Source organism: Sus scrofa, chromosome 10 (genome assembly GCF_054392235.1).
Source record: "Sus scrofa isolate SSC_HxYL_T2T_F1_AM1 chromosome 10, Sscrofa_HxYL_maternal_Yorkshire_Landrace_v2.0, whole genome shotgun sequence".
NCBI lineage: Eukaryota > Metazoa > Chordata > Mammalia > Artiodactyla > Suidae > Sus > Sus scrofa.
The window spans coordinates 38100608-38172696 of record NC_139392.1 but is presented as its reverse complement, the minus strand read 5'-3'; the positions used below and the strand labels follow the sequence as shown (position 1 = coordinate 38172696).

General features: G+C 34.6%; 2 pseudogenes; one reads left to right on the top strand and one right to left on the bottom strand.

The window, feature by feature from the left end:
* The first annotated feature begins 20857 nt into the window (after window positions 1-20857).
* LOC110258634 (olfactory receptor 4A47-like) lies at window positions 20858-47895 on the top strand (annotated as a pseudogene).
* Window positions 47896-70088: 22193 nt separating this feature from the next.
* LOC100514596 (dual specificity tyrosine-phosphorylation-regulated kinase 2-like) overlaps window positions 70089-72089 on the bottom strand; it is a 2780-nt pseudogene continuing 779 nt past the window's right edge.

Sequence of the window (72089 nt, the reverse complement as noted above, 5' to 3'; positions counted from 1 at the left end):
AAAAATCCTTCAGAAAGTGGGCAGAGTGGAAACCTACCTCAACATAATAAAGGTTATATGTGACAAACCCGCAAAAAACAACATTCTCTGTGGTGAAAAGCTGAAAGAATTCCCACTGAGATCAGGAATATGACCAGGTTGTCCGATTTCATCACTACATTTCAACATAATTTTGGAATACCTAGCCACAGCAATCAGAGAAGTAAAAGAAATAAAACGAATCCAAATTGGAAAGGAAAAGGTAAAACTATCATTATTTGCAGATGACATGATAATATACATAGAGAATCCTAAAGAAGCTACCAGAAAACTATTAGAGCTCATCCATGAATTTGTCAAAGTCGCAGGATATAAAATAATACACAGAAATTGATGGCATTTCTGTACACTAACAATGAATGAGCAGAAAGAGAAATTACAAAATCCATCCCCTTTACCATCACATCCAAAAATAAAATACTCAGGAGTAAACCTACTTAAGAGACAAAAGACCTGTACTCTGAAAACTATAAGACACTGATGAAACAAATCAAAGAGGAAAGAAATAGATCAAAAGACATACCACTCTCTTGGATTAAAGGAGTCAATATTATCAAAATGACTATACTACCTAAGGCAATCTGCAGAGTCAATGCCATCCCCATCAAATTACCAAGGACATTTTTCACAGAACTCGAACAAAACATTTTAAAGTTTGTTTGGAAGTGTAAGAGACCCAGAATAGCCAAAGACATCCTGAAAAAGAAAAATGGAGCTGGGAAAATCAGGTCCCCTGATTTCAGACTATACTACAAAGAAACAATCATCAAAACCGTATGCTACTGACACAAAGACAGAAATATAGATCAGTGCAACAAGATAGAAAGCCAAGAATTAATCCCACACACCTACTGCCAACTAATCTATGACGGAGGAGGCAAGGATATACAATGGAGAAAGGACAGCTTGTTCAATAAGTGGTGCTGGGAAAACTGAACAGCCACGTGGAAAAGAATGAAATTAGAACACTCCCAAACACCATACACAAAAATAAACTCCAAATAGATGAAAGACCTAGATATAAGAACGGACACTCTAAAACTCTTAGAGGAAAACATATGCCAAACATTCTCTGACATAAACAACAGCAACATCTTCTCAGATCCACCTCTTAGAGTATTGACAATAAAAACAAAAATAAACAAATGGGGCTTAATTAAATGTAAAAGTTTCTGCACAGCAAAGTAAACCCTAAACAAATCAAAAATACAGCCCACAGAATGGGAGAAAATCTTTGCAAGTAAGCCACTGACAAGAGATTCATCTCCAAAATTTATAATCACCTCCTGCAGCTCCATACCAAAAAAAAAAACAAAAAAACAAACAACCTCATCCAAAAATGGACAGAAGATCTAATCAGACAATTCTCCAAAGACATATGGATGGCCAAAAAACACATGGAAATATATTTAACATCACTCATTATTAGAGAAATGCAAATCAAACAACTATGAGGTACCACCTTACACGAGCCAAATTGCCATCATAAAAATGTCTACAAACAGTAAGTGCTGGAGAGGGTATGGAGAAAAAGGAACTCTATTACACTGTTGGTGGGATTGTGAATTGGTGCAGCCACTGTGGAAAACAGTATGGAGATTCCTTAGAACACTAAAAATAGAACTACCATTTGATCCAGCAATCCCACTCCTGGGCATCTATCCAGAGAAAACCACAACTCACAAAGACACATGTACTCCGATGTTCATTGCAGCACTCTTTGCAATAGCCAAGACATGGAAACAACCTAAATGTCCATTGACAGAGGAGTGGATCAAGAAGAAGTGGTACATATACACAATGGTATATTACTCAGCCATGAAAAGGAATGAAAACCAGCATTTATAGCAGCACAGATGGACCTAGAAATTATCATACTAAGTAAAGTCAGTTGTACAATTAGACACCAACAACAAATGCTTTCATTGACATGTGGAATCTGACAAAAGGACAGACTGAACTTCTTTGCAGAACAGATGCTGACTCACAGACATTGAAAAACTTATGGTCTCATGAGGAGACAGTTTGGGGGCTGGGGGGATGTGCTTGGTTTGTGGGATAGAAATCCTGTGAAATTGGATTTTGCTGAACATTATACAACTACAGATGTGATAAATTCATTGAATAAAAAAAAGAAATACTCAAATCATTAGGGAGATTACTTGAAATGGGTTCTAAACTAACATTTACACCTAGGTGACAATACCCGCATTCTCCACTAGTTGTTGACCTGAAACCAAGAGACTGACAGATATTTTTGCACAAATATAGGTTTAGTCTGGATTATCAAGAATTGCAATTTGAGGGCCCACAAGGCTGACAAAATATGGGCAATTGGGCAATTCCCCTTAAGGCAAGAAAAATAGAATGCTCTTATAGAGGATAAAGGAGAGTTTGGAGAGTTAAGTAAATGAATTAGGAGCCAATGTCTCTTAATTTTTGTAACAACTTACAAGGAAAGATGTCTTTCTTCTTCCTGTTGGAGTCTGCTATGTTGAGGGGCAGAAAAATTCTTCCTTCTGGTCTCCTAATTTCACTTAATTGTGTTTAAGTTTATTAATTTTTGTATGGTGAGAGAATATTGATTTAGCACTGTCATAGTGGAACAGTTCTGCATACCTAGTATACTATGTGTATTCTACAAAGTGCACGAATATCCATCTTTGGTTCCAGATGCTTGAATAAAATTATTATTGAGTAAAGGACAGAGTACAAATATTTGGAGTGAATCTAGTTTTCCAATATAGTAAGCAAAAAGAAGCTCCATATTCTTGTGCTACCAAAAAAATGTGGAAGAGGGAGATTCCCATAAAATTTACTTGTATGATTTAGGAAAAAAAGTGGAGAGACAAGCTGAATTCATGTGGATAATAGAAGTTTAAAATAATCCTGTATCATTTAACTTTATGTGATTTTTTATGTGAGAAAATGCTGGAAGATAGAGTCAAAGGATTTGTTTGATTATCATCTCCTAACACCTTAACTTCCTTAGGCAGATCCCACTTGGAAAATGATGAGGCTTATTAAGGTAATTACATAGATCAATTAGGCAAACAAAACAATGAGTTCTGTTTGAATTACTCTATAACAATTGAGAATGTCAGATATTCCTTAAAGGGAAAAGATAAAAGTGGTTGAGACATAGAAACCTGAATATGTATCTTTATTCTGCCAGCATCAGAATGTGTGGTTTTAGAAATATTCCTTTCCTTCCCTGGATCTAGTTTTTTTGATGCAAAATGAAGTGAATGAGTTAGATACTATCCTTAACACACTCAATTCTCAATGACTAAGATTTTATTATTATTTTTATTTATTTGTAGATCAAATGCTTGTCTCCATGTAGTTGAATTCTCAGAAAGCTAATTCATAATATAATATGAAATACAGGATATTTATTCTGCTTGTGGTGAAACATGGCCAATCATTTGCAGCAATTTCTGATTTTGGAGATTTCTTTATTTAGGAGGCTAACAGCTTGGAACTGAAGAGAAGAAACTATCTTTTAGTTCTAAAACTTACTGGTTATACCATTATGGACAAGTGAAATAAAGTATTCCAAGCCTCAGTTTTTCTCTGTATGCATCGGAAATAATTTATTCATGTCTTAAGTTTGAGATGAGATTAAATTTGAAAAGGGATTGCAAATAATAAATGTTCAGTGCATGATACTTCCTTTTAATAGCAAATTTAGGGCAGATTAGAAACAGACAGGATGAGTAATACTTTATTAACTGACCTAACAAAGAAAGTATCTATCTTATTCTAAATTCTCCTGAAAGAGGAGATGGGGAATTCTCAAAGGGTAAATGTTGACATCTTTCAAATTCCCAAGTGTTTTTTTAATCCATTTCTAGTGCCTTAGGATTGTTGCTGAAATTCAACCTCTATCCACAGTTATGGAATAGAAATGTGGAAACAGTGTTCTGGGTGAAGAATAAAAATATAGCTTTATTGTTTTGCCTGGCAAAGGGGCCAGAGCAGGGTAATGTCTTAAGGATTATGCCCCTTTTGGAAAGGTTTAGGGAGTGTTTTATACTTTGGGGTGTGGAAACCAGGGCCTCAGATAAGCATCAGTGTAGAGGCAAACTTGTATTGTCTTCAAAGCTGGTGTTTAGTGGTGCCCAGGATTGGTTATGGTTGTCCTCCTGCTTCCTGGAATGAAGAATACTTCATCAAGTAGTTCTTCCATTTGTTGGGGTTTTAGATCTGCAGAAAGACTCAAAGATTTTGTTATGTATATTCCTTAAGGTAAAAAAGGACCATGCACCAAGGCAACACTATTGTCTCTTTACTGCTTCTCCCTGGTTTCTGCATCCCCTCCCTTCCCTGATTAGCAACTTCCCTTTGGAAGTCAACTGAGAGTTACTCCCTAAAAATAAGAAATGAAGGACATGAAAGACTTGCATGACTTGGAGACCCATAGGGCACTAGATTGGTTAAAGGATGAGAACTAGTCTTCTGATAGACTTTGTTGATAAATGGATGTCAAAGAATCCTCTTGCTAACTCTTTGATAAGTTTTTAGTTTGAAAGTAATGTGGGACCATGATCAAGTTCAAGACTTGAAGTCAGAGAGTCTTGAATTATATCAAGTCCATTCCTCACTAAATATGTGTCCTGGGTTACAAGGCTTAACTTCTCATGTCTCAATTTTCCTAACATCCAATCACATATAAGTCTTTTTAAAAAATATTAAATGAGATAATTTATATAAAATTCTTTGTACAATTCCTAGCATATATAAATCAGTTCATTAGTTTTTGAGCCTCACTTATAGTAACTTGATCTTTGGAAAAACTTTACTAGTTACCAAATACCAGCATCTCTCAAGAGGAAAGTAGACTTACTTTCCTTAGTCCTTAACCATCTCATAATTTGTAATATTGCAGACTCCAAAAAAACATGGAAAGACAGATAAAAAATGCTATTGGAAAATTTGACTTTAAAGCAAATTTTAAAAGATTCTGCACAAATGCATTAAATAACAGCAAATCCCACTTCCCATGTAAGGCAAGCATGGAGAAAAACAGAATGAGCCAGGTGTTCAGGCAAATAGAACAAAATTTATTAGCGGGGAAAGGGAGAGGGTGATTGACTCTTGAGAAGAGCCAGACCCCACCCTTCTTGTTGGGCCTTCTTCTACCCTGTGGATGGGAACTTGGACTCCCTGAGGCATGGGGAGGTTGGTTTATCTTTCACCTGCAGCTGGACTCTGGTGGCCATATACAGTCATGAGAAAATCAGAGTGTCTCATGGTAGGGTGGTCTCATAATCTTGAGAAAGCTGGAGGTGTGTGGTGACCCACAGTGAGGGGGGAAGTGTTTCATAGTCTTGAGAAAGTAGGCACAAATGGCAAAAACAAGATGTTGCTTGAGCAAGGTGGTCAGTCTCATGGATCAGCATAAAAAGCCATTTTAACAATGATCCTCCATGTAGCCCCTAACATCCCAAATAAAATAGAAAACCCATGGTGCAATAACACACAGGGCAGGCATATTTAGATTTTTTTATGTGTTACAGCTTATCTCTAAATACCTTTATTCTAAAATCAAAAGAAAAGAACTTTTAAAAAGTGAAATCATGGCACTTGTAGAAAAGTCAAATGGACACATGGCAATGATTTTATTTAGCTCATTGATTAAGGAGGGAACTAGTAACATACTATAATCAGACTAAAGAAGAATCCATTATACTACCCTTATATTATTCACCCAGGGATGTGTAATGATCTTAAAAATAAATGTGACATTGTCTTTTTCTGTAATTATCAGGGATACCATCAAACTTTTACCAGACAATTTTGCATTTCTATGGACAAAAGCTATTTGAATTTTTATCACTTTTCTACAACTTAAAGATTTATAAAATATCTAAAAGGCAGAAAAAGGCATATACTCCATGGAATCATATGTCAACAAAAATAAATCAGTCAATCTAAGAAAGAATTGGAAAATTTGAGGATTTGAGCCAAATTTGAGGATTATATCCTGAGAAGAGAATCTTAGAAAACTGAGAATGCTCCTGCCTGACAGAAATTAAGGCACAGTTATATAAGATCTTGAGACAGAATGTTGTACATCAAATGATGTATTAAGGAGAGTTTACATAATCCAGATCTAAGGGGTATCATAGTCAGTCATGTGAACCCTTACAATAACAATAAAGCAGGCAATCCTTTAAAGAGTTTTCTTATTGAATCTGGGAGAATGTAGCACTTTACTGTGGAACAGTTCTCCTGCCAATGGGGAGATTTGGTCCATGCATAATGCAAATACACAAGGCACCATGTGGGGAGAGAGGAGACCAAAGTACAGTGATTTTTAAATCCTTATGTTTTTCTTGAGTTGCCGTGAAATATGATTTTTTCAAACATATTACTTTAAAGTGAATGCTACTGATGATACACAGATTTCCACTGAATACACCCAGTAACCATTATATTACATTTCAGTATTTCATAATACATTTTACTGAAAAAAGTTGAATTTATTTAGCAGGTATACATCATGTACAGTTGCTTTATAAATAAAATAAATTTATAAAATGGAAAATTATTTTCTCATTGGTTTTATTTCATTAATTTTACAAATGATAAAATACAAAGTTCTGCATAAATTGGAAATCTGACAAGAAAGAGCACTTTGAAAATTAGAGATTAAAAAGATGTTCATATGTTTGCATATGGAGGTATGATGAAAGTGGAGGGAAACTATTAATGGCTAATACAGCACACCTGGGTAAGGGTAGGAAGCTGTTACCACGACAGGGTCTGGGAAGGAGGGAAGAGAGAAATTGAAGGAACTCAGAAGGCCCATCCAAGTAGCACAGCCTCAGTTAAATGCACCCAGTCATAGAAACACCACAAAAGGGAACTGGGTCAATAAACTCCAGGGCATTCCTCTTTTTTTTTCCTTTTCTCACTTTCCCTCTAATATTCAGCTAGCATATTTGGCCAGAAGCTGGTTGAGGCAGATCAGAAAAGACAGCTGCACAGTGTCTTCTGTGGAAAAAGTGAGATATCTTAGTGGGTGAAAGGGTATATCTAATTACCATTCCAACATTTTATTCAATTTTTTCATGTAAGTGAGATAGCAGAAAAAAAAGAAAAAAGGGGAAATGAGTTTTCCAACTGATTTATTCACTTAATTTCATGAACACCCATATATGACAGACCCTGAAATAAGAGCTGGCCATAAAGAAATGAAGAAGATATAGACAGGCCTAAGTCTCTTAGATGTACTGAAGAGATTTTTAGATGGAATAGAAGGATGAATTTTTTTGTGTATCAAGAGTTTGAATAAGCAGGGCCAATAGTTGTAAATTTTTTTTATAAATTTATGGAAGAGTTTTTAACATTTCTTATTAATTGAGAAGCAGTCAATTTTACTACATGTTGAGCCCCCATGCCTGATGTCCCCCACAAAGTCCCAGAGACCAACTGACAGAAGGTGGTGAAGAAGGATTCAATACAATTCAATTCAGATTTATTTAAAAACCCCAAATATATGTTTCAAATAAATATTTGCTATTGAAAATATTGTCTTTATAGTTTAATTCCCCACTTCTGAATTCATCTACAGCATTGAAGTGATAAAAGACATGATGAAAGTGACTGAATGCACTCTTTTGTTTTTGGCTTTTTGTATGATTTTTATTTTTTATTTTTATATGATTTTTATATTTTCATTATAGCAGGTTTACAATGTTCTGTCAATTTCCCACTGTAGAGCATAGTGACAGTTGCACATACAAATACATATTATTTTTTCTCACATTAGCATGCTCCATCATAAGTGACTAGTTATGGTTCCCAGTGATATACAGCAGGATCTCATTGCCTATTCATTCCAAAGTCAAAAGTCTACATCTATTAACCACAAGCTCCCAGTCCATCCCATTCCCTAGCACTCCCCCTTGACGACCACAGGTCTATTCTCCAAGTCCATTGTTTTATTTCCTGTGGAAAGATTCATTTGTGTCATAAATTAGATACCAGATATAAATCTTACCATATGCTATTTGTCTTTCTCTTTCTGATTTACTTCCCTCAGTGTGAGAGTCTCTACTTCCATCCAGGTTGCTGCAAATAAGCATTATTTTATTATTTTATATGGCTTAGTAGTATTCCAATGTGCATATATACCACAACTTAATTAAAATATTGTTGAGGGGCATTTGGGTTATTTCCATGACTTGGCTACAGTGAATATTGCTTCAATGAACATGTGTATGCATGTGTATTTGTCAAGGAGAGTATCGTCCAGATATATGCCCAAGAGTGGGATTGCGCTATCCTATGATAGTTTTATGTACAATTTTCTAAGGAATCTCCATACTATTTTCCATACTGGTTGTACCAGCTTACATTCCCACCAAAAGTGAAAGAGGGTTCCCTTTTCTACAAACCCCCTCCAGCATTTGTTTTTTGTGGACATATTAATGCGGCCATTCTGACTGGTGTGAGGGGGTATCTCAGTAGTTTTGATTTTCATTTCTCTAATAATCACAGATGTTGAACATTTTTTCATCTGTATATCTTCTTTGTAGAAAAGTCTCTTCAGGTCTTGTGATGATTTTTCAATTGAGTTGTTGCCTTTATTGCTTTTGAGTTGTATGGTTGTTTGTATTTTTTACAGATAAATCCCTTGTCAGTTGCATCATTTGACAAAATTTTCTCCCATTCTGTATGTTGTCTTTTGGTTTTCCTTTGGGTTTCCCTTACTGTGCAAAAGTTTGTGAGTTTGATTATGTCCCACTGGTTTATTTTTGCTATTATTTCTGTTACCTTGGGAGACAGACCTTATAAAACATCTGTAAGGTGATGTCAGAGGATGTTTTGCCTGTGTTCTCTTTTAGGAGTTTAATGGCATCTTGCCTTACATGTAAGTCTTCAAGCCATTTTGAATTTATTTTTGTGAATAGTGTCAGGGTGTGTTCCAATTTCATTGATTTACCTTCAGCTTCAGTTTTCCCAGTCCCATTTTCTTAAAAGAAATTTTTTTTCCCATTTTAAATTATTGTCTCCTTTGTTGAAGACTATTTGACCATAGGTGTCTGGGCTTATTTCTGAGTTCTCTATTATGTTCCATTGGTCTGTATGTCTGTTTTGGTACCAGTACCACACTGTCTTGATGACCTTTGTAATATTGCCTGAAGTCTGGGAGAGTTATGCCTCCTGCTTCGTTGTTATTCCTCAGGATTGCTTTGGCAATTCTGGGTCTTTTGTGGTTCCATATTGATTTTTGTATTGTTTCTTTTAGTTCTGTGAAAACTGTCATGGGTAATTTGAAAGGGATTGCATTGAAGCTGTAGATTGCTTTAGGTAGTATGGCCATTTTTACAATATTAATTTTTCTGACAAATGAGCATGGAATACCTATCAATTTTTTGTATCTTCCTTAATTTCCTTGACTAACATTTTATAGTTCTCAGCATATAAGTCTTTCACCTCCTTGGTCAGGTGTATTCCCAGGTATTTGATTTTTGGGGTGCAATTTTAAAGGGTATTGTATTTTTCTATTCCTTTTCTAATATTTCATTTTTGGTACACAAAAATTTTACTGATTTCTGAATGTTAATCTTATATCCTGCTATTTTGGTGAATTTGTTTATAAGTTCAAGCAGTTTTGGGGTTTAGTCCTTAGGATTTTCTATATTTAGTATCATGTCATCTGCATAAAGTGACAATTTTACCTCTTCCTATTTGGATGCATTTTATTTCTTTTGTTTGATTGCTGTGGCTAGGATTTTCTGTATTATGTAGAATAAGAGTGGTGAGAGTGGGCATTCTTGTCTTCTTCCAGATTTTAGTGGGGAGACTTTCAGCTTTGCTCCATTGAGTATTATATTTTCTGTGGGTTTGTCATGAATGGCTTTTATTATGCTAAGGTAAGTTCCCTCTGTACCAACTTAGGTAAGAGTTTTGAACATGAATGAATGTTAGACATTGTTAAATTATTTTTCTGCATGTATTGAGAAGATCATGTAGTTTTGACTATTCTTTTGTTAATGTGGAGCATGATATTGATTTATTTGGTTATGTTGAACCATCCTTGTGCACCTTGGAAGAATCCCACCTGGTCGTGATGTATGATCTTCCTTTACACGCTGTTGGATTCAGTTGGACAAAATTTTGTTAAGAATTTTTGCATCTATATTCATCAAACATATTGGCCTATAGTTTTCTTTTTTGGTTATATCTTTGGTTTTGGAATTAGGGTGATTTGGGCATTATAAAATGTCTTTGGGAGTGTTCCTCCTTCTTCAATCTTTTGGAAAAATTTAAGGAGGATGGGTATAAGTTCCTCTTTGTATGTTTGGTTCAATTTACCTGTGAAGCCATCTGGTATGGACATTTATTTGTAGGGCATATTTTTATGACATATTCCATTTCATTTTCAGTGATCAGTCTATTCTGTTGATCTATTTCTTCTTGATTCAGTTTTGGCAGGCTGTAAATCCCTAGAAAGTTGTCCATTTCTTCTAGGTTGTCAAATTTGTTGGCATACAATTGTTCATAGTATTCCCTCTTGGTTATTTTTATTTCTGTAGTATCTGTTGTGACTTCTTTTTCATTTCTTATTTTATTTGGGATTTTTCTCTTCTCTCCTTGGTGAGTCTAGCCAGTAGTTTATAAATTTTGTTTACCTTATCAAAGAACCAGCTCTTGGTTTTATGATTTTCTATTGTTATTTGAATCTCTATTTTATTGATTTCCTCTCTGATCATTATGATTTCCTTATTTCTTCTGAATTTAGTATTTTTCTGTTCTTCTTTTTTCTAATTCATTTAGGTGTTGGATTAAGCTGTCAATTGGAGATTTTTCTTCTTTTTTGAGGAAAGCCTGTATTGCTATGAAATTCCATCTGATTACTCTCTTTGCAACATCACATAGATTTTGAGTGGTTGTGTCTTCATTATCATTTGTCTAGATGAATTTTTTTTTTTTGTCTCTTTGTTGTTGTTGTTGTTGTTGTTGCTATTTCTTGGGCCGCTCCCGCGGCATATGGAGGTTCCCAGGCTAGGGGTTGAATCGGAGCTGTAGCCACCGGCCTACGCCAGAGCCACAGCAACGCGGGATCCGAGCCGCGTCTGCAACCTACACCACAGCTCACGGCAACGCCGGATCGTTAACCCACTGACCAAGGGCAGGGACCGAACCCGCAACCTCATGGTTCCTAGTCGGATTCGTTAACCACTGCGCCACGATGGGAACTCCTAGATGAATTTTTTATTTCCTTCCTGATTTCCTCACTAAAACATTGGTTTTTTAGAAGCATGTTATTTAGTCTTCATTTAGTAATTTTTTCTCATTTCTTTTCCCCTGTGGTTAATTTCTAGTTTCATGCCATTGTGGTCGAAGAAGATACTTGAAATATTTTCTACACTCCTAAATTTGGTAAGGTTAGCTTTGTGCCCCAATATGTGATTGCTTCTTGAGAATGTTCCATTTGCACTTGAGAAGAATATATATTCTAGTATTTTTGGATGTAATGTCATGAAAATATTAAGTCCAACTTTTCTATTTTGTCCTTTAGGATCTATGTTGCTTTATTGATTTTCTGTCTAGAGGCTCTGTCCATTCATGTGAGCGGGGTGTTAAAATCTACTATAATTGTGTTCCCCATCAATTTCTCCTTTTATGTCTGTTAGTATTTGTAGTAGGTATCTGGGTGTTAGGGGCATATATATTGACAATTATAATATCCTCTTCTTGTGTGGATACTTTATCCATTAAATAATGTCCTTATTTGTCTTTCTTTATGGCCTTTGATTTAAAGTCTATCTTGTCTGATATGAGTATTGGAACTCCTGCCTCCTGTCTGGACCATGGGCATGAAATATCTTTTCCCATCCACTCACTTTCATCCTCTGTGTGTCCGTTGCCCTAAGGTGAGTCTCGTGTAGACAGAAGATTGAAGGATTTTGCTTTTTTATCGAATCTGCATCTCTGTGTCTTTTGATTTGAGCTTTCAGTCCATTGACATTTAAGGGGATTATTGATAGATATGTATTAATTGCCATTTTAAACCTTGTTTTCCAGTTGAGTCTATGTTTCTCTTATGTCCATTCCTTTTTTTTTTGTTTTGTTTTGTTTTGATGTTTCATTTATTTTATGCATAAATACTTTTCTTTTCAATTTTTGTGAAGGAAATTTTTGGATTAGATTTGTAATTGCCCTGTTTTTTTAAGTATGCTAGCCCATTCTTTTATCTGCTTGCTTTAGCCTGATAGTCATAAAGGCTCAAACACATCATGTAAATTAAAAAAAAATCTACATTTTCTTTCTTTCCTTCCCCACATTGTGTGATTTCAATGTCTTTGATTTATTTATTTTTTAAAAACATCTTCATGTTTAGATCTGTTTGCCAGCTTACTTATGTGATTGATTTTCAGTTGTGTTTTTCTCCAATTTATTCTTATTATTGCTCCTTTTTTCTGAGAAGTCCTTTCAGTATTTTTTTATGTATGGGTTTAGTATAGCTGTACTCTTGTAGCTTAAGTTTGTGAATCTGCATTACTTTTTGTATCTTGTCTTATTTCCTTGATATTCAGCCTTAAGTCCTTCAGTATTTTCACTATCTCCCTTTTGAAGTCATAGTCTTGTCAGACTGCAGAAATCTGTTTCATTTTTGACTGTTTTGGGTGATTTCTCCTGTTCCTTACCTGGGAATGGTTTCTGAACTTCATCTCCCTTATGTTTTTCTTTTTCTGTGAGTTTGGGTAAGCCAAACTGTATTCTTGTAAGGCTATATCTATGCCAGAGCAATGCTTTGTATTTTTTTGAAGTGGTTAATGTTTATTTTTGGTTTTGGATTTTGAATATTAGCTGTCTCTTTCTTAAGTGTGAGCAGGCTCTTATCCCCAGGCTGCTCAGTGTGTTTTCAGGAAGAAGGAGACAATGGTTAGGGCCAGCAGACAGTGCCTGGTTGCTGGGCTCTCAACAGAAGAAAGCACCTGCAGGAAGGCGGTACAGGCTACTTCTAGTTGCAGGGCCCTGGGAAGTGGTAATTTGTTCTAGGCTGATCTACCAGGTGTCCAGAGAATTGCACAATAGCAGCAGCAGGGTGTGTGAGTTCCCAGTGGAATGAGAGCAAAAACTTCCAGTGTTCAATTGCAGTGCCCTCTCCTGAGGTGATTGGAACCACAGGTGGTGCTTGTTCAGGCACCCCAATTGGAACAGGCCCTGCCTCTCCCTGGAGTCAGTGATATCTGTTATCAGTTGTTCCCACCCCCTATAGAGCATGCATGAAGCAACCTGTCTCACTTAGCCTACATAGGAGGTGATGCACAGGCTGCTCCTAGTTGCAGGATTCTGGGAAGTGGCAGATATCAAGTGTGGGGGTACTGCGCAGAGTGCAGTGGCAGCAGCAGGGCCACTGTGTTCTGAGGGGTGCAAGAGAACCATCAGATGGTGTTCAGTCACAGTGCCCTTCTCTGTGGTGCCCTTGAGGTGATTGGGGCTGCAAGTGGTATCTGTTTATGGACCCCCTAATATTGACAATTTCTGGCTTCCATTCTCTCATCCCAATAACGTGAATCACTTTTCTTGTGACATTTTCACCCTGATACAACTTGCTTGCCCTGATACTTTCCTTGTTGGTCTGTTGGTTGCCTCAATGGTGGGGTGATGCTTGTGATAGATCAATAATGTTATTAGTATCCTATGTGATCATCCTGTGCAGGAAAAAGCCCTGCCTACCTACAGCTCGCTCATCACAATTTTGTCTTGTTCTTTGTTCCTGTATTTTATTATGAAATCAGTAGCTACTTTTTCCACAGATGAATCCATAACAGTATTCTCTACTATTGTTACTCCCATGTTAAACTCTGTTCCCTACACATTAAGGAAAACAGAGGTCACAAAATGTCAGTTAAAGGGTATTAAACAGAAATTAAATTTCAAATAATAATAATATAGTATGGAAATTTTATTTCTATCTTTATATTTACATTGTCATATTTATTATTATAAGCTTCTTTCCATACTTCTCACCTGACAATAATAACATCTCTCCAATGTAGTTTTTATTATGATTAGTCCCATTCTACATTTGAAGAACAGTGAAGTTCAAAAAAGTTAAATAACCCACCCAATATTACAGGCAGGGATAGTGTTCAGATCTGCATTCTTCTAAAAACAAATCTGATTCTCTTTCTGTCATGTCAGTTCTGTCAGAGAAATATCAGAATTTCATCAGAACCTCTACTGTTTGTAGTAATTGAAATTTTTCCTTTATAATTACATAGTTATATACTATACCTACATATAAAACCAGTGCATTCTTAGAAAGCTGTATGTCCTGCTGGTATCTAGGATGGTGTGGAATATGAAATAGAAAAAAAATCCTGTGAGTAGTCTCTTGGCATATAATTGATACAGCTATCCAATATTGGATTACTAATACTTTTGGGATAAGTTGTCAGTGATTATAAATATTAGCTTACTGTCTTTAACCTGATTTCAACATTTTGAAGTATTTCGTTTTTCATTTTTTTATTTTAATTTTTTTCTTTTATGGCCACACCCATGGCATATGGAAGTTCACAGGCTAGGGGTTGAATCAGAGCTGTAGCTGTTGGTCTACACCCCAGCCACAGCAATGCCAGATCTGATCTGCATCTGCAACCTACACCACAGCTCACAGCAGTGCTGGATCCTTAACCCCCTGAATGAGGCCAGGGATTGCACCTATAACCTCATGGATACTAGTCAAATTTTTTTCTGGTGAGCCAAGATGGAAACTCCTTGAAGTGTTCTCAAATGGTCAAATGACACTATAATATTCAAGTTTAGTATTCTAATTTTACAGAAAAAAATGGGGGATTAGAAAGTTTAAATTATTAGACCATAGGACCTGTAAGTCATCTTTGAAGCATAATACATTCCTTTACATTCTGTGATCTTTGCATTATGTAGAATGTTTTGGTATGGATTTTAATTATAATTTAGTAAATGAAAATATTTTGATTATATGCAAAGGAAAGTGATAATTTTATATGAGCAATTACTAGCAATTAAAGCTACATGCTCTTCAAAAACACACAGTAGACTATAGCTGTAAAATAATTACACTATTAGAAAGCTGGTTTTATACTTAGTTCCTTGAATTTGAAATTCTCTTTGACAACTTCATTAGAAGATTGTTATTATTATTTTGTCTTTTTGCCTTTTCTATGGCCACTCCTGTGGCATATGCAGCTTCCCAGGCTAGGGGTCTAATCAGAGTTGTAGCTGCCAGCCTATGCCAGAGCCACAGCAATGTGGGATCCCAGCTGCATCTGTGACCTACACCACAGTTCATGCAGTGCTGGATCCTCAACCCACTGAGCAAGGCCGGGGATCAAAACCACAACCTCATGGTTCCTAGTCAGATTTGTTAACAACTGAGCTACAGCAGGAATTCCAGATTATTAAATAAGGTTATTATATAATAATTCATAATAATCATATATATAATTCATTCCATAGCTGGTCAAAGAAAGAATTTATCTACCAAATACCTAAATTTGTTGTGAATTTATTTTGTTTCTTCTAAAAAATGAAGTCTGATATCTAAATACAAATGTGTGTGAATGTCATAGCTGTGTTTAGAGTTTCCTCTTTTGACAGAAAGATCCAGCTCCCTCTTCATGGCTACCATATATTCTACTGAATAAATCATCAGACTCAGTGATAACAATCATCAAGCATAATATGGTTACAAAATCATTTTGGAAATTAAGAACACTAACTTCAGGATCAGGAGATAGGAGTTTTCTTTCACATTACATCATCATCTCCTTTTTAAATGTTAAACAACTTACTCTATTTCTACAGGTGTTTTATTTAGTAACATTGGAAGATGTTTCCACCATTTGTAATTCTACCCAAGCCAATGTATTTAATCCCAATAATATTGGGGTTTTTTTGTCTTTTTTTTGTTATTTCTTGGGCCGCTCCAGTGGCATATGGAGGTTCCCAGGCTAGGGGTCCAATTGGAGCTGTAGCCACCAGCCTATGCCAGAGCCACAGCAACATGGGATCCGAGCCGCGTCTGCAACCTACACCACAGCTCACGGCAACACCAGATCGTTAACCCACTGAGCAAGGGCAGGGACTGAGCCCGCAACCTCATGCTTCCTAGTCAGAATTGTTAACCACTGTGCCACAATGGGAACTCCCCAAATAATATTGTTATATTTGCTTCTACTTCAATTTGAAGTAAAATTGCAAGACTCATGAGACTACACTCCACCTATTGTTCCTGATAAACAACTTAGGGGATGTCCTTTTTTGGTAAAATGCTTTGTTGATGGACTAAAACAATGTGAGCTCTGCTCTTGAGTGCTTTGTTATTTGGAGAACATGGTCCTACTATCTACTGAAATGCATGAAGCTGTCCATAAAGACAATTTGGCAGGTACTTGGTTTTTGTGAAATTAGTCCCTGAAAATATCAATGTTCAACCCACACCTCAATCAGCTTCTGACTAACAGTCATAAGATCCATGTAAAATTTTTCCTTTTTTCCTTCTTGTTACCCTTCATTTTGAGAATCTGTGTTACTATCTCTCCTTCAATTCCTCTTTGAAACATTATATTCACAGACATCATTTACAGATTTAGACCTATTCTAATCTCTTTCCTTTCTAGGCTCTTCTAGGGATTAGAGAGCTAAACTACTTAGATGTAAGGATTCTACCCTTGCTCTCTACCTAGCTCTATAGCTCCTAAATAGAAGGTGGTGACCACTTAATGAACCATTGTGAATGGATTCATATCCTTCATTAGGTTGGGATTGATGACTTTTTCATTACGTTATGATTCTCTGATTTGACTTTGTTTTTCATTTCAGAGTTTAAACAGAATTTAAAGACATTTTCAACTTGACTCTTCAGCTAAATTCATATTATAATTCTTTAGATATTTTCAACTCATCACTCAGCCTTTGTTTTGCAACTATACCTACAAATATTATTTCAGAAATATAATAGTGAGATGTCCATTCAAACTAAGTTTAGTCATGTGGTTTCAGCTTTCATCAAGTCTTCTCCTTAATGACACATGTTACTCATAAGTGACCATATTCTCTAGAGTCCATCCAGAATTATGAACAACTTATTTTTCTTATTAATGCAAACATATTTGAATATGTTTAGTGAGTTTCTCTACAGGAATATTTATGGGTTGAATTAAATTTATTTACAAAATAATTTCAAACACTGGTGTTTATTTCCTTTAATAGATAATCATAACTGGCTTTAAGAGTTGGTAGCAGCATATATGTGTCACATGATTTAGTTGTAAAACAATACTTTAAAATGAAAATCCTGGTCCAAATTTTAGTTGTAAGACAATGATTTAAAGATGAAAATCTTGACCTGGATATTTTTACCTTTGGAAAATTAAGTTCTAATTCCCTATCTATGTTAATTTGTTCTAAATTGTGAATACTAATTTTCTATTTTTCTCTTCCATTGGGATGTCTTACAATTATAATTAAATGATTGAAATATATGAATTTTACAATCTCTAAGAATAATTGAAGAATATAACTGTTTTCACCACCATCATATGAATTTAAGACCAGAATTGGCACAATACAAACTTTAAAGAAGTACTATAAAATTTACCTGATGTGAAATTCCAATATTTCAATAGGGTTTATAATTATCACTCAATTTATATTTGAAAAAATATTTTAAAATTATGATGCATCAATGGTAGATCAATTAAAAACAAATTATTATTATAACATTGAAAAATCAGATAGTTACCCTCCTAAATTATTAATTTGCACAACCCTTAATATTTAGACTCCATAATATGCTTGTATGTTATCAAATACCTAAAATCATAACTTGTCATATTTTGTTTCTTTTTTTTTCTTGTCATATTATTTTTGTGACAAGAATAACTTAAGGATGAATTCAAAATTAAATGCTCTAAAAGTTTTCTTCTTCTAATCACTTAAATGAAATAATTGGGTTGTTGGCAAGGTCTACTAATGGTGGTAAAATACCCATGAGGTCCATTTAGCCACAGCTAAGAAAATTCATAGAATTTGCCTGAAAACAGCACATGTAGTATCACTTTTAAGGCTTATCCAAATATATCATTTATAAATCAACAAAGAAATATTGAGGCTAAATTGTTGGCATTTGTAATCTTATAGACTCTTTCTTGGTGAAATAGCAGCTGCCTGGGGCCCTGGCCATGGAGTTATGTCAGACAAGTTTATAGGTGAGATTTTTTTCCACTAAATTGTATAATTATAAACTCTTAGGTTTAAATGGACCTTATATATAATGAAATCACATTTCATCCTCACCCCTTTTTCAGCACACACAAAAAAAATCACAAAATATAGACTCAAGTACAAGAATACCAACTTAGCAGTAAAAATATTTTGGGATATATTTTCTTATTGACATAAGTTCAAAATATAATAATAATAAAATAGTTATAATTAATTAGAATAATACTACAATTCATGATTTTCTCCATCTTCCCCATTTAAGAATACATCATAAAAATTTTGATATCGCAAAAATTTTAAAACAACTCTGTTAAAACCTATACATTAATCAAAGAGAAAAACTATGTTTTAATAATCCATTTCTCCAATGTTGAACAATAAACATTGTTTATAAATTTTCACCAGCTCTTAATAATTGTGTTGACGTATATGTAAATGATAATTTTCCTCCCTTAAAAATTTTCCTTTGGGGTTTATTCATAGATGGTATATTGCAAGAGCCAAAGAAAAATGAAAAAGTGATTTCTATTTCTTCAAGTTACTTTTAAAACACTTTTTCCATTCATGTCTTACACTTACATTACATATTCTCTACTCTTCTGATCTGTTAGGGGAGCCCTAAACAGAATAAGTGAATACAAAGGAGCTGCTGCACTTTGTTTCCACATATTTATAGAATTTTTTGTTTTGATAATTAAAAAAATAAAGCTCTTTACTCATATATCTTTGAAAGAAAATGCTTATTTTTGTCCAATGCATTTTATTGTATTTATACCTCCTTTTCCCTTGTCTTAGGAAATTAATGTCCCCAAATTTCTCATTTTATTAATAATGAAATAGCTTGTAACCTGGAATGATGGAGGAAGGAAGCTGTGGTAAGATGGGAGAAGATGGCATGAGAATGCATGCAGCAGAACTATAAAGGCATGGGAATGTCATTCATATCATGGATGGATGCCTTGATGATGTTTGATAATGAAATTTCAGGGATTCAGGGCATTTAACAGGAAGATTCTTTAGACTTTGCATGAACACATTAATATACATAATAAGTATCCAAAAAATATTTATCGAGTGAGTGAACTTCAGGATGTATTTAGAGTAGGTAATAGATTTTATGTGTTCTTGTGTTAGTTACTATATATAAAAATATATAGTACATTATCTCTCTATCTTACCTAGACTGTTTCTGTCTGTTTTTCACATTTATTTTTTATTTCTAAAACACTGAAAAGAAAATTTACTTTGCTTGATAGAAACTTTGGTAATAAATGCCTATACAAGAGTTTTTGAGGGTTTGTTTGTTTGTTTTAACTTGTATGGCTGTAATCACAGCCTAATGGGCCAAGGATTGAATCACAGCCACAGCTGGGATCTACATCAAATCTACACAAAAATTTGATGTTTTAACCTACAGTGTTGAGTTAGGAATTGAACATACAACTCCTGAGAAATCTGGGCTGCTATAGTCAGATCTTAACCTAGTTTGCCACAATGTGAAATTCAGCAAGAGGTTTTTATTTTTATTTATTTATTTTTTACCAAGTTACAGAAGATCTACATTTACTGAATATGACTATTTTAAATTGTATGTTGAATATAATTTTGAAGAATAAAAAATATCAATTAAAAACACTAATTATCTACAGTAAAATAAGACAGTACACAGTTTTTTCTATTGGTGATTATGTATATTTATGTCATAAACTGTGTCAGAAACTATTAAAGGGTGGACAGATTCCTTTCAGCATCCCTTTATGTTTCTCATAATATAGATAGAAATTATAAACAGAGCAGTATATATATAGGACATTTGAATTCCTGCCAGGTTTATGATCTGGGGAAGTAGTCTTATTTTACCCATGGAAAATGTCAATCCACTAAACATTTACTCATTGCTTTATAGGTTTTAGACACTGCAGACATCATGCCAGGAATTACAGTAAGTGAGGAAACATACATGAATAGATACGTGTTCTAGGGATTACCAGGGAGAGTGTGTCACCAATGGCTTAAATACATATCTCAAAACTCTGCTTGTGATAGATATTTATTGATGGTGTCTTTATTTCCACTGTTAGAGTTAAGGGTTCAAATGTCAATTCTCATGGAAGGGGGAATAATTCTTAAATCTGTGGGGCGACACTCAGTATATAAGATACATTTGAATATTACAAGGTATAAGCTCACAGACACAGAGAAAATCTCAGAAACTAGGACACTGAGAAGACTTGCAATGTTATTTGCACTTGAGGCAGGAGGAAAATCTGATTTCATGTATATAGCACAGTATTTACACATTGAATGTTGCCCTATCCATGTATCTCAGGTGACAGGTAGTAGGTTTTTGAAGAGATGTAAATGCAAATGATCATGGAGGAAGTAACAAATAATTTAAATAAGAACTGGGGACACGAGTGCCAAGGATATGCTAGACATTTACAGTGATTTCTGTTTCATTATTTTTTCTCAAAAATATGGGATACATTCTCTCTGTATTAAGAAGTATAGTTTTTTTAATTTGTTTTAGATAATTCAGGCTCCAGGAAGATATTTTTACCTAAATGATCTCCACATGCCTCCCAACAATGTGACTGTATTTGTTTTCTTGGGACTTACACAGAATCCACACTTGCAGAAAATACTCATCATGGTCATTTTGTTCATTTTCCTAGTTACTTTGTTGGCCAATCTGCTCATTGCTATTACCATCTCCCTCAGCCCCACACTTTCATCTCTCATGTACTTCTTTCTCACTCACTTGTCCTTCATAGATACTGCTTTCACCTCTGTTACTACCCCCAAAATTACCATTGACTTCCTGTTCCAGAGAAGAACCATCTCCTGGGGTTGCTGCCTGACTCAAATCTTTTTGGAACACTTCCTTGCAGGATCAGAGGTTATCATCCTCATTATCATGGCTTATGACTGCTTTGTGGCAATCTACAAGCCTCTGCACTACACAACCATCATGTGACATGGGCTCTGCCAGCTCCTTGTGGTGGTAGCTTGGATTGGGGGGGTACTACATGTGACTGTAGAGATTCTTTTCATGATTGACCTGACTTTCTGTGGTCCCAATGTCATTGACCACTTCATGTGTGATTTCTTTTTGCTGATGGAACCTGCCTGCAGTGACACCTACTGGCATGGAATGGTGGTATCAGCTAACACTAGAGGAATGTGCTTGCATATTTTTTTTGCTACTCATCTCCTACATAGTGTCATCCTAGACTCCCTGAAATTTCATGGCTCTGAAGGAAGACACAAAGCCCTCTCTACATGTGGATCACACTTTACAGTAGTGGTACTCATTTTTCCTTGTATTTTCAACTATATACGTCCTATAGCCACCTACCCTGTGGACAAATTTGTGAGTTTGTTTGAAAGAAAACTAAGAATTTTGGTAGAACATTGACAGAGTAAAATAAGACCAAAACTAATATTTGTTGATTGATTTTTAGTGGCTAGTTATGTATTAGCCATTTTGATGACTTTTAATGAATCTTGCCATTTCTTTGTTCACGTTGATAGTTTCTGAATAGACAATGTATAAACAATAAAACCCTAGTTTTCTCATTTGACAGCATGTTCTTCTACTACTTTACTAAATGCTTCTTTCGTGTTACTTGTGTGAAATTGGCTTTTTCATAGGACCTTGATCTCAGAACTTCTTCCATTTTTGCTTAATCTATGGTACAGCAAGTGAGGATTAAAATCCCTAGGTGATACATATGGAAAGGACAGTGTGTGAAGGAATCACAACTGAATTTTTTTGGTACTATGAATTTACCAAAAGAACAAAAGTAAAACCCACAAAAGCAGAAAATAATAATTCACAATATTTTTAGAGTATGTTTTATTTACAATGTCATGCCAATTTCTGCTGCATAACAAAGTGACACAGCCATACATGCACACACACATGCATGCACACACACAAACACACACACACACACACACACACACACACACACACATATTCTTTTTCTAATGTGATTTCCCATCATGTTCTATCCCAAGGGAGTATACCCAGTCCCTGTTCTATACTTTAGGACTTCATTGCCTCTTCATTCTAAATGTAATGCCTTGTAACTACTAACCCAAATTCCCAGTCCATCTTACTCTCATGCCTCTTCTGCATGGAAGACACAAATCTGTTCTCCCTGTCTGTGATCCTGTTTCTGTTCTGTACATTAGGCTCATTTGTGCCATATTTTAGATTCCACATCAAGTGATATCACATAGTATTTGTCTTTCTCTTTCTTACACACTTCATTTAGTCTGAGAATCTCTAGTTGCATCTATGTTGCTGCAAATTCCATTATTTTGTTCATTTTATGGCTGAGGAGTATTCTATTATTTATATGTACCACATCTTAATTCATTCATCTAGTGATGGACCTGTAGGATGTTTCCATGTCTTGGCTATTGTGAATAGTGCTGCAATGAACATAAGTTTGCATGTATTTTGTTTCAATGAAATTTTTGCCTGGATATATACCCAGGAGTGGGATTGCTGGATCATATGTTAGTTCTATATTTAGTTTTTTGTGGAACTGCCATATTGTTTTCCATAGTGGATTGCACCGATTTACCTTCTCACCAACATTGAAAGAAAGTTCTCTTTCCTCCATAGCCTCCCCAGCATTTATTATATGTAAAAAAAAAATGAATGATGAGAGCCATCCTGACTGGTGTGAAGGGGAGCCTCATTATAGTTTTGACTTGCATTTCCCTAATCATTGTTGATGTTGAGCATCTTTTTGTGTGTCTATTGGATATCTGTATGTCTTATTTAGAGAAATGTCTTTTTGGGTCTTCTGCCTAATATTCCATTTCATTGTTTGTTTTCATTTTGTATTTTATGAGTTGTAATGTTTCAGGATACTAAATTAATACACAAAAATCTATTCCATTTCTGTATGCTAATAGTGAAAAATCAAAAAGAGAAATTAGGGAAAACACCACATTTACCATCAAATCAAAAAGAATAAAACACCTGGGAATAAGCTTACCTAAAAAGACAAAAGACCTGTACTCTTAAAACTATGACACTGATGAAAATAATCAAATATGACATTAGAAAATTAAAACATATACCATGCTCTTGGATTGGAAGAATCAATATCATCAAAATGACTATGCTACCCAAGGAAGCCTATACATTCATTGTAATCCCTATCAAATTACCAATGACCTTATTTATATTTGTGGGGAGCCCAGGCAATGCAGGGACTTGAGGAAGGGACCTTGGCTGAAGGAAAAAAAAAAAAAAACCCAAAGGCAGGTTCCTAACCAAGAAAGGGAGCTCACCTGAACAGTGGAAGCCAAAGATGGGCTTCTGGTCATGATAGAAGCCTGTCTGTACAGGTGAAAAACCAAGGACAGGCTGAGGCCTGCCTGTACTGTGCAATCCGAGGGCAGGCCTCAGGTTACATGCCTCTCATGTTGATGTTGATGGGGAAGAATCGAGGCTTTCCTAGGAAAACAATTTCCATGTTTGCGCTGGAGAACATGAATTGTTTCTCAGGTGACCTAGTCTTTCCTGTTGTTTTATTTGTTTTTCAGTTTTTTCCTCAGACTTTCCTGATTATTTGCTTATTATTCTTATTTTCCACTCTTATTTTCCTGTGGTGATTTGTGATTTAACAAAATTACAACAATAATATAATAGGAATTTCATCCTGATGGACTTTCCTCTATTTAAATCCAAATTAATTAAAACATAGTGTTTATCTACTAACTAGTTATATAGTAAACTTTAGAGTTAGGATTTTAACGAGGTTCATCGAAGTTAGACATACATTATTCATGAAACCTAGCTGTGAGTTTTGTCCTTGATTTTAAAAGCTTTTAAGTGATAGCTAGTTAAGTTGATTTATATTTTCTTATACTGTCTCCCTGCCATAACACTTTAAAGATAAGCACTAGTCTAAAAACAATATTTTTGAATGCCAAATTCTTGCATCTGTGACCTCTTCAACTTGTGGAGACTGGCTGGCCATGGGATGATTTGTACTGAGTCTCCTCCTTTCCACATGATGTTTTGTACCTGATTGCCCTTAAATTGTACTCACTAAATTTAGTTAAAACAAAGATCTTAGAACATGATGTATAGCTGCTGTACCATGTAAAAGTTAATCAACGTACTTTTAACACTGTGATGTAATCTATAGTTAAAAAAACTGTCTATATAAACACTCATCTATGCCAATAAAATTTTAGCAGTCCAGCGCCCTGAGAGAAGGGACAAGAGGCTGTCTCCGTGTGCATTCGCCAATGCTGTCCCTCTCCTTTGGGGAGTGCATTCCCTGGCAGCCAAAACTGAACTATGGCATATATTAATAAAATTTTTTTTAGGGCTGCATCTGCAGCATGTATATGTTCCCAGGCTAGGGGTCAAATCAGAACTACAGCTGCTGAGATATGACACAGCCATAGTTCTGCTGGATCTGAGTCATATCTGCAACTTATACCACAGCTTATGGCATCACTGGATATTAAACCAATGATCAAGCCTAGGGATCAAAGACACATTCTCATAAATAATAGTCAGGCTTGTTTAGCTTCACCACAATGGCCATACACATAAACAAAATATTTTAAAATTTGTATGGAAATAAAAAAGACCCTGAATATCCAAAGTAATATGGAAAAAGAAAAGTGGAACTGGAGAAATCAGGCTCCCTGGCTTCAGACTATAGTATAAAGCTACAATTATCAGAACAGTATGGTAATGGCTCCCCCCCACCAAAAAAAAAAAAAGAAATATGGATAGAAAGGATAGAAAGCCCAGCAATAAACCCAAGAACCTATGGTAACTAATGTATGACAAAGAGGCAAGAACATATATGGGAGGAGAAATAATCTCTTCAATATGTGATACTGGGAAGACTGGACAGCTACATGTTAAAGAATGAAATTAGAATATTCTCTAGCTTCATATACATAGGCAAAACCAAATGGATTTAAGACCTAAAGACTATAAAATTTGTGGAGGAAAAAATAGGCAGAATGCTCTTTGACATAAATCACAGCAACATATTTGATGCACCTCCTAGAGCAGTGACAATAAAAACAATATACCAATGTGACATAAAAAAAAAAAAACTCAGAAGCTTTAGCACAGAAAAGGAAACCATAAAAAAATAAACACCAATTCACAGAATGGGAAAAATCTTTACAAATTATGCAACTGACAAGAGTCTAATCTCCAAAATATATCTATTTCTTGCTAAATTTTGGTTGGCTCTATGCATATATCTAGAAAGATGTCCATTTCTCCTAAGGTGTCAAATTTGTTGGCATATAATTTATGTTTTTTTCTTAATTTCTGTAGTATCCATTGAGGTTTCTACTTTTTCCATTTTTTATTATTATTATATTTTAACTTGGATTCTCTCACTCTTCTTGGTTAATCTGACCACCAAGACTCATGTCAACTTTGTTTACTCTTTCAAGGAAACCACTCCTGGTTTGAGTGATTTTTCCTATTGTTCTGAACCTCTATTTTATTGACTTCCTCTCTAATCTTTATGACTTCCTTCCTTCTGCAGACTTTAGATTTTTTTGGTCTTTTTTCTAATCATTTTAGGAGTAGGTTACATTGTTGTTTTGCGATTTTTTTGGTTTTGGGGATGGGTTGCATTGCTGTGAACTTCCCTCTAAGAACTGCTCTTGCAGAATCCCATAGATTTTGTATGGTTGTGTTTTCATTGTCATTCGTCTCAAGGTATTGTTTAATATCATTTTGATTTACTCATTGACCCATTAGTTTTTTAATAGCATGTTGTTTAGGCTCCATGTAGTCAGATTTTTTTCTCATTTTTTTCCTGTTGTTGATTTCTAGTTTCATGCCATTGTGGTCAGAGAAGATGCTTGAAATAATTTCTGTACTCCTAAATTAGTAGAGATTAGTTTTGTTCCCCAGATTTTGGTCAATCCTTGAAAATGTTCCATGTAGACTTGAAAAGAATGTGTATTCTTGGAATTTTTTTCTTTTGTATGTAATGTCCCCAAAATATCAATAAAATCTTATTATTATATTGTGTCTTTTAGGGTCTACGTTACCTTTTTGACTTTCTATAGATCTGTCTGTTGATTCAAGTGCAGTGATAAAATCGCCTACAATTAATATATTCCCATCAATTTCTCCTTTTATTTCTGTTAGTATTTCTTGGATATATTTGACTGCTCCTATATTAGGGGCATATACATTGACAAGTGTAATATCCACTTCTTGAATTGATTATTTTATCATTACATAATGTCCTTTTTACATTCTTTATGGCCTTTGTTTTAAAGTCTATTTTGTCTGATTGAGTATCACGACTCCCACATTTTTGTCTTTACCATTTGCATGAAATAACTTCTTCTGTCCCTTCACTTTCAATTTATGTGTCCATTGCCCTAAAGTGGATCTCTTATAGGGAGCATATTGTAGGCTCTTTTACTTGTTTCGATCAAGACTGTCACTCTTTCTTTTGATTGGAGGATTCGGTCCATTGACATTTAAGGTAATTATTGATAAATATGTATTTATTTCCAAATTAAACCTTGTTTTCCAAATTGTTTCTATGTTTATGCTTCTGTTCTTTTTGTTTTTTTTAATGTATATTTTTGTTTGTGGTTGCCCTGTTTTTTACATATATTAACCCCATCCTATATCTGCTTGCTTTATCTTTATTTATTTATTATTTATTTATTTATTTTTAGGGCTGAACCCATGGAATATGGAGTTTCCAAGGTTAGGTAGCCCCTGTCCTGCACCAGAGCCATAGCCACAGCAATGCCAGATTGGAGCCCCATATGTGATCTATGCCACAGCTCACAGCTACATCAGTTCTTAACCCACTGAGCCAGGGATTGAAACTGTGTCTTCATGGATGCTAGACAAATTTGTTTTCACTGAGCTATTATATGGGAACTCCCTTCTAATTAAGACTGATAGTCATATAAGCTCAAAAACATCCTTAAAAAAGACAGTCTAGATTATTTTACTCTCCTCAAAATTTTATAATTTTTACGCATTTTATTACATTTTCATGTTTATCCTTTCACACTTCCTGTGCTTATTATTACTTTTTTTAATGTGCATATTGGCTTATTTAAGTGACTTCTTTCCAATTGTGATTTCCTCCATCCTATATGTTTTTACTTCTTTCCTACAATATTTCTTTTAGAATGGGTTCAGTGTTGCTGTATTCTTTTAGTATTTGTTTGTCTGAATAATTATTTGTCCTTTTAATTTAAATGACAATATTTCTTAGTAGAGTATTGTAAACTGTGCACTTATCGTTTTTAAAAACTTTGACTGTATCATGCCACTCTCTTCTGGCCTTCCTAGTGTTTCTGCAGAGAAATCTGCTAATTGATTTATGGGGGTTCCCCTATAACTAACTCTTTGTTTTTCTATTGCTGTCTTTAGAATCTTCATTATCTTAAACTTTTGCCATTTTTATTATAATATGTCTTGGTGTAGTTCTCTTTGGGTTCAAATTATCTGCAGCCCACTCTTCTTCCTATATCTGGATATATGTTTCCTTCTTTATATATAGATAGTTTTCAGCTATATTTTTTCAAATATATTCCATGCCCTTTTTATTTCATTTTTTATCCTATATATATATATATATATATATATATATATATACACACACATACTGTACAGCATGTTATTCCACTTACACAAACGTGTATACGTATGTAGAAAGTTTTCAGCTATATTTTTTCAAATATATTCCATTTTTTATCCTATATATATATACATATATATAGGATATATATATGTATATATATATACATACTGTACAGCATGGTATTCCATTTACACATACGTGTATACATTCTTTTTTCTCACATTATCATGCTCCATCATAAGTGATTAGACAGAGTTCCCAGTGCTACACTGCTGGATCCCATTGCTAAACCATCCCAAAGGCAACATTCTGTTTCTATTTACCCCAAATTACAGTCACTCCCACTCCATCCTTTCCCCTTTGCAACCACAAGTCTATTCCCCAAGTCCATGATTCTCATTTCTGTGGAAAGGTTTCCTTGTACAGTATATTAGTTTTCAGATATAAGTGATATCTTATGGTATTTGTCTTTCTCTTTCTGACTTACTTACTCAGGATGAGATTTTCTAGTTCTATCAGTGTTGCTGCAGATGGCATTTTTTCATTCTTTTTTATAGCTGAGTAGTATTCCACTGCCTACACACACACACACACACACACACACACACACACACACACACACACACACACACACACACGTCTTCCTAATCCAATCATTTATTGCTGGGGGCCAGCTCCAGCAGCCAGAGAGTACACTTTTCCCAAAGGAGAGGGACACGTGTTGGCTTTTGTAATGGAGACAGTCTCTTTGTCCCTTCTTTCAGGGCGCTGGACTGTTCAAACGTTATTGGCATAAGTGGTTGATTATATAGACAGTTTCTAACTACAGATTACATCATAGTGTTAAAAGTACATCAATTAACTTTTACATGGTACAGCAGCTATACATCACATTTTAAGATCTTTATCTTAACTAAATTTAGTGAGTACAATTTAAGGGCAATCAGGTACAAAACATCATGTGGAAAGGAGGAGACTCAGTACAAATCATCCCATGGCCAGCCAGTCTCCACAAGTTGAAGAGGTCACAGACATAACAAATATTGTTTTTAGACTAGTGCTTATCTTTAAAGAGTTATGGCAGGGAGACAGTATAAGAAAATATAAATCAACTTAACTAGCTATCACTTAAAACTTCTATAACTCATAGCTAGGTGTCTTTTGGTTAAGAATAATATATGTCTAACTTCGATGAACCTTATTAAAATCCTAACTCTAAAGTTTACTGTATAACTAGTTAGTAGATAAACACTGTATATTTTATTTAATTTGGACTTAAATAGAGGAAAGTCTTTCAGGATGAAATTCCTATTATATTATTGTTGTAATTTTGTTAAATCACAAGTCACCACAGGAAAATAAGAGTGGAAAATAAGAATAATAAGCAAATAATCAGGAAAGTCTGAGGAAAAAACTGAAAAACAAATAAAACAACAGGAAAGACTAGGTCACCTGAGAAACAATTCATGTTCTCCAGCGCAAACATGGAAATTGTTTTCCCAGGAAAGCCTCAATACTTCAACAGTTCTCAACATCAACATAAGAGGCATGTAACCTGAGGCCTTCCCTTGACTTGTACTCTACAGGCAGGCTTTCATCCTTACCAGAAGCCCACCTTCAGCATGCACCATTCAAGCAGGCTTTTATCCTGACCAGAAGCCCATCTTTGGTTTCCACTCTTCAGGTGATCTTCCTCCCTTGGTTAGGAACCTGCCTTCAGGTTTTTCTGCCATCAGGCAAGGTTCTTATTTTGAGTCCCTACATCTTCTCGGCTCCCTGCAATTTATCAGTGGACATTTGGGTTGATTCCATGTCTTGGCTATTGCGAATAGTACTGCAGTGTATACGTGGGTGCATGTGTATATTTTAAGGAAAGTTCTGTCGGGATATATGCCTAAGAGTGGGATTGCGTGGTAGTTCAATGTACAGTTTTCTAAGGTAAATCTCATAGTAAATTCCATAGGTAAATATCATAGTCAGATATATTACCATTGTGCCACAATGGGATCTCCCTTTTCTTCATTCTTGATTCTGATAATTGATTCTTTGTCTTTTTTTTTTCTTGATTTGTTTTGCTAGGAGTTTATCTATTTAATAAAATTTTCAAAGAACGAATTCCTGGTTTAATGCATTTTCTCAATTTTTCAATTAATTTCTTTATATTCCTTGATTTCTTTTTTTATCATTTACTTACATACATATTTTTTCTACTGTACAGGTGACTCAGTTACACTTACATGTATACATTCTTTTTTTCTCACATTACATGTTCCACTGTAAGTGACTAGACAAGTTCCCAGTGTTAAAAAGCAGGATCCCATTGCTAATGCATCCTGAAGGCAACATTCTGCATCTATTTACCTCAAGTTCCCAGTCCTTCCTATTCCCTCTCCTTCCCAACTGGCAACCACAATTCTATTCTCCAAGTCCATGATTTTCTTTTCTGTGGAAAGGTTCCTTTGTGCCTTATATAATAATGCTAGATACAGGTGATATCATATGGTATTTTTCTTTCTCTTTCTGATTTACATCACTCAGGATGACTCCCTAATTACATTCAGGTTCCTGCAAATGGCATTATTTTGATTTTTTATGGCTTAGTATTCCATTGTGTATATATAACATGTTTTTCTAATCCAATCATGTATTGATGGACATTTAGGTTGGTTCCAGTTCTTGGCTATTGTGAATAGTGCTGCAATGAACATGCGGTTGCATGTCTTTTTTTAAGGAGAGTTTTTTCCATATATATGCCCAAGAGTGGTATTCTTGGGTCATATGGTAGGTCTATGTACAGTTTTCGAAGATACCTCCATACTGTTCTCTATAGTGGTTTTACAAACTTACATTCCCACCAACAGTGCAGGAGGGTCCCCTTCCCTCCACAGCCCCTCCAGCACTTGTTACTTGTGGACTTATGAATGATGGCCATTCTGACTGGTGTGAGGTGGTATCTCGTGGCAGTTTGGATTTGCATTTCTATAATAATCAGGGATGTTGAGCATTGTTTCAAATGCTTGTTGGCCATCTGTATATCTTCCTTGGAGAAATATCTATTGAGGTCTTTAGCCCATCTTTCAATTTGGTTGTTGGCTTTTTTGCTGTTAAGTTGTAAAAGTTGTGTGTATATTTTAGAGATTAAGCCCTTGTCTGTTGCAATATTTGAAACTAATTTCTCCCATTCTGTAAGTTGTCTTTTTGTTTTCTTTTGGGTTTCCTTTGCTGTGCAATTGCTTGTCATTTTGATTAGGTCCTATTGGTTTATTTTTGCTTTCATTTCTTTTGCTTTGGGAGACTGACCTGAGAATATATCTGTAGGGTTGATGTCAGAGAATGTTTTGCCTATGTTCTCTTCCAGGAGTTTGATGGTGTCTTGTCTTATATTTAGGTCTTTCAGCCCTTTTGAGTTTATTTTTGTACATGGTGTGAGGGTGTGTTCTAACCTCATTGACTTGTATGCAGCTGTCCAGTTTCTCAGCAAGACTTGCTGAAAAGACTGTCTTTTTCCCATTTTATGTTCTTGCCTCCTTTGTCAAAGATTAATTGACCATATGTGTCTGGGTTTATTTCTGTGTTCTCTATTCTGTTCCATTGGTCGGCCTGTCTGTTTTGGTACCAGTACCACACTCTCTTGATAGCTGTGGCTTTGTAATATTGCCTGAAGCCTGGGAGAGTTGTGCATCCTGCTTGGTTGTTGTTCCCCAGGATTGCTTTGGCAATTCTGGGTCTTTTGTGGTTCCATATAAATTTTTGGATTGTTTGTTCTAGTTCTGTGAAAACTGTCATGGGTAATTTGAAAGGAATTGCATGGAAGCTGTAGCTTGCTTTGTGTAGTATGGCCATTTTACAATATGAATTTTTCCAACCCAGGAGCATGGAATATCTTTCCATTTCTTCACATCTTCTTTAATTTCCTTGATTAATGTTTTATAGTTCTCAGCATATAAGTCATTTACCTCCTTGGTCAGGTGTATTCCCAGGTATTTGATTTTTTGAGTTGCACTTTTAAAAGATATTGTATTTTTGTATTCCTATTCTACTATTTCATTGTTAGTATACGGAAATGTGACTGATTTCTGAATGTTAATCTTATGTCCTGCTACCTTGCTGAATTTGTTGACCAGTTCAAGTAGTTTTTGGGTTGAATCCTTAGGGTTTTCTATATATAATAACATGTCATCTGCATATAATGACAGTTTGAGCTCTTCTCTTCCTATTTGGATGCCTTTAATTTCTTTTGTTTGTCTGATTGCTGTAGCTAGGACTACAGCAATAACACTGGTGCAAGTGGGCATCCCTGTCTTGTTCCAGGTTTTAGTGGGAAGGCTTTTAGCTTTTCTCCATTGAGTATTATATTTGCTGTGGGTTTGTTCCTAAATGGCTTTGATTATGTTAAGGAATATTCCCTCTATAACCAGTTTGGTATGAGTTTTTATCATGAAGGACTGTTAGAATTTGTCAAATGTTTTTTTTTTCTGCATGTATTTAGATGATCACGTGGTTTTTGACTTTTCTTTTCCTAATGTGGTGTATGACATTGATTGATTTAGGTATGTTGATCCTTCCTTGTGAACTTGGGATGAATCCCACTTGGTTGTGGTTCATGATCTTTTTGATATGTTGTTGTATTTGGTTGGCTAAAATTTTGTTGAGAATTTTTGCATCTAAATGCATCAAGACATTGGCCTATAGTTTTCTTTTTTGGTGGTATCTTTGTCTGGTTTGGGAATTAGTGTGATGGTGGTGTCATAGAATGTCTTTGGGTGTGTTACTTCTTTTCCAACCTTTCGAAAAAGTTTAAGGAGGATGGGTGTAATTTCCTCTTTGCATGTTTGTTAAAATTCACCTGTGAAGCCATCTTGTCCTGGTCTTTTATTTGTAAGGAGTGTTTTTGTGACATATTCAATTTCATTTCTAATGACCAGTCTCTTCAGCTGATCCATTTCTTCTTAATTTCATTTTGACAGGCTTTAAGTCTCTAGAAAACTTTCTGTTTCTTCTAGGTTGTTGAATTTGTTGGCATGTCATTATTGATAGTATTTTCTCATGTATTTTGGTATTTCTGTAGTATCTTCTGTGACTTCTTTTTTATTTCTTATTTTGTTTATTTGGGTTCTTTCTCTCCTCTTTTTGGTGAGTCTAGCCAGCGCTTTGTCAATTTCGTTTATCTTTTCAAAGAACCACGTCTTTTTTTTATTGATTTTTTTCTATTGTTTTTATCTCTATTTTATTGATTTCCTCTTTGATCTTTATAATTTCCTTCCTTTAGATTTTGTTTATTCTTTTTCGAATTCATTTACGTGGTGGATAAGTTGTCAATTTGAGATTTTTCTTCTTTTTAGAGGAAGGCCTTATTGCTATGACTTTCCCTTTGACACTCCTTTTGTGGCATCCCATAGCTTTTGACTGGTTTTGTCTTCCATTTCATTCGCCTCATGGTATTTTTTAATTCCCTTCTTGATTTCCTCATTCACCCATTGGTTTTTTAGTACCATGTTGTTTAATCTCCATGTAGTCGTTTTTTCTCACTTCTTTTCCTGTGGGTGATTTCTAGTTTCATTCCATTGTGGTCAGAGAAGATACTTGAAATAATTTCTATACTCAAATTTGTTGTGGTTATCTTTGTGCCCCAATATGTCAACAATTCTTGAGAATGTTCCCTGTGCACTTGAGAAGAATGTATATTCTGATTTTTTTTTTTTTGGATGTCATGTCCTGAAAATGTCAATTGTCTATTGTTTCTTTAGGATCTCTGTTGCTTTATTGATTTTCTGTCTAGAGGATCTATCTATTGATGTGAGAGGGGTGTTAAAACCTCCTACTATGACTGTGTTCCCCATCAATATCTCCTTTTATGTCTGTTACTATTTGTTATAGGTATCTGGGTGCTCCTCTATTAGGTTCATATACACTGACAATTGTAATATCCTATTCTTGAATGGATCCTTTAACCATTATATAGTGTCCTTCTTTGTCTTTCTTATGGCCTTCATTTAAAAGTCCATTTTGTCTGATATGAGTATTGCAACTCCTGCTTTCCTGTCTGGTCCATTGGCATGAAACATCTTTTCCCATCCCCTCACTTTCAATCTGTGTGTGTCCTTTGCTCTAAGGTGAGTCTCTTGTAGGCAGCAGATTGAAGGATTTTGCTTTTTTATACAATCTGCCACTCTGTCTTTTTATTGGAGCATTCAGTCCGTTGACATTTAAGATAGATATGTATTGATTGCCATTTTAAACCCTGTTTTCCAGTTGATTCTATGTTTCTCTTTTCTTCCTTCCTTGTTTTGGTTGTATGATTTAAATTTATTTTTTTGGTTGAATACTTTTCTTTTCAGTTTCTGTGAATGGAATGTCTGCTTTTGATTTGTGGTTGCCCTGTTTTTTAAATATATTAACCCCTACCTATATCTGCTTGCTATAGCCTGATAATCATATAGGCTCAAACACATCCTTTAAAAAATGAATGAAAAAGAATCTAATTTTTCTTGCTTCCCTTGCCCACATTGTATGAATTTGATGCCTTTTTTTTCTTTTCCTTTTAACTTCTTCATGTTTAGATCTGTATGCTGGCTTATTTACGTGAATGCTTTCTAATTGTGGTTTCCTCCATGCTATATTTTCCTCTTTTTTTTTTTTAAAACTTAGAGAAGTCCTTTCAGTATTTCTTTTAGAATGGGTTTTGTATTGCTGTATCCTTTAGCTTTTGTTTGTTGGACAAATCATTTATTTCCCCTTCTATTTTAAATGATATTCTTGCTGGTTAGAGTATTCTAGGTTGCATATTTTTTTTCCTTTCAGTGCTTTAAATATATCTTGTCCCTCCCTCCTGGCCTGTAGTGTTTCTGTAGGGAAACCAGCTGATAGCCATATCAGTGTTCCCTTATAATTAACACTTTGCTTTTCTCTTGCTGCCTTTAGAATCCTCTCTTTATCTTTAACTTTTGCCATTTTGATTATAATATGTCTTGGTGTGGGCCTGTTTGGGTTCAACTTGTGTGGGGCCCTCTGTGCTTCCTGTATCTTGATATCAGTATCCTTTAGATTTGGAGTTTTCAGCCATCATTTCTTCAAATTTATTTTCAATCCCCTTTTCTTTCTATTTTCCATCTTGAATTCCTATTATGCATAGATTGGCCCACTTTATATTATCCCATAGGTCTCTTACATCGCTTTCATGTTTCTTCATTTGGTTTTCTGTCTGCTATCCTGTTTGGGTGATTTCCATTATTCTATCTTCCATGTCACTAATTTGTTCCTCTGCATTATTCATTCTGGTCTTTATTGCCTCTAGTTCAGTGTGTATCTCTACAAATGAATTTTCTAGTTTTTCTCCTTATACTTTCTAGTTTCTTTCTGAAGGAATATGCATTACTGTTCATATCTTCTCTTAATTCCTTCAGTATTTTCATTATCTCCCTTTTGAACTCCAAGTCTGTCAGACTGCAGTGGTCTGTTTCATTGTTGACTGCTTTAGGTGAGTTCCCCTGTTATTTTAACTGGGAATGGTTTCTGAGCTTCTTCATCTGGCTTCTCTGTGTGTGTTTTTTTGTTTCCTGTGAATTGGGGGAAGCCAAACTGTAGTCTTATAAGTCTAATTCTATGCAAGAAGTAGTTTTGGGGGTGGTTACTTTTTTTTTTTTTTTGCATGGGAGTTTGAATCTTTGCTGTCTCTTTCTTTGGTGTGAGCAGTCTGTTATCCCCAGGGTGCCTGGTGTGTTTTCAGGGAGAAGGAAGCAATGGGTACTGCCAGCATTCAGTGCAAACCCGAATTGGGTCCTCTGTGTTGTTGGTGACCTTTAAGTGCCACTCTCCTTAGGAATACCTATAAAGATCAATTCATGAAAATATCCATTCTCAGGAAAATTTCCTAGAGAGGTAGGGTAACAAGCCACACTACACCATCCAGTGCACGGATTAAGGCAACCTGGCTGGGGATCATTTCTGTAGTTTCTACAACCTTTTGGTTAATGTGTCACTTAGGCTATTTTCCCACAATGTGGCAGTCAAGTCAAATTGGAGTCTAAGTCCACCTCCTTCAAATTTCTCCCAGAAATGTAGATTTGTGTGTCTTCAGAAAACTGAAAACCCTCTGGCTGGACTCAACTCAAGATGGGTTGAGGAAAATAATACAACAAATAAATAAAAATGTCATCAGACTATGTAGAAATGAAGACCAAAAAACCATAGGAGAATACTATAAATAATTATATGACAACAAATTTGACAACCTAGAAGAAATGGATAACACTCTGGTGATGTACAGCCTGCCAAAACTAAATAAAGAAGAAATATTCCAACAAAACCAACCAATCATTAGAAATGAAATTGAGTGTATAATAAAAACACTCCCTAGAAACAAAAGTCCAGAACCAAATTTCTTCACAGGAGAATTCTACCAAACATACAAAGAAGCATATCTATGCATCCTCCTTAAACTTTTCCAAAAGGTTGAAGAAGAAGGAACACTCCCAATGACATTCTATGAAGCCACTATCACCCTAATACCAAAACCAGACAAAGAAACTACCAAGAAAAGAAAAGAAAAATATAGGTCAATAATATCGATGTCTACAGATGCAAAAATGCCCAAACAATTTTAGCCAACTGAATCCAACAATATATAAAAACGATCATACACCACGACCAAATGGGATTCATCTCAACTTCACAAGGATGGCTCAACCTACTCAAATCATCCAACATCATACACCACATTAACCAAAGTCAATTCATGTGATCATTTCCACAGTTGCAGAAGCAGCATTTGACTATGTCCAACATCACTTCATGATAAAAACTCTTATCAAAGTGGGTATATAGGGAACATGCCTTACCATAATCAAAGCCATTTAGGAACAAACCCACAGCAAATATAACACTCAATGGAGAAACGCTGAAAGCCTTCCCATTAAAATCTCGAGCAAGACAAGGATGCCCACTCTCACCACTTCTATTCAACATAATACTGGAAGTCCTGGCCACAGCTATCAGACAATGAATAGAAATAAATTTTATTCAAATAGGTAGAGACGAGCTAAAATTTTCACTGTATTCTGATGACATGCTATTATATATAGAAAATCCTAAAGACTCAACCCCAAAACTACTTGAACTGATCAACATATTTAGAAAATAAGTAGGATATATAATTTACATTTCAAAATTACTTGCATTTCTGTTACTAATAATGAAATGTTTTAAAATGAATACAAAATTACATTACCCCTTAAAATTGCACCCCCAAAAATCAAATACCTGGGTATTCACCTTACCATGTAGTTGAAAACTTATATTCTGAATACTCTAAAAGTTTAATCAAGGAAATTAATGAGGATGTAACAAAATGAAAATTATTCCATGCGCCTGCATTGGAAAAAGTTAATATTGCAAAAATGACCATACTATCCAAAGCAATCTACAAATTCAATGAAATCCCTATTAAATTACCCATGACATTTTTCACAGAACTAGATGAAACAATCCAAAATGTATATGGAATTACAAAAAAACCCAGAATTTCCACAGAAATTCTGAGGAACATAATCCAAGCAGGAGGCATACCTCTCCCAGTCTTCATGCAATATTACAAAGACACAGCCATCAAGACATTTTGATACTGGTACCAAAACTGACATACAGACCAATGGAACAGAATAGAGAAAACAGAAATAAACCTAGACACCTATGGTCAATTAATCTTTGACAAGGCAGGCAAGAACATAAAATGGGAAATAGACAATCTTTTATGCAATTATTTCTGAGAAAGTGGAAAAAAATGCATGCAAATCAATGAAACTAGGATGCACTGTCACACCATGCATGAAAATAAACCCAAAATGGCTGAAAGACTCATGTATAACACAAGACACCATCAAACTCCTGGAAGAGAACATAGGCAAAACATTCTCTGACATCAACACTACAGATGTATTCTCAGGTCAGTCTCCCAAGGCAAAGAAATAAAAGCAAAAATAAGCCAATGGGACCTAATCAAACTGACATCTTTCGCACAGCAAAGGAAAACAAAAAGAACACAAAAAGACAACTTTCAGAATGGATAAAATAGTTTTAAATGATGCGACTGAGAAGGACTTAATCTCCAAAATATCCAAGCAACTTATACAACTAGAATATTTAGAAGTGTTTGCATCACAGACTCTCTTATGAAATACAATTAACAACATACAGGAGCACACCTGGACAAAAGAGGGGTGCTTTTGTATTGATGCCAGTCACTCTGCCACTGGCTAAACTGAAAAGGTGCCACTTCTTTCCTGATCTCAAAACCACTCTGAGTCTCAGAACAACTTAACCTCAGATAACAAATATCCAAACAAAGAATTGGACAAATTCTGGTTATCAAAAACTGAATCGTGTCTTCGTCTAATTTGCAGGTGCATAGGGAAATGTAGATTTTTGAATTTTGTGTTGGAAAAGTGAATTCATAGTTTGGAAACTAACAGCTTATGTAGATTGCATTTAAGATATTTTTTGGTATAGTCACATTCCTGTTATTCACTGCAGTTGGGTATATATTTTCATAAAATTAGTTTCATTTATCTTGAAGATAGTTTTCCATTCTGAGAATAATTCAGAATGTGAATGTTTCTTGGTTACATGCAAACAGAAAAGCAGAAATACAAAAATTTGAGGCATCTGCAGAGAGGAAATTTATGGCTGCCACAGAGAATTATCTATATAGTCATTGCTTTTTACTCACTATCTGCTGTGTACGAAGTACATGTAGTGCTGACAGAAACACAAATGGATAGAATAATCTTCCAAATAAACTGGAGGCATAAGACATCTTTCAGTAGCCAGCCTTCTGGTGGAAGGGACTATCCTTGCCAAGGGGGCTTGGCCTGGAGATTCCCAAGATTGATGCTGCCTTTCTTGTGGGCAGGGCTGGGTCCCATTGCTATGAAGTTAAAGGGAGAATTTCAATATGTTGCTTGCCAACACCAGGTCATTGTCATTGAATAGCTAGACCAAATAGCTAAATAATATTCCATTTTTTTTGTATACACCTCATTTATTTTTCCATTCCTTTGTTGACAGACACAAAGGTTATTTTCATAACCTGGCTATTGTGAATAATGCTTCAATTAACATGAGAGTAGAGATATTGCTTTGAAATGCTGATACAATTTCCTTTGGATATATGCTCTGAAATGGGATTGTTGTATCCTATGGTAGTTCTATTTTTAATTATTCTAGGAATGTCTTTAATTTCCATTGTGGTGGAATAAATTATTTATCCCACAGCAGTCTACAGTGTTTTTTCACTTCCTTGTCAACATTCCTTTTCTAAGAGGACCTTAATTTCATGCAATATGTCTCTGCCATCATTATTTAATCATTTCCAAATACTCCACCTCAAATATTATCATGTTGAACAATCAGATTTTAACAAACAAATTTGGAGGGACATAAATATTCATACTAAAACAAGGGACTCATTTCACTATTTGGCTTATATGTATACAGTTTCTCATCATAAAGAAGAGATTTTGGAGTTCCCGTCGTGGTGTAGTGGTTAACGAATCTGACTAGGAACCATGAGGTTGTGTATTTGATCCTTGCCCTTGCTGTGTGGGTTAATGATCCGGCATTGTGGTGAGCTGTGGTGTAGGTCACAGACAAAGCTCAGATCCCACGTTGCTGTGGCTTTGGCTGGCAGCTACAGCTCCGATTAGGCCCCTAGCCTGGGAACCTCCATATGCCACAGGAGAGACCCAAGAAATGGCAAAAAGACAAAAAAAAAAAAAAAAGAAGAAGAGATTTTGTTTTTCCCAAACGGTCTTAGACCTTAATAAAGATAAGTTAGTTATATATGTATGGGTGTTTTCCTGAGCCTTCTATTCTGTTCCTCATGTATGTGTGTCTTTTTATATATCTCCATGATGTTTTGATTTAGTAGAGTTTTGTAATATATTTTGTAATCAGGATTTGTGATGTCTCCAGCTTTGTTATTCTTTCTCAAGATTGCTTTTGATATTTGTAGTCTTATGAATTTTATGATTATTTTTGTAGACTTGTTAAAAATGCCATTGGTCCTTTTATAGTGATTTTATTGAAACTGTGGATTGATTTGGATTGTGTCTATTTTGACAATATTTATTCTTCCAAATCATGAACATGGTGTAAGCTTCCCATTTATTTATATCTTTAATTTCTTTCATTAATGTCAATATACAAATCTTTATATACAAATATACTATATATATATATACAATATATATTCAAATATATGTGTATATACAATATAAAAATATATAATATACATACATATGTATACAAATATTCACATGTATATACAATATACAATATAAGAAGTATACAATATTTATATAATATGAAATATTGTATGTAAAATACACAATATAATACATACAGTATTATATATACAATATACTAGTATACAATATACAAATTTGTGTACACAAATTTACATTATACATACTATATATACAAATATATGTATGTATATACAATATACATAAAAATATATGTATACAAATATGCATAAAAATATATGTATATTTACATACAAATGTACAATATACAAATCAATATAATAATATATAAATCTTTCACCTACTTAGTTAAAATCATTCCTAAGCATTGCTTTCCTTTGGTGCTATTTTAAGTAGGATTAAATTTCTAATTTCTTCTAGAGATGTTTCATTGTTAGCATATTTAAATACAACTAATGTTTTTAGGTTGACTTTTTATCCCATAACATTGAATTTTTTTGTTGTTGTTTCTAAGAGTTTGGGATTTTTTTTTCATTTTATGTATATAAGATTATATCTACTATGGAGTAACTATATCAAGCTTTTTATGTTAGTATCATGTGTTTGAGATTTATGCATATCAATGTGTATATCAATAGTCGCTTAGTTTTATTGCTAGTAATGGTCCATTTTATGGATGATTACAGTTCATTTATCTCTTTCTCAAGGAAGAGTTATTTTGGTATTTTTCATAAATTTGAAATCAAGAACTGCATAAATATCCAGATACATTTATTGAAAAAACAAACAAAACTTGAAAAATATAGCATAATTATGTTTAAGACACTAGGTCTCAGAAGCAACTGACAGTGATCACAGATATGAGAAACAAATAAGTTGAGCTCTAGGATTTTTTGTTTATTCCCTTTAAAATTTTCCATGTCATTGTAGAAAAAGTTCAGAAGATTCTGGGAGACCACCTGAGGAAGAGATAAAGAGATCTTTCAGGATCTGTGAAGACCAAGGCAGCTAAAGTAATTTAGGAAGAATGCTATAGAGGATAGACATATATACCTGTGAAGGGGAGGAGAGAGAGAGATAAATATATATATAGAGAGGTAAAAGTGGGGAAGAGAGGAGAGCAAATTGAGAGAGGAGAAGAATGGACAGAAGGAGAGAAAGGGGAGTAGGGGTGGGGAGGGAGAGAAGGAGGGAGAGAGAAAGGGAAATTGAGGGAAACAATGCAGTAGAACTGTGGAGAATTCCCCTAAACTACTCATCAGTGTATTGATTAGTGAATGCATTTGAGGACACTACGTGTGTCTGGGGGAAAGATTTACCCAGATGGATTAGAGAGAAGTGATTGCTACTCACAGGGGACCAGGAAAAATGCCTATTCTCAATGGTAGAAAAACCTCATAATGGAGTTCCCATCGTGGCACAGTGGTTAACGAATCTGACTAGGAACCATGAGGTTGCGTGTTTGATCCCTGTCCTTGCTTAGTGGGTTAAGGATCCAGCATTGCCATGAGCTGTGGTTGTAGGGTGCAGATGCAGCTCAGATCCCATGTGGCTGTGGCTCTGGCATAGGCTGATGGCTATAGCTCTGATTCAACCCCTAGCCTGGGAACCTCCATATGACATGAGAGCAGCCCAAGAAATGGCAAAAAGACAAAAAAAAAAAAAAAGAAAGAAAGAAAGAAATCAAAAAACCTCATAATACACAGGGCCAGTGCATTGCTTTGAATACTTAGCAAGATTTTGCATCAGTGGTGGAACATAAATATCCCTAGACTGAACACTTCTCAAGGCCTGCCTCATAATCTATAATAGCAATAATTTAAAAAATTCAAAATGAACATATCCAAAAGAACAAACTAAATATTGTATTCAGAATTTTGTGTCTTCGTTAATGTCATGTATTAATCTGGTTATTTTTCTTGTGATGCCCTTGTTTCATTCTTTTATAAGAGTTTTGATGGAGGCATGAAATCTGTTAGGAAGTAAATTCATTTCCATTATCTCTGTATGTTTTTATATAATATCAGTAATATTCACCAATTAGTTATATAGAATTCACTGATAAAGCAATATGGGAATATAATTTTGTTTTCAGAAAGGAAGAATTCTAAAGATAACTTACTTAAGTATTAGACTATTCTAGTTTCAGTTATTTTCTGTATGTGTTTAGAAAGTTTTTTTTTATAACAGTGGACCATATTTTTAGTTGGCATGTAATTGTCATAAGTTCATTTGTAACACTCTTCAATTATCTTTTACAATCTGTAGAATTGGCAATGATGACTTCATTCTTGAATATGATAATTTGTTCTTTTATTTTTTTCTTAATCTATTTTGTAAAGAGCTTATCAATTTTATCAACTTATAGAAGAACCAATTCCTAGTTTTATGTATTTTTTCTATTTTTCAATTATTTTCTGTTTCCCTGATTTCTGTCTCTCATTTGCTATTTCCATCTATGAGATTCTCTGGGTTTAATTTTCTTTTCCTCTTCCAGCTTCTTGAGGTGGAAGCTTAGTTTATTCCTTATACAATTTCTTGTCTTCTAACAACTGTAATTAAAGATAGAAATTCCTCTCTTATCACTCCTTTAGCTGCATTCTTTTAATTTATATATAATTTTTTTCTTTGTTATATAAAGCCACTTATTATATATATCTTTCACATATATTTTATATGCACATGTATCATCTTGAAAATTTATTTAAAAAATAGTCACAGTTACCTTTGGGATTATGTTAATTTGTAAATAATCAGAAAAATGATATATTTTTGTTATCAAATTTTATCAAATTGCTTTATGACTGATTATATATATATGTGTGTGACTTCTGTTTTGTTTTTGGTCCTTTGAAATGCATTGTGATTATGTCATGGCCTAATGTATTGCCTATTTTGATGAATTGTTCATGAATTTGAATGGAAGAATAGTCCCTCATATGTTTCCCACATTTCCTTACTAACACAGATTCAGTCAACTTATCAGTCTCATACTATGTAACAAACTATGTACAAAATTTATCTGCATTTACAACAGATTTTTTGGAATTAGCACTCATTATTTCTAGAATTCTGTTGAGATATCATCTTCAAATATGAAACTTATACACATTTGCCTATTTTGAAGTTCATGATATAAACAAGAAAGTTTTTGCATATTTCATTTCTGTCCATACTGGTCTTTTCCCTTTTCATAGAATGACCTCATTTTTTTAAATGACTTCCCTCCAGAAGACAGTATTCTGTAAGTCTTGTTCTTCATCTACATGGTGATTATCCTTGTGGCATCTCTGGAGATAAATAGCCTACCATCAAAATTATAATTATGCTCCCAATGAATTTAATTAAAGAGTATTCATTATTGGGGATGGAACAATTGGATGACTAAATAATATGTGCTCTAGTTCCAATGTAGATAAGGTATTTATGGACTTTCCCCCTTACCTAATATGGCAGACTTTTATGAATTTAAGTGATCGACTCAAAACAAATTATCTGTATGATATTATTCACCATCCTTCAGCAAATTACAAATTCAACAATAAAGACAGAACAATATAAATGATGAACAAACAAAATATTTCAAAGGCCATTTCACATTCATGGGTATAAAATACAAACAATATTTTTATGTAAATAATTCATAAATGATTTCCAGTTTTCTCAACAATCAAGATGTTGATTTAATATTTTTGGTGTTTATGACAAATTCTCCCAACAACAAATATTTTGGATCTTTGTTCACACAGAGTTCTTTAGGTAATAGGACATTCATATTCATGTTAAAAATCTCAACAATTTCAAAAGTAATGTGTTTTTGAATGACTGAGGTGAATTAGATTACCTGCACACATGGAAACAGTTGGTCACTCGGAGACAGTTCAAGGACCAGTGATGGTGCATATATTTGGCTCTTTGTGTTCACAGAGGTGGCATCAGAAGGGCAAGGAAGAGGCGTCATAGTCCAGAACATGCATCAACTCCCTTTCTCCTTATGCAGGTAACCCAGTAGGTATATGTTTCCACAAAATTCTGAACCTGGCTTTAGATTTTGCATTGGTGTTGTGAAAATTTAGTCTTTTAAGAGTTTTCCTTTGTGACTTTAATAATCAGTTATGTTAGGAATCATTTATGATTACTAAAATATGTGGAGATGGATTCTCTTTTATAATAATTTTTGGATATTTAGAAAGATATGCAGTAAATTTTCTTGCTCTAACAAAGTTTTCTTAGAAATTATTTTCAAGTGTAACTAATTGGGGATAGTTTCATGGGTAAATGTGATGAGAGTTTAAATTAACATGTTATCTAATCATTGTTAATCTGTTAAAAATTTAAAAATGATGTAACATCTGTATAATATAATTGAGTTTCTTTCAAGAACCCAAGGTAATATTGCAATAAGAAAGTTGTTACTTAAATTCCTACTTTTCTTTTCAGAGGTGAATTTAAGCATCCTTTATAAGTTTTGGCCATTTAGCTGTATTCTTCCTTAATTAGTTCTTCATAATATTTATTTATATGTTTAAGAAATCAAAGTTATTTTTATTTTGACAAGGGTGTAGTGACTGGAAAGGGTCAAGAGGAGACTTCTAGGGTTCCAAAACAATTCTGTCTTCATTTGGGTGTCTGCTTTGTGAAAATTCATCAAGCTCTACTATTAATGACTGTATAACTTGGTCTGCATGTATACAAATTATGAATACACAGTTATCCAAGGAAGATGTACAGATGGACAACAAGCACATGAAAAAATACTCAACATCCCTAATTATTAGAGAAATGCAAATCAAAACTACCACAAGACACCACCTCACACCAGTCAGAAAGGTCATCATTAAGAAGTCCACAAATAACAACTGCTAGAGGGGGTGTGGAGAAAAGGGAAACCTCCTGCACTCCTGGTAGGAATGTAAGCTTATACAACCACTTTGGAGAACAGTATGAAGGTTCCTTAGAAATCTATACATAGAACTAACACATGACCCAGCAATCCCACTCTTGGTCATATATCCAGACAAAACTCTCCTTAAAAAAGACACATGCACCCACATGTTCATTGCAGGAATATTCACAATAGACAGGACATGGAAACAACCCAATTATCCATCAACAGATGATTGGATTAGGAAACTGTGGTAAATATACATAAAGGGATACTACTCAGCCATAAGAAAGAACAAAATAATGCATTTTGCAGCAACATGGTTGGAACTAGAGACTCTCATCATGAGTGAAGTAAGTCAGAAAGAGGACAAATACCATATGATATTGCATATCTGGAACCTAATATGTGGAACAAAAGAACCTTTTCACAGAAGAGAAAATCATGGACTTGGAGAATAGACTTATCGTTTCCAAGGGGCAGGGGAGGGAGTGGTGTGGATGGGGAGCTTGGTGTTAATAGATGCAAACTATTGCCTTTGGAATGGATTAGCAATGAAATCCTGCTGTGTAGCACTGGGAACTATATCTAGTCACTTATGACAGAGCATGATAATGTTAGAAAATAGAATGTGTATATGTATGTATAACTGGATACCCATGTTGTACAGTAGAAAAATATATATTGGGGAAATAACAACTTAAAAAATTGAAAGTTATTAACTTTTTTAAAAATGTTGCTGTCAGAATGATTTATGTTTTAAAGTATTTGTCTCATTTTGCCCAGAAAATTATTTTTTTAACTTTTTTATTAAAGCAGAGTTTTTTACAATGTTTTGTGAATATTGTGTCAATTTCTGATGTACACAAAGTGACCCAGTCATACCCACATGTCCATTATTTTTCCCACATTATCTTCTCATTTTATCTTTTTCTCATATTGTTTTCCAACTTGTTTTTATTTTATATTTTTATATTTATTTTTTAATTGCTACTTTAGATTTTATTTGTACTTAATTTTTTGTATTTAGATATTTTCAGATATTTCGTTTAGATAATTGTCTACTTAGATATTAACTCTATAATTATCCTCTAAAGTGGAAATATTTCTCAAAATATTTTTACCTATTGACACTATAGTATTTTTGCGTAAATATTTAAAAATTAAAATTGTTAAATATATCTACTTGGAATTTCAATGATTGGTTAAGAAAATTCTTCCACCATTAGAATAGAGAAAGTCATGTCATTACTAAGTGAAAAGTAAAAAATAAAATTAAATCATTCTTTAGGTTTTTTATTAAAATGTTAATCAAAATTTTATATAAAGTACTAACTATATATTCAATTTAATTATCTACTAGATGGAAAACAAGATGTGGCAACTCATTTATTTAATAATGTGTCCTTTGCCACATATGTCTCTTAATTACTTGCCTCTTGATTAGCCTGTAAGATTTTTAAGGTTTGAGACAATGATTTAATTAGCCTTGTGTTATTATCTCTGAAGGTACTGGAATAAAATAAACCATAATTCTCTTTGTTAAATTAACAAATTATCATACAATTTCAGGAATTCAATAGTAATGATTATATTTACAGGTAATTTTGTCCTAAGTGCTGAAATAAAACATACAGTAGAATCTATGGACAAAGGAAGAATATAACTGATTTTGTCCTCTTGGGGCTCACTTGGAGCATCCAGGGTCAAAAAATATTATTTGTCCTATTCTTACTCATCTACATTGTCACAATGGTGGACAACCTACTCGTTGTTGTAACTGTCGTGGTCAGCCCAACTCTGGATGCTCCTATGTACTTCTTTCTTGGATACTTCTCATTTTTTTTTGTTCTTTTTTGCCATTTCTTGAGCCACTTCTGTGGCATATGAAGGTTCCCAGGCTAGGGGTCAAATCAGAGCTGTAGCTGCTGGCCTATGCCAGAGCCACAGCAACATGGGATCCAAGCTGCATCTGCAACCTACAACCACATCTCATGGCAATGCTGGATCCTTAACCCACTGAGCAAGGCCAGGGATCGAACACTCAACCTCATGGTTCCTAGTCGGATTTCTTAACCACTGAGCCATGATAGGAACTCCTGATTCTCATTTCTGGATGCTTTTTTTTTTTTTAACAAACTTCCACCCCAAATGTGATTATAGACTTAATCTGTGAGAAAAAAACCATTTCCTTCCAAGCCTGCATGATCCAGCTTTTTATAGAGCATTTATTTTGTGGTGCTGAGATTTTGCTCCTGGTGGTCATGGCCTATGACTACTATGTGGCCATCTGCAAACACTTGCATTATTAGACAATCATGAATCAGTAAGTATGTATTCTGCTGGTACTGCTGACCTGTGCTGGTGGGTTTTTGCATGCTACACTTTATCCTCTCTTGGTTTACAACCTTCCCTTCTGTGGTCCATGTCTTTGGATGTGACATGCATAATTTGTTAAAACTTGCCTGCAACAGAAAGCTACACTTTTGGCTTCACTGTGGTTGCCAATGATGGGGCAATCTCTGTGGTCATCTTTATGCTCTTTCTCATCTCCTATGGCATCACTCTGCACTCCCTGAAGAGTCTCAGTTAGGAAGGAATGAACAAAGTGTTATCTACCCGTGGCTCCCACATTTCTGTGGTGGTCCTATTCTTTGTGCTCTGTATTTTTATGTTTGTGAGACCTCCTTATACCTTACCCACTGATAAATTCTTGGCTGTGTTTTATACCATTATCAACCCTATGTTGAACCTTCTAATCTATACTTTGAGAAATGGAGAGATACAAAATGCCATGAAAAAGCTCTGGAACAGAAAAAGAAAATGAGGAACATTGGATATATATCACCTATTTTCAATGAAGAAATGTGTTTATTTAATTCTAGTAAGTTCCTCCACAAGATTAATAACTTGGTAATGATGAAAAACTTTCACTGTGTGAATAATTCCATGATCATAGTATATGTTGAAGATTTTCATAATTTTCTAGTTCAAAAGAATACTCTTTGAAATATCTTTTTAATATTTTTATAATTTCTTGTGAAAATATGTATATTTCAGGGGTTTAAAATGTTTCTATTTAGGGAGTTCCCATCGTGGAAGAGTGGTTAACGAATCTGACTAGGAACCATGAGGTTGTGGGTTCGATCTCTGGCCTTGCTCAGTGGGTTAAGGATCCAGCTTTGCCATGAGCTGTGGTGTAGGTTGCAGATGCGGCTCAGATCCCATGTTGCTGTGTCTCTGGCATAGGCCAGCGGCTACAGCTTAGATTCGACCCCTAGCCTGGGAACCTCCATATGCCATAGCAGAGGCCCTAGAAAAGGCAAAAAGACAAAAAAAAGCTTCTATTTAGACTTTATGTTTACATTCTATATAATTAGTTAAGCCAAAATTAATCCTAAATTTGTATTATTTAGTGGGAGATTTTCTCATATTTCTCTCTTAAATAATGTAATATTTTTCAGAATTAATAGATTCATTAAAGAATTCAGAAAAATATCAGAAATATCACATAAAAACCTTTCACTCTTCTCTATGCTGACAGCCATAATATATTTGAGGTATATGTCATTTTGTATCTGCAAAATGCTTTATATATGTCATTTTTTCATATTGATTAGCATTATAACTTTGGAGAATAATGTTTCAGAGCTGTAAGATTAATAATAGGATGCTATGTATATAAAAATAATCTAAATAAAGTGTATATTCTGAAAAATGCCCATATTTTATTTTTTTCCCAATTGGGTAATCATATTATTTCCCCAAGTGGGCCAGCTTTTTTTTAGGCTATATTTTCAAAAAGGTGAAATTTACCTTCTCAGATAGTTTAGAATATCTAGTAATTCCTCCGATATTTATCAATATCCTCATCGCCCCTTTGGCTTACAGTGTTTCATATACTTCTATAGAGATTCAGGTTTTACCTTAATGTGTAAATTAGGCATAAACTATTTATCCAAGAGTTTCAAATGTGAACTATACAATTTGACCACGGATATTTTTGGTGATGTAATTGTTAAAAAACATGCTGACATTATACGACATTCTTATCTCACTTATTGATGAATTACAGATTACTAAGTGATAAAGAGGCCATATATTGCTTTATTTTAGAGATACAACTTTCTCTGAATGAGGCTTGAAACAAAACATTATGTGCTTCTAGATGATTGGAAGCATATGGTCAAAGAAATTTATTATTTTACCTATCTGCTGGATACAAGAAGGCCTAAAGCTATGCAGTGGTGGGTGTTTTCACCAGTAAATTACACTGTATAAGAAAAATCATATCCTGATTTTTATTCCTGTTAACATTCAGACTGCTTATATTATATCAAAGTCTTCTTAAATGCAATACTATTCACAAAATATACCAAACATTTATATTTATCTAAAGTTATCTAAATTTATATAATTTATTCCATGACTTTTTGATGTCCTCCTCTGAAATCATAAGTTAAATCCTTTACAATGTGGTGGTAGCTGGAAGTGACCCCTTAGGGAAATAACTGGGTCATAAATGTGTAGTCCTTATGAATGGGAATAATATCCTTATAACACCCCAACAGCTCATGTGACTCTTCTGCTATGTGGGGACACAGGAAAAAGTTAACTCTGTAGGTACTAGGGAGGGGATCTTACCATATATGGAATCTTCCAACACCTTAATCTTGGATCTTAGAGCCTCCAAACCTGTGAAAAACAAAAGTTTTCTCCAAACTATCCAGTTATTTTGTAATAGCAACCCAAATGAACCACGATAGAAATTTAGTTAATTTTCAATGTTGTATAGTTATTTCAAGTGAGGGGATAAAAGCCTTTATTAATTTGTTAACAAAGTCAATATTTATCAGTATGTAATCTCCCTGAAGTCAGTGAAAATTATTTAATGATCTTTGTGTTTTTGTTCATTGCACAATGTATGGAACAAAGAATTTATTCTGTAAATATTGTCAATTACTTGAACTATTGATCAAATTGAATGAGAATTATTACTGATAAATTTTAATGAGCTCAATCTACATTAAATACATATATGTTTACTACAAATATTTACTCTTGTTTGCTATTTGCTACACATATTTACTTTATCATGTTGTTTATGTTATGTTTCTATATAAAGATGTTATTTTATATTATTTTACTTTTGATTTCTTCTGTCACATCACTCGGAAAATTCCATACCCTCCCAATGATTTTATAAATTTTTAACTTACAAAAAATAACTTCAAAACACTTTATTTTTTAACACACCTATATTTTATTTTTTGCTTGTGATGAAGAAACATGTAAACCCAAGCAGGTAAAATATCTGTCAAAATAATTATTAACTTAAGTAATAATTTGAAATTTTTCTATTTACAATGTCAGGTTTTATACCATCTAGAAATTATAATTTAGGTTCACTTTCTCCTCCTCCTGCCCCTTCTTCTTCCCTTCTAAACTTTATGGTCATTGTGCAAAGTTTGAAATCTTCCCATAAAAATATATTCTGAATTCCATGATACTACATAATTATTTTGAGGAAAACTACATGGTTTAATATCTTATTTTCCATTCATAATAAAGGACTACATGATGTCCCAATAAAAATTAATTATCATTTCCATTGATTTTACACAGTTTAATGAGCTGGTCAGAAGGGGCTTATTTTCTTTTGATGTCATGAATTACAGAACAATCCTCAAAGCCAGAGGCATATGTCTCTATCCAAATAATTGTTGGCCTTTATCCAATAATCCATAAATATGTATCCCACCACACACTCAGAACTGTATCCAACCTCATGTGAATCTCTATGACCACATGTTATATTCAATGATACATATGTCTGTATCCAGTTGCATGTATGTGTCTATATTTGAACACACCTGGATACACACACACACACACACACACACACATATATATGTATATATATAATGACAGATTGATCATAATTTGACTATGGGTGCATAGTCCATATGGATGCAGTTGTATATGTATCTGACAGGATTGCACACAGTCTCATAACTGTCTATATGCAATGATGTATCTTTCCATTCACAGATCTGTGTTTGATCACACACAGTGCTGCATCTGTTCACATACAAGGCTGTATCTTTCCATTCACTGCTTTGTATCTTACTGTAATGAATTTAGGCAGAACATTACTGAACAATTCTTCTGTTCCATGTGACATTGGACTGAGGTCATTTTGTGGTATTTAGCTGATTGTTGGACTTTTAAGGAGGGTCCAAAATGACTACTTTTATATGAATGGTGTCTTGGCAGGTATGGCTACAAGACTGGGCTCCTCTGGGTCTCTTTCATTCTCCATGTAAATACATGGCTACATAAATGATATCTGTCCAGTGATGTTGTTAGACTTGTAAAACAGCATCTCAGGGCTCAAATACATAGGAGGCAAAAGACATTAGGGCTAGTTAACTTTCATCCTATCATGTTATCAGCCTGGATTCCAGTTCTAAATTTATCTCAAGTTCTAAATCCAGACTAGACTTCACATCAAATGATATACTCAACAAAGTGAAAAGGTAACGTATTGAATGAGATAAAATATTTGCAATACATACAGCTTATAATGACAATATATAAAATGTACAAGAAACCTCTATAATGAATAGCAAAATATATAACCCAGTTTAAAATGTGCAAAGAGGAGTTACCATCATGGTGCAGTGGAAATGAATCTGAGTAGTACCCATGAGGATACAGTTTTGATCCCTGGCCTCACTAAGTGGGTCAGGAATCTGATATTACTGTGAACTGTGGTGTAGGTTGCAGACATGGCTTGGATCCTGTTTTGCTGTGGCTGTACCATAGGCCAGCAGCTGTAACTCTGATTCATCCCCTAACATGGTAAATTCAATATGCCTCAGGTGCAGTCATATGAAGCAAAAATAAATAAATAAATAAAGAAAGAAAGAAAGAAATAAAATGTGCAAAGAATCTTAATAGATATTTTTCCAACAAATACAGAAATGGTTAATAGGAATATGGAAAAATGATCAATACCACTAAAAAAACAGGGAAATACAAATCAATAGAAAAATGAGATGTCACTTTATGTATGTTATTTTTGCCATATATATGTATATGTGTGTGTGTGTGTGTATATATGTGTGTATATATATATATATCAGCAAATTTTGGTGGATGTAGAGAAAATGCAACCTTATAATATTGGTGGGAATACAAATTTTATCAGCCACTAAGAAGAATATTATGAAGGGTTCTCAAACAATTAAAAATTAAACTACTATATGATTCAATGGTAACACATCCTCATATATTTTCAAGAATATGAAACCAGGAATCTGAATCTGCAGAAATATCTGTACGCCCATGTTCACTGCAGTATTATTCACAATAGCCAATACATGGAAACAACCAAAATGTCCAATGATGAATGAATGGACAAAAAAACCTATATGCATTTTTGTACAAAAAAAGAGGTAGATTTATGCTAAAGCTGGTTGTTTCCGGATAGAAAAATAAGGAAAAAAAACTAATATGGATAGAGAAAGCTATAAAAATATTTGTAAAAAGGGGGCTCTGGGAAATTATGATAAGGCTGAGATTAGATTACATTTTAATGAGTTAAATGGGTTTGTTATTAAAAGTAGGCTGGTGTAGGATTATTAGATTTGGTTCCTCTCAGAAAGTTACTTCTGATAATAGATTGCATGATCTTCCCTGACTTTAAGTGATCTGTATTAGATTTGAAATACTTTTTTTCACTTTGATTAAGTGAATAAATATTCACAATGACTTTATTTGCCAAAGTGTTTTGAAACTTGATATTTTTGACAAACTTCCTATCAAAATTCTACTGAATGTTCTTTTGACTTCTTGACTTTGGGATTCTTCAGAGGGCCTGTGAGGTAACTCAGAGAGAAATATTAAACTAGGAATGGTTGAAATATTAAATTACATAGGAAGCATTGTCAAATGAGTTACAAGCCTCTTAAAATCATACAGAACAGATACATGTTATTAGTATAGATATTCTAGAAATTATATAAATTTGCTGAAATTTAGTTAAATCTGGAGTAATATTATTAGTCATAATTCTAGGTGTTATCTTAAAATATTTTATGTCAGAGCACTTGATTAAGATTCTCTGGCAAAAATATTGTGGTCAGATCTTTAAACTTGCTTTTTTAAAGTCATTCATCATTCTTAGACAGCTAGATGATGATTTGCACAATTGCTTCATTTTCAAGAAGATTCATAGACAGGAATTTTTGACAGGTACAAGTTTCTGATAAATTATACTGATGAAATGGCTAAAGTATTTTAAAAGCCTAACAGTAGAAAAGAAAATATATAAATGAATGATTTTTAAAAAGCTTAACAGAAATTTTTATTTCATAAAACTATTAGCAAAAAAAAAATAAGATTGAATAAACTCATAAATATTGTTAGAATTTTTTAGTCTTTCCTGAAATATTAGTAGATTTTTTTTTTTTTTTTTTTTTTTTTTTTTTTTTTTTTTTGTCTTTTGCTGCTGTTGTTGTTGTTGCTATTTCTTGGCCCGCTCCCGCGGCATATGGAGGTTCCCAGGCTAGGGGTCCAATCGGAGCTGTAGCCACCAGCCTACGCCAGAACCACAGCAACGCGGGATCCGAGCCGCATCTGCAACCTACACCACAGCTCACGGCAACGCCGGATCGTTAACCCGCTGAGCAAGGGCAGGGACCGAACCCGCAACCTCATGGTTCCTAGTCGGATTCGTTAACCACTGCGCCACGACGGGAACTCCCTGAAATATTAGTAGATTTTAATTGATGTCTTCCAGATGTACAAACTTCTTTGCTTTTAGCTAATTATGACTAGTAGCAACTCAGTAAACTATAAACTTGTAAGTAAAATTGAAGCTTTAATTTTCACTCTCTACCTGATTGATCCATCCAGAAATTGGAAATTCTTAAGTTCCTAGTAGATTTATCAGGTAAGTAAGGAAAGTGAATTCCTGACTGGTGATATTTTGTGAACCTCAAAAGGGAAATAATTCACTTAAGTCTGTAAGGAAATATCTGTGACAGGCCCTTGACATGGCTTTCCTGGCCCTGACAGGCCTTTAAAATTTTAGTCTGAGACTCATTTTGAAAAGATCTATTACAGCCAATTTAAAAGAACCTCTATAGTAAATTACATTTGTATAAGTAATCAAATCAAACATTAAAATCAGACTTAATTTGCATGCAATTTCATCTTAATTTGGCTGTATTTGATAAAAATGGGGGTAAATTAAAGAGAAAAATTATATTTAAATGGATATCAAATTCTAATTCTATTCATTGAGATCTGTCTTTATATCTAAGACTCACCTCCCAGATAGGTCCCTGTCATCATATAACATAATTTTAAAGATTAAATGAATTATTAAAAAGGACACTCTACATTAATTTTTCCTGAAGCTTATATCAGCACTCTACATTGAAATGAATATCATATGCCCCAAGACCTGAAAATAGGTCATTATGCTTAATGGAAAAGACACCTTTTAAAGGATGGTCTCCAAACTAGATAAAAGTATCTTTCTCAACTACTCTTAACTAGTTCATGTGCAACTACTCCAAACTAGATAAAAGTATCCTTCTCAACTACTCTTAACTAGTTCATGTGCAATGAAACTGAATGGAATGCCTCTTGGATTCATTTTTCACACTTGAGGAGTGTCTCTGTATTAGAATGGACTATAGACCCCAAACAACATCCACACCAGAAGAAGCAGACATGGGCAGCTGACCCAGTAGTCTAGACTAGGCCTGTAGGATCTATCACACTACTCTAATTAAACTGTTTGGTAAACATTTGTCATGCTATTAACATTAAAAGTTACTGCTTTATTATTGTCCCCCATGTTTAGGATATAAAAATAATTTCCTATTGGAGCTGTCACAGTATATAACTACTCATTATGTATCAATGCTTACTTTAAGTCTACTGCTACATGTGCTTTTGTGACAGTTGTGTATAAATGCTAAAAAAGTATGGTCTATAAAATATTTCCCTGGAAGCATACTTCTGTCCTTATTTATTATGTTCAATTAGATTTCTCTCAATATGGATAACAATAAAAATATATGTATATAAAACAAAAAGCAGGTGTCATATGAAGGGAGTTGATTAAAGCTAGGGCAGGAACAACAACCCTGGCTTGGAGAGACAGATATTTTGATTTCTATTGACACATTCACAATCATAGGGAGAAATTATGGAAATATCTCCAAATACTGAGGGATGGGGAAGTCATTCTCACTTATATATTGGTTTGGCCATTAAAGAGGAAAACGAATTTCAAAGGCAAAATAGAGTAGTTGTGATTCAGACATCCAAGGTAAAATCTAGTGATCATTGTGGGCATGATTTCAGATGTGTTCCTGTGTTGTTGAAAACTTCAAGTTTCTGAGCAGTGTTAGATTCCAGATGCCAACATCCATTCTCAAAGCAGTGTGTGCTAGCAGTTGGCAGCTGAACTTTTCTGGCCTCAAGGTCTCCTCTTGTCATTATCATATGTTTAGATATTAAGAATGCTTTAGATGAAATGCTAGAAGAAAAAAAGGGACACGTATAATGGTCAATAGCTCCTATTTTGTATATGTTAATGTCACTTAAGTTAAAACTTGCTTAGATAAAGGAACACAATTGGATATGTTGCTATAAACCTCCACAAAGTGCTGGGTACAGAATGGTTTTCAGGCTTCTTCTCCTGAATTCCTTAGGGAATGAGATCTATTTTTATTTTCTATTAAAGTGCAGTTGTGACTCCTCCAGTTACTTCTGTTTGGGTCTGTTAGAACCAAAATAATGGACTAAGACACTGAGATCTTCATAATGCAAGACTTGAATCAAGACTTGGAACTTAAGATTATTTTTATCTTGGTCTCCATTCCCCAGATTGAGGCAAGACTATGCCCCATTTCAGCAGAAAGTACCCAGAGAGGTGGCCCCAATCCCTGAAAAACTTTGGTAAATTTAAAACAGGATTGGGGATTGAAATTGAGTCCCCCAGGAGTTCCCATTGTGGCTCAGCAGGAACAAACCTGACTAGTTGACTAGTATCCATGAGGATGCAGGTTCAATCCCTGGCCTCACTCAGGGGGTTGAAGTTCCAGCATTGCCCTGAGCTGTGGTATAGGCCAGCAGCTACAGATATGATTCAACTCCTAGCCTGGGAACTTCCTTATGCTGTGGGTGTGGCCCTAAAAAAAGAGAAAGAAAGAAAGAAAGAAAGAAAGAAAGAAAGAAAGAAAGAAAGAAAGAAAGAAAGAAAGAAAGAAAGAGAAAGAAAGAAAGAAAAAAGAAAGAAAAAAGAAAGGAAGGAAGGAAGGAAGAAATTGAGTTCGCCTAAAATGGAGTTTCTCTGCTGTTTATGATAAACCTCTATCAAATGTTACTCTCATTCTTATTTAACATCTGTTATCATTGAGAGTAAGGATTATCAGGAAAAGTGGGAATTATAACCAAGAAGGACCCTACATCGCCTTCTTTGGACAGATCCCTCCCTTATAGCCTCTGCTTAACTCCTCTCTGAAGTGCCTAGGAAAGAGTACTAGGTAAGATGGGCAGTCCCTGAGTTGTTTCACAGATGTTAAAACCTCCACCAAATAGAAGAATTATCAACTTAATCATCATGACCACAGAGATCCTGGAGCCTAAATATTGATAATGCTCCCCACTGAGACACCACCAGTTATCTCACCATCAACCAATCATAGAATTGCACAGGAGCTAAACATCAACTCTGAAAACCCCTCCCCCAACTGACCTTTAAAACTGTTTTCTAAAACTCCATAAAGAGTTCAGTATTTTTCAGCATTAGCTGTTCTATACTGCTTGTCTCATGTCCTGCAATAAATGTCATGCTTTCCTTTACTACAATCCACTGTCAGTAGATAGGTTTACTGCCCATTGCTAAGGACACCCAAGTTTGGTTCAGTACGCTCCCACCGCCCAGTTGTTTTGTTCTTTATCCCCAGTATTTTTATTTATCTGTGGCCATTATCTACTTTCCCCATGGATAAAGCCATAGCAGTATTCTAAATTCTTGTTATTCCCATGTTCATAACTGTTGCCTACATAGGAAGGATTAGGTTAAAAAAAAAGCCACTAGAATGTTATTAAACAGGAATGCAAGTTAAGATAATAAATGACCCAGTATGAAGGTATTATTTCCATTATGATTTTACAATTTTATCTTTTCTTGCTATTAAGCCCTTTCCATACCTCTTGCCTAACACTAACAGCACTTCTGCAAGGTAGGTATTATTATGGTTATTCCTGTTGAACAGATGAAGAAAACTGAAGTTCAAAGAAGTTAAGTAATCCATTGACTATTAGAGACAGAGCTAGTATTCTTATGTGCATTCTTCCAAATTCAATATTCTTTCTGCTATTTCAAATTGTATCATTTAAAATACATTTCATCAGAACAACACTTGTTTTGTAGTAATTGAAAAATTTCCCTTTCTAATTAGTTTTGTAATATGCCTGTGTATATATGCATTTGGTTTTCAGAAAATTGTATGGCCTACTGGTTTCTAGAATGGTGTGGAATATAAAAAAGAAAGGAGATATTTGTCTTGGAACACCCTTGAAATGCCTAATATTTAAAATTGTATTGGGATTGTTTTCTGTGAGTAAACGTTGTCAATGATTATAAAGATTGATTGTATTTCATTTAAGCTGACCTGAAAATTTTAAGGTGTTCTCAAAATCTCATAATAACATTATAAAAATAAAATTTATTGTTCTTTGTTGACTAAAAGTATATGCACAATCTATAAGTTGAGAGTTATATTTTATTAGGTGGACAAAACTGAGGACTTAAGCCCTGGAGGAGGAATCTCTAGTAACCCTGAGAAAACAATTCTGAGGTCAGGGGGAGCTAGGATATATAGGAGTTTTGCAATAAAGGGACAAGTAGTAGGAAAAAATATCACTGCTAATAGCCGAAAACTGGATATCTCAATTAAGGAACTTAGCACTATTGGAAGGTGCATGGTCTTGGCTTACTGAAATCATTACTTTAAAATGCACCATCACCTATCTAGGGCCACACATCCTGAGTTTCCTCAGACTCACTGTTGGGAGTGGCTGTAGTTTGATGGCTACTAGATGGCAGGTATTCTTTGTTTCCTCCTGGTTACTTCAGGGCTCAATGGTTCACCCTTGGAGGTGGCTCCAGCTGATGATGACTGTTGTTTACAGATATGATAGGCAATATTTTATATCAAATGTAGGATTGGAAGTTGAATAACTAGATCTTGTAACTTCATTTTAAGCCCAAATACTCTTACTTCACATTAAGTGATATTTAGATTATACAGAATTCTTTCTGGCTATTATTGGATTATAATTTGGAATACAAAATATTTTATTATGTTCCATAAAAAGTGATATTTCATTCACTTAAAATTATTAGTAGAAATTAAATGCAGATTTTTTCAAGAGCACACAGTAAAATACATCTATGAAACATACAATTTCACTATTAGAATATTGGCTTTGGAGTTCCCGTCGTGGCTCAGTGGTTAATGAATCTGACTAGGAACCATGAGGTTGCGGGTTCAATCCCTGGCAGTGGGTTGAGTATTCTGGCATTGCAGTGAGCTGTGGTGTAGATTGCAGATGCAGCTCGGATCCCGTGTTGCTGTGGCTCTCGTGTAGGTCGGTTGCTATGTCTCCAGTTAGACTTCTAGCCTAGGAACCTCCGTACACCATGGGAGCAGCTCTAAAAAAGGCAAAAAGACAAAAAAAAAAAAAAAGAATATTGGCTTTAAACTTAGTTCCTTCAATCTAAAATCCTCTCTGAAAAATGCTTTAGCAAATAATATATGATTTGGTCAATTATTCCACAATTGACCTAAGTGTTTCTCATTGATTTACAATATTGTGCCAATTTCTGCAGTACAGTAAATTGAACCAGTCATATATGTATATATAATAATTTTCTTATATTATTTTCCATCATGGTTTTAATAAGAAATTGATAATATTTCCCTGCACTATACAGTAGGAATTCATTGCTCACCCACTCTAAGTGTAATAGTTTGCATCTACTACCCCAAACTCCTAGTCCATCCCTTTCCCTTCCTTGAAACCTCAGCAACCACAAGTCTGTTCTCTGTCTCTGTGAGTCTGTTTCTGTTTTGTAGATAGGTTCATTTGTGCCATATTTAGATTCTACATATAAATGATGTTTGATATTTGTCTATCTCTTACTGATTTACTTCACTTAGTATAATAATTTCTGTTTTAATTCATGTTGCTGCAAATGGCATTATTTTGTTCTTTTGTGTGGCTGAATAGTATTCCATTGTGCATATGTACCACATCTTCCTAATCCATTCATCTGTCACTGGTCATTTAGGTTGTTTCCAGGTCTTGGTTTTTGAGAATAGTGCCTTTTTGAATTGCAATTTTGTCTGGATATATGCCCAGGAGTGGGATTTCTTATTCATGTGGTAGTTCTATATTTATTTTTCTGAGGAACTTCACTTTTGTTTTTAGAGTGATTATGGCAATTTATATCCCCACCAACATGGTAGGAGGGTTACCCATTTAAATGATTAATTCATACAGCATTTAATATTCAGGCTCTGAATTAAATTAATTTTTTATCAAACACTTAAGTTCATAAATGACCTTTTTTTTCTCATTATAGTGTCTTGTCTTCATGTAGACCTAAGGTGGAGTTCAAAATTAAAGATGAGTGCTATAAAAGTTACCGTCTGCTGTTTAGTTATGTGAAATAATTGGTTGTTGGCAAGATCTGCTAATGATTGTGAAATACCCCTGGGATCCAATTAGCCTCTATTAAGATACTTCATAGAATTTGCCTCCAAACAGGATATATTGTTGCAGTTTTAATGTTCAAAAGAAAAGCTTTATGCAAAGTTACAGTTTACAAATCAAAGGCTCTTATTATCACTAAACTATTTGGCACTTTTAATCTTAAAAATTTACTTCTTTCTCGGTGAACAAAACACTGCTGGGGGCTCTGGCTTGGAGTGATGTCAGGTAAGTTCAGAGCTGATTTTTTTCCCTCAGGAAATCATGAAATTATAGACTCTCAGGTTTAAATGGATGTTACAAACTACATAATCTCCTCTCATCTTGACCTGAGATTCACGTCACTTCCTCAGGATTCAAAACATAAAGAAAGGTAGACTAAACTACAATGCTTCCAGTTTAAGGGTAAAACATTGTTTTTCTTTTTGACATATATACTAGAAACAAAAGTTACAATTAAATTAGAAAAAAATATATAATTCAATTTTGTTTTCAAAATTTCCCCACTTAGTAATACAACATAAGAATTTTCCAATGAAGTTCCATAGATTTTAAAAAACACTTCTCTTAAATTCCACATTAATCAAAAAGACGCACCATATTTTAATTATCCATTTCTCAAATGCTGAACCTTCCATGTGGGCTCTAAATTTTCCACAGGTGTTAATAATTGTATTGAGCATATACGTAAATAGTAATTTTTCTCTTTTAAAAATATTTTTCTGGAAGTTCCCATTGTGGCTCATTGCTAATGAAGCTGACTAGTAACCATAAGGATGCAGATGTGATCCCTGGCCTCACTCAGTATGTTAAGGATCCTGCATTGCCATGAGTTGTGATGTATGTTGCAGACTTGGCTTGGATATGGAGTTGATGTGGCTGTACCATTGGCCAGCAGCTACAGCTCCAATTTGACCCTAAGCCTGGGAACTTCCATACATCACTGGTAAGGCCCTCAATTTTTTTTCTTTAGTATATATTTATAGAAAGAGTATCATGGTACAAAACAAAAAAGAAAAAAAAGTGATTTTTATTTCTAAATTTCTTGTATTATATCTAATTCTCACTTAATGTACACTATTCTCTTTTCTGATATGTTGGGGGAGCTCACCTCAGAATAAGGAAATTCAATGAGGCTGTTGCATTTTGTTTCCACATATGTATACAATTTAAATTTTGGATACTTAAGAAATAATGCTCTTTATCCATTTATCTTTGAAAGGAAAATATATCTTTTGCCCAATACATGTTATTGTATTTATGTTTTCTCCTTTCTTTGGGAAATATCTGTACTCCACATCTCTCTTTCAATTAGTAATGCAGAAGCCTGTAACCAGGAATAGTGGATAATGGATGAAATGGAAAGATGGGAGAAGAAGGCATGAGAATGCATGTAGCAGAAATATAAAGGAGTGAGAGTGTTATTCATATCATGGATGTTGTTTGGTTAAAGGAACATTCAGGCATGTAAAGGCATTTAACAGGGACACTTTAAAAACTTTATGTGAACACATACATTAATAAGCACAGTCAATGCCCAAAAAATATTTGCTTACTGAGTGTAATAGGAGCTTACAATAAGTAATAGATTTTATATGTGTATATATTAGTGTATATATATTTATGTATATAGTACTTTATCTCTAACTTATCTGGCAAATGATTTCTTTTTGTTCTCCATATTAAATTATTTATTTTAAAACATTGAAAATAATGATTTCCTTTGCTTTATAGATACTCATGTATTAAATACCTATTCAAGATTTTTTTATTCAAGTCTACTGAATCTATACATTTATTGAAGATGACTATATTAAATTTATGTGGAAGATATTTTGAAAAATAAAAAATATTTATTAAATACACCATAATTATTTTGATAGAAATACAACCCAGTGACAGGATTATGTGACAGGAACTAGGTGTCTGCAGAGTTAAAAATCCATCATGGAAGAAGTAAGAAAGAATTGAAACAAGTACTGAACAAGACTGCCAAGGCTTGCTCATGTTATAGTGACTACTCTATTTTTGTTCTAAGAGATTAAGACTAGAATCCTCTCCCAATATATAGGTATCATTCTTTCTTCTTTGTAGCTATCATTCTATATTCTTTGAAGGTGTTTCTTGGTGAATGGATCCCAAAAATGTCTCCCAAAAATGTGACTAAATTTATTCTCTTGGGATTCACACAGAATCCTCACTTGCAGAAAATACTCTTCATTGTCTTTTTGTTTATTTTCCTGTTTACCTTGCTAGCCAATACACTCATTGTCATTACCATCTCCCTCAGTCCCACACTTTTGGATCCCTGTACTCCTTTCTTACTTATTTGGCCTTCATAGATGCCACTTACACATGTGTTACCACTCAAAAATTTACCACTGACCAGAGGAGAATGATCTCCTGAGTTGGCTGCATGATTCAGGTCTTCTGGATACATTTCCTTGGAGGATCAGAGGTCACTGTCCTCAATGTCATGGCCTATGACCTCCATGTGGTCATCTGCAAGCCTCTGCACTATATGACCATCATGAGACAGGGGCTCTGCCAGCTATTGATGGTAGAGGCATGACTCAGGGGAATATGGCATACCACTATGCAGATTCTTTTCATGGTCAATTTGCCCTTTTGTGACCCTAATGTCATTGACAACTTCATGTGAGATTTCTTCTCACTGTTGGAACTTGCCTGCAGTGACACCTACAGGATTGGAATGGTAGTATCAGCCAAGAGTGGGGCCAGGTGCTTGCTTATTTTCTCCATGATACCCATCTCCTACATAGGCATCCTGAGCTCCCTAGAATCCCATGGCTCTGTAAGAAGACAAAAAGACTTTCTACATGTGGTTCTCAACTTACAGTAGTGATACTCTATTTTGTCCCTTACATATTCAGCTATACAAATCCTGTGACAAGTTTCCCTGCAGACAAGTTGGTGTCTGTATTCTTTACAATCCTCACTCACATGTTAAACCATATCATTTATACACTGAGATACATGGAGGTGAAAAATGCCATGAGGAATTTGTCAAAGTGGAGAGTAACTCAGGCTGTTTACAATGCCTAGAAAGCAATGACTTATATACCACAGGGAGAAGATTATACTTGTAATTTATGAGAGAAAATTAACACATTTCACAGATCACTGATGGGAAAAAAGCTCTAAAAACTAGCATTTGTTGAATATTTAATAATGACTAGGTCATTTGATAACTTTTAATGTACCTTGCCAAGTCTTCAATATTCATGTTCACAGATTCAGAATAGGCAACAGAGAGGACAATTATAAACCCCTAGTTTGTTGATTGTAGAGTATGTTTTTCTGCAGAGTCTTACCGCTACTTTACTAAATTCTTCATATATGTTACTTGGATAAAATTGATTTTCCATAGGTTCTTGATTTCAGAACTTCTTTTATTTTCACTTAGCCAGTGCTAAAGCCAGTGAGGGTTATAAATTCTTAGAGATATGGGGATGGGACAGTTGAGGGAAAGAATCATGGTTGATTTTTTTTGCAAATTTATTGATAGCAAAATAGAGACACTCACAAAGAGGCAGAATGGATAATTTAAATATATGTCTAATATTTAATGGCACAAAATATAACCCAGAAATCTTGAAAACACTCTGAATTTTCTCTTGTTTTCTTAAATATCACTATGGCTCAGTTATTCTTGAATATAAAGAATAATGTTTTATTTTTCCATATCAAGATTGGCAGATCCATTTTAAACAAAAATAATAAACATCTTTTATGAAATCTCAACAAAAAGTTATATGGTTATGTTCTAAAGCTGTTTCTCTGTAGGGCTGTTATGTATATTTAAATAAAATTAACCCATTACTATCTGTCAGGTATAGTCACTTCAGTTGACTTGATGTATTAAACTGGTGGTTTAATCATTATTATATCTATTTTACATAAAATTGAGGCCATGAGAGATCTAATTTATTTGGCTCACATAATGCATGGTTTCCCCATAGATTTTGTCAGGAAAATAAGCATGAAGCTTCCTTTCAAAAGTTTCAGCTACAAACTTCCAAAACAGTTCTTTACTATTCAGTCATACTTTCTTTCAAATGAAACAGTTTACCTATGGTATATTTAGGACTATAGATAAGAAAATTATCTGCAGTCTTAATGATTCTCTGTACCTCATGTAGATGGTCTCAAATTTGTTCTATCTTTGTCTTCCCTGTAGCAATATATTTAGCATACAGATAGATAGTATGGTAAGAGATATTTTGCAAATTCAAGTACTAATATTGGTCTTTATATAAGAAAAATGGCTAAGCTGAACTTTCAGAAATTTTGAGGATACCCCCATTTCTCCCCTATGCATATAGAGATTACCAGATTGCCCTACATTATTACATAACACATATAAATCAAAGTTTCTCTGACTATTACTACCCCAAATCTTGTTACTTCTCATGAATGTCCCTTTCTCAGACTCAGTGACCAACTGGAGCTATTTCTTCCATCATGCCACCATATAATAATGCCAGACCACTGTTCTGTGATTACACTGTGCTTCATTTTACTTGGTGACTGTTAGATGACTGTAAGCCAATGATAAGGATAGGAAAAATCTTGAACAAATTACCTTTTATACTAACATCAAATGGAGTATTTGAAGAGGCGAATTAAGGCTAATTCTTTGTATTAGAGACTTGACCAAGGGCTCAGCAGAGGGGTGAGAAAATTACTGAGGTACACATAATAAATTGTCAACAGCAAACATGTAAGCTTTAAGATCTTGGAATGAAATTTAAGGCAGGATGTGATTCATATTACATAAATTTTTGCAGGATTGTAAATATTTTAAGGAATATGAAGATGTTCCTTTGCACTCAACAATAAGAATATCTCCTGTGAACTTGTTTACTGCTGATACTTAAAGAAAATTATGGGGAAGTAAATATGTTGCTCCTAAAAATTAATGACATAAATAATGTTTGGATCTCTTTTGTAAATATATTTTGTTTTAATCTGTACTTTTAACTCTTTGAAAATAGTAGGCATTAACTGAAGATAATGGGCTTACTCTTGTTGAAGGCCAACTATGAGGCATGCATCTGGATAATGCAGCAACAAGTATTATTAGAGAGTTTTACACTCCATTTTATATGAGAAGAATGTGAGACTCAATGAAGTTAAGCATCAATATCACGTATTTTAAACACTGGATCCTCTACTTGATCACTTCACAATACATCTTGATAACATGATGTGAACATACCAGGACATAGATCTTAATTTTGGCCACACTCTAAGGCTAAGATTGTCGCTAAAGTATCCTCTCTCTCACTCTCTATTTTTTGCAGGAGTGGTTTCATCCCTTTAGCTCTTCTTTTACCTGCATGTCTTAAATTACTTGCAGTTACTTGATTTCTCTTGCGTTGAGGAAAATTCCTCTAATGATTTCTCTCCTGTAGATATATTACCCAACTTGGGCATCATGAAAAGTGAAATGTAATGGGCAGAAGAATTGCAATTCAAATGGTTGACTTTCAAATAAAGAGAAAGTTGGGAGAAAGAGTCATTTAGAGCAAAAAAACAACTCAATCCTTGAGGAAAATGATAATGTTTGGACATGAGGGTGGCACCTTGAAGCACTAAATAGGCACTACTTCCATAATGCTGTTTATCTTTCTATCACATAATGTTAATATTTATGATAAATTTACATTAGGAAATTTTGATTAATTTATCAAAAAATACTGTTCAGTGTCTACAGTGGGCTACAAAATTATGGGAAATGGATATACATCAATCCCATAGGTTGAATAATATAAACAGCTATATTTGTGTGGAACTTAAATTTCAGTGATTAGATTGTTAATAAAGGAGTGAAAAACTAAATTAAAAATTTAATTTTGTTAGTAATAGATAAGATGAGAAAATTTTATAACAGGGTGATGCAAGAGAGTGGTACTGTGCATATAGATTTGTGTAGTTTTTAAAGGTCAACTAGAATTTCACTTTGGTCTGGGTTTAAATAATCAAATTATATCCTTTCCTTTTTAAAAATAAGGAGGTTTTTTAAAAACACACTTTTGAAATGGAGAAAATATCTCTCCCACTAAAGTAAAAATAGTTCCTTGGTGGTGAACTTTTATTTTGTTTTGTTTTGTTGTCTTTTTAGGGTCACTCCCACAGCCTATGTAGGTTCCTAGGCCAGGGATGTCTCCTGGCCCACACAACAGTCACAACCACACCATATCCAAGCTCCTCTGTGACTTAGACCACAGCTCATGGCAATGCCAGATCCTTAACCCACTGAGAGAGGCCAGAGATCAAACATGCATCCTCATGGATGCAGGTCAAATTCATTTCTTCTGAGACACGATGGGAACTCTGTGAACTTTTTAAAATTGTTTTTATATATAATGCACAGATATATACAAAGCATGAAAAAAGGTAGCATATTTGTGGTGTTATTTTACTTTATTTTCTTTCATTTGGATAGTCTATTATTTTTTTATTTTTTAAAGTTTTATTTAAGTATAATTGATTTATATTTTTGTGACAATTTCTGATGTACAACAAATGATTCAGTTATACATGAATCAGTTATACACATGCATTATTTTTCAGATTCTCATCCCAAACAGATTATCACAGAATATTGGATAGAGTTCCTTCTGCTAGACAGCCAGATCCATGTTGACCAAAATTTCACACACTGTAGTGTATGTATGCCAATCCCAAGTCTCCAATTCATCCCTCCTCCTCATCCCTTCCCCTTTGATAACCATAAGTTTGTTTCCAAATTCTGTGAGTCTGTTCCCACTTTACAAATGTATTCATTTGTATAATTTACATAGGTGCCATGTATAAGTGATATCATATTATGTTTGTCTTTCACTAACTTCATTTAGTATGATAATCTCTGGGTATATCCATGTTGCTGCAATGACATTATTTCATTATTTTTTTCTGAGTAATATTCCATTGTATATATGTACCACATTTTCTTTATCCACTCCTTTGTCAATGGACATTTAGGTTATGTCATATCTTGGCTACGGTAAACAGTGCTGCAATGAATATTGGGGGGCATGTATGTGTCTGAATTATGGTTTCCTCTGGATAGATGCCCAGGAGTGGATGCTGGATCATTTAGTATTTTTATTTTTAGTTTCTTGAGGAATCTCCATACTGTTTTCCATAGTGGTTGTAATAATTTACATTCCTACCAAAAGTTTAAAAGCATTCCCATTTCTTAGCACCCTCTCCAGTATTTATTGTTTCTAGACTTTTTGATGATGGTCATTCTGACTGGTATAAAGTGGTACCTCATAGTAGTTTTGATTTGCATTTTTCTAATAATTAGCATCTTTTCATCTTTTTTTTGTATGTCTTCTTTGGAGAAATGTATATTTAGACCTTCTGTTCATTTTTTTGATTGGGTTTTTTGATATTGAACTGTATAAATTGTTTGAATGTTTTGGAGATAACCCCTTGTCAGTTTCTTCTTTTGCAAATATTCTATCCCATTTTATGGGTTTTCCTTTCATTTTCTTTATGGATTCTTTTTTTTGTGCAAATTATTTCAGGTTTAATGAGGTCCCATTGATTTATCTTTGTTTTTTATTCTTATTACTCTAGAAGGTGTACCTGAGAAGATATGGCTGTGTTTTTTATCAGAGAGTGTTCCACCTATGTTTCCTTCTGTTTTATTGTATCCACTATTATATTTAGGCCTTAAATGCATTTTGAGTTTATTTTTGTGTATGGTGTTAGAGAGTGTTCTAATTTCATTGTTTTTTATGTATCTATCTAGTTTTCTCAAGACCACTTATTGAAAATAGCTTCTTCTCTCCATCATATATTGCTGCCTTCTTTGTCATAGATTAGTTGACCATAAGTGTGTGGGTATATGTCTGGGGTTTCTATCCTGTTCCATTGATGTACATATCAGTTTTTGTGCCAGGACCAAATTGCTTTCATGACTCTAACTTTTTAGTATAGTCTTAGGTCAGGAAGGCTGATTCCTACAGCTCCATTTTTCTTTCTCAGGATTGCTTTCACTATTGTTTTGTGTTTCCATAAAAATTTTAAAAAATTCTAATTCTGTGGTAAATGCCATTGGTAAATTGATAGGGATTGCAGTGAATCTGTTGATTTCCTTGAGTAGTATAGGCATTTTTAAAACATTGACTTTTACAGTCAAGGCTCATGGTATATCATTCTATTTGTTTTTATTATCTGTGATTTCTTTTTTTAGTATTGTATTGTTTTCAGAGTACAGATCTTTTTTTTTCTTTGTAAGTTTATTACTAGGTATTTTATTCTTTTTGGTGAAATGGTAAATAGGATTTATTCCTTAATTTCTCTTTCTGATCTTTCTCTGTTAATACATAGAATGCAATCAATTTCTGTACATTAAGATTTCATTCTCCAACTATACTGAATTCATTGATGCATCTTTAGTATTTTCTATGTATAATGTAATATCATGTTATCTGAAAACAGTGATAGTTTTACTTTTTCCTTTCCAATTTGGATTCATTTTATTAATTTTTCTTGTATGATTGCCATGGACTTCCAAAACAATGTTGAATACAAGTGGCGAGAGTGGACATTCTTATCTCATTCCTGATCTTCTAGAGGGAATTCTTTCAGCTTTTCACCATTGACAATGATGTTAGCTGTGGGCTTGTCATATATGTCCTATAATATGTAGAGGTAGGTTCGCTTTGTCCAATCTCTGGAGTATGTTTATTAGAAAAAAATATATTTTGTCAAAAGCTTTTTCTGCATCTATTGAGGTGATCATATGTTTTTTTATTATTCAATTTGTTAATGATGCTGTATCACATTTATTTGTGAATATTGGAACATTTTTGCAACCGTTGGATAAATACCACTCAAAATATGATCTTTTTCATATATTGTTGGATTCTGTATTCTAGTATTTTTTTGAGGATTTTTGCATCTACATTTATCAGTCATATTGACCTCTAATTTTCTTTTTCTTTTTCTTTTTTTGCAGTATCTTTGTCTGGTTTTTGTATCAGGGTGATTTGGGGAGTCTTCCTTTCTCTGCAAATTTTTGTAAGAGTTTCAGAAGAGTATGCATTAACTCTAAATTTTTGGTGGAATTTGCCTGTGAAGCCATCATGTCCTGCACTTTTGTTTGTTGGACTTTAAATCACCATTTCAATTTAAGTACTTGTGATGTGTCCATTCAGCTTTTCTATTTCTTCTGGTTCCATCTTGGAAGATTGTACCTTTCCATTTCTTCTACATGGTCCATTTTATTGGCAGCTAGTTTCTTATAATAGCCTCTTATGATACTTTACATTTCTGTGATGTCCATTTTAACTTCTCCTTTATCATTTCTAATTTTATTGATTTAAGCCCTCACCTTCATTTTTCTTCTTGAGGAGTCTGGCTAAGTGTTTATCAGTTTTGTTGACCTTTTCAAAGAACCATCTTTTTTGATTCATTAATCTTTTATATTGTTTTATCCATTTCTATGTCATTTATTTCTGCTCTGATATTTATAATTCATTCCTTTCTACTCACTTTGAGTTTGTTTATTCTTCTTTCTCTAGTTGCTTTAGATTTAAAGCTAGATTGTTTATTTGATATTTTGCTTGTTTCCTGAGGTAGGCTTTCATTGCTATAAACTTCCCTCTTAGGACTGCTTTTGGTGCTGCATATAGATTTGGATCATTGTGCCTTCATTTTCATTTGTCTCTATGCATATTTTTTATTTCCTCTTTTATTCCTTCAGTGATCCATTGTATATTGTGTAGCATATTGTATAGTTTCCATGTTTTTATGTATTTTTGCATTTTTTCCTGTTGGTTGTTTCTAGTCTGATAATTTAGGTGTAGGGAAAGATGTTTGATATTATTGCAATTTTTTCTCTCTTTTTTTTTGTAGATGTGTGGCAGCCATGACATAATCAATGGCCTGCCATTGATTTTTATTACTCTGCCACACTAAATACACTAAGACTCATCATACTTTTAGAAGACAAAAACAGCATCAGAATGTATAAAAGCTTAAAGCATTGTCCCCATATATTTTATAAAAACAAAACATAAAACTTTCTTATATTGAAATAAGTGCTGAACAGATACAAATGAGTCAAGTTATTGAGCAAATAAAAACAGGTCTGAGCTACCGTTATTCAACCCAGCAAGGTGCAGCAACATCGTATCTTGCAGAATTACCAGCACAGGGGGACTCAGCTCAGCTAACACGTTTTGGCAACATTGTCCTCTGCTGAGTATTCCCAATAGCATATGTCATCTGTGCCATATTAGTCCTCAGTTTGGAAGCTAAGCTTGAAGGTGAAGGTAACTTGGAAATTGATATGATAGCACCAAAATTGATCCTTTTCACTGATGCCTTCTCCCCCATTGGAGGCTTTGGCAGCCACCTCCTCAGCCAGGGGTTCCAAAAGGCCAAGGGTCATTCAAACTGAAGGATCTCATTCTAAACATTGTTTTTAGAAATCAAGGAACAGGGGGTCATCACACCCCTTCAGTGCATTCCCCCACTCTCTGCTCTCTGGTGGGCCCCTCAGTTCTCCCTTTGGGAATGGCCTCCATTGAGAACCACAGAGGAATCTGAGAGAGGCATGGCAGTGCAGTAACAGGGATAAACCTTGGAGCGCTCAAATTTTTGGCTCATTTGGGGGCATCCAGAAGTTTCTGGGAAGGCATGCTCAGCAGTTCAATCATACAGGGCAGCTGGTTCTCTTCATCCTTCCCAGGCAAGAGGAAGTAACCAGGCAGGAGCTCCACTAGGGTCCACACATCAGTGGACATGCCATATCTGGTGCCAAGAATCACTTCTGGGCCTGGTAAAAATGGGACTGGATGCATGTATAGAACCACTGATGCGTGCAACATTTGGAGCTAAAATCAATCACTTTAATCCCATTTCTATCCTGCTGCTTTAATAAAATGTTCTCAGGCTTCATATCAGAGTGAATTATCCTGTTTTCATGCAGAGGGTCCAGGCACTACAGGATGGAGTTGGCGAACTTGAGAACCAAAGATAGTCTGAAGCCCTGGGACATTTTTTTTGTCTTTTTGCCATTTCTTGGGCTGCTCCCACAGCATATGGAGTTTACCAGGCTAGGGGTCTAATCGGAGCTGTAGCTGCCAGCCTATGCCAGAGCCACAGCATCACAGGACACAGGACCCAAGCTGCATCTGCGACCTGCACCACAGCTCATGGCAATGCCAGAATATTAACCCACTGAGCAAGGCCAGGGATTGAACCCACAACCTCATGGTTTCTAGTTGGATTTTGTAACCACTGTGCCACGACAGGAACTCCAGGAACATGTTTTTCTTGATGAGTTCATAGAGGTTCATGCTCAGCAGCTCGAAGGTCATGCTCATGTGGTTGCAGAAGGTGAAGTTCTCCAGCATGTGGCTGATGTTTGTGGTGCTGTCCTTGTCCTGGTTCTGAAGCTGCTACAGGACACAGATCTCCTGTCCGATGGAAGAATTTCTCCTTCCATACCATCTTCAGGGCCAAGTGCTGGTGAACTTTGTGGTCCTAAACTTTGACCAGTGGCCCAAATCTCCCCTTCCCAATGTCCTTGAGGACCTCATACCTGTAAGCCACATGATCATGGGTACAATCCCTTGTCATCGTTGTAGCCACATTTGTTGGGCCTGCCTGTTATGCTTGGCACTTCTTTGCATTGGGAACCAAGAAACATATTTCAGGGTAGCTGAAAATCTCATGGTTTTCAAAGCTGCTTAGTTTTTGCACGTATTGCTTCATTGCTTGGTCTGATGTCATGGAGTGGCTTTCACCTTCCCCATGCTTTGCAGAGACTTCAAAGCGGTCAAGCTCCCCTGCTGTCTGTGGATGCTCTCTTAGCTGCCACTCTGGTCCCACCAGCAACCCCACTTTGCCCACTGTTGTAAGCCCATTTGGTTGTATTGTGAGCACTGTCCACTTGTTGTTAACCTCAAACAGCTGCTGAACCTGGATCTGTCCATGGTTGTGGCTGCTGAAGTGCAGGTGATCATTCATTGTGTGCTTAACACCACCAATGGTGTGGGCTGCAGAAACAGCTTCACTGGCCAGCAAAGGCTATAGGGCCGTTGGGGAGAGCGGGACAGTCCCACTCTGCTCTGATCTCCCCCTGTCCCCACCCTCCCCCACCCCCTGGCCCTTGGGAAGCCTAAAACTGCTAAACTGTGCTGTCCCCTCTCTGGCCTGGCA